The sequence below is a fragment of the Eumetopias jubatus genome, unplaced genomic scaffold, assembly GCF_037043125.1.
Source record: "Eumetopias jubatus isolate StellerSeaLion01/CBP00866 unplaced genomic scaffold, mEumJub1_p1.0 scaffold_1, whole genome shotgun sequence".
In the NCBI taxonomy this organism is placed as follows: Eukaryota; Metazoa; Chordata; class Mammalia; order Carnivora; family Otariidae; genus Eumetopias; species Eumetopias jubatus.
Window position 1 is genome coordinate 103,164,633 of NW_028274807.1, and position 72,089 is coordinate 103,236,721.

Genomic DNA, 72,089 nt, shown 5'->3' on the forward strand with positions numbered 1-72,089 from the left:
GTTGAACTATATGGTTCTATTTCATTGCTCTTAGTGCAGTGTCTGGAACCCAAAAGGTATTCAATAAATGTTGCTGACAAATGAGTCTCAGGCACAAGCAGCATTAAGTATTGCATCTTTAATGCCATAAAGTTGAAATTTCCATGTAAGGTCATTATGATAGACAATTTTGAAATTAAATCTTTCTATAATCTCTGGATTTTTAATCATTCCTTGATGGATGGATTGATTTAGGTAGTCATGTCTCATCATAAGTAACAGTATAACTAATAATCTTATTGTGCTTTAGTCTGCTCCTTTGTGATGTATGGAGTTACTTAGGAAGAGAAAGCTTTTCCTAGAGCCAATCTACTTTTTAGGGGCCACAGATTCCTACAAGGCCCAGAGACATGCTTGTTTTATTTTACTCTAATTTGCTCAGTGTTTTAGAAGTGTCTTTTGTCAAATCACTCTCTTGGCCATCACTCTGTTCATCTCCTCTACCCTTTCTGCTTCTTTATGTTTGCTTTGTTCCTCAGCTCCTCTAACATCACAGAGCTGGAGCAAGACTACAAATGGAGCCCCACTTATACCATATGTCTAAATACTTAAATTTATAAATTAAGTCAACAATCTGTTAAATAAAATATGTTCATTTCTCCCCTATTGACAAACATATTGAGAATACCAAAATTCAAATGATTCATGCAGCACTATGTTCTGTTAATGGGCCAGTGCTAGTTAGAAAAGTAATAAAATAAAAGTCTCCTTGATAAATTATTATTTATTTAAAACATAAATAAGTTGTTTTTCTTAAAGATACACTATGTTATTATAATTAAGATGTCCACATAATTCTTCTATTGACAGTAATGATCAAAAGCTGGAGCCAGCAAACTTTTTCTGTAAAAGACAAATAGTAAATATTTTTAGCATTGTTGCCCTTAGGAGTTTGTCTCCACTACTCAACTCTGCTGTTGTAATGTGAAAGCAGACATAAGCAACATGTAAACAAATGAATGTGTTTGTGTTCCAATAAAACTTTATTTATGAACATTAAAATCAGAATTTCATACAGTTTTTATATGCCACAAATATTACTGTTCTTTTGATTTTTCCAACTATTTAAAATGTAAAAAATGTTCTTAAAATGCAAACTATACAAAAACGGGCAGATTTGGTCTGCAGGGCATAACCTGCTGACCACTGATCTAAATGACTGAAGAACAAAATGCAATTGATTTCAAAGTATACGAAGTTTGAGTATATTATAAAAAATGTAAGTTAAAGTAAACATAAAAATACAAAAATAAATAATTTCTCATGTTCTCTAAAAAGTTATTTTTGTTCTAAAATATTCAAAATTACTTACTAAAATAAAAAGGCAAGATACACATTTCAATCAATACATATAAAAATTGAAAGTCAAACTTATTTAAATATTTCAGAAATTCTCAGTTTTTATTTCAGACCTCATAATTCTTATCTCTTTTTTAATGCCAGTGTAAAGCATGGTCCATTTTCACTTTTAATTTGAAATTGAAGGTCTTTATTTTAAGGCCCTTCTGTTCACTTCCCAGTTCTAATTAACAATTTGTACACTTGAGAAATATAGCATGGCTTATTTTAAGACTGATTTTTTTCAGAGTGTCCTACTTAATTTGTAGTTAGCCTGAAAAATTAGAGATAATAGCATTTAATTACTGAAAATCAGGTTTAAAAAATGCTTAGGCATGCTAAACATTTCATATATTCTTTGACATATATTCTTTGACCAATATGAATATCTCAATATGGATGATCTATTCCAGTAAAATTCAAAAGCGCATGATTGTCTTTTGCCATAATGTTGTACTTACGGAATATTTTGTGAGATGATGCCAATGGGAAAAAGAAAAATCAACACAGGTAAATAATGATAATTCATACACTCTTTTATTGCACTAGTTTGCAAAGCACTTCCATATATACTGTTTCCCTTCATTTTTTAAACTATGATATAGGGAATGCCCTTAAACTTGACCTCTTTCTCCCCTTAGTACTCTGTCTTCATCCAACTGATGGAATGCTACACATCTCATCTTAAAGATTTCCTCCTCTAGGAACCTCCCTCAGTCTCTACAAGAGTTTGACACTTGAACCTCCATGGGACCAATACTTCTTGTATCTTATTAAACTTACCCAGCTTTTTGGCAAGAGTTGACTCACAACTGCATAATGTGACTTCCCTAAGGATTAGGATTGCAATTTTATTCACTTTTGGATTTCAGCAGCCAGCATGAAGTATGGCAGTTACATGTGCTCAGGCAATACATGATCAATTCATTTATTCATTCAACAAATATTTGTGAAATGCTTTTTAGTTCCAACTACCATTCTAGGTGCTGGGGATGCAACAGTGCACAAAACAGACAAAAATCTCTGCTCTTGTGAAGCTTTCATTTTATGAGGTCAGACAATAAACAAGATAAGCCAGGAAAACTTATGATATGTTTGATGATTATTAAGTGTCATGGAAAAAGATGAATCAGGGAAGAGTACATGGAGTGTTGACACAGGACTGCCTCATTAAGAATGTGACATTTAAGTGAAGATTTAAAAAAGTAAGGAAGCAAACCACTTGGATAACTGAGGAAAATCAGGAGGGAGCATGATTTGCCTGTTGGAGGTAGGTGTGGGTGGGATGGAGTGAGCAAGTGAGAATCAGTAAGGGAGCCAGATCTACAGCCAGAGGAGACACAGGGAGCCAGATCTACAGCTTCAAAGACTATTGCAAAAACTGTGGTCTTTACTTCAACTAAAATCCAAACTTTTAGTTATAAAATAAGTAAGTCATGAGGATGAAAAGTACAGCATAGGGCATACAGTTAATAATACTGTAATAACTTGTATGATGACAGATGGTAACTACATTGATTATGGTAAGCATTGTATAATATATAATTGTTACACCACACACAAAAATAGACTCAAAATTGTTGAAAGACCTAAATGTGAGACAGGAGTCCATCAAAATCCTAAAGGAGAACACAGGCAGGAACCTCTTTGACCTCAGCCGCAGCAACTTCTTCCTAGAAACATCGCCAAAGGCACGGGAAGCAAGGGCAAAAATGAACTATTGGGACTTCATCAAGATAAAAAGCTTTTGCACAGCAAAAGAAAGTCAACAAAACCAAAAGACAACCGACAGAATGGGAGAAGATATTTGCAAATGACATATCAGATGAAGGGCTAGTATCCAAAATCTATAAAGAACTTATCAAACTCAACACCCAAAGAACAAATGATCCAATCAAGAAATGGACAGAAGACATGAACAGACATTTTTCCAAAGAAGACATCCAGAGAGGCGGAGCAAGATGGCGGAGGAGTAGGAGACCTAGATTTCATCTGGTCTCAGGAATTCAGGTGAATAGGGATCAAACCATTCTGAACACCTACGAACTCAACAGGAGATCGAAGAGGAGAGTAGCAACAACTCTCTGAACAGAGAAGCGACCACTTACTGGAAGGTAGGACGTGTGGAGAAGTGAATCCAAGGCGATATTCGGGAGGATAGATGGCGGTGGAGGGGCCTCCGCCGGCCGCTTCTGGCAAGTGATAGAGCCGCGGAGCACAAAATCGGACCTTTTAGAAGTTGGCTCGGCTGAGGGACGTCGCTGCAGTGGCTAAGCAGGGGGTGGAATCCTCCCGGGACAGTGTGGTCTCAAGACCCTTGGGGTCACAGAAAGACCAGGGGTGCCTGAGTGCGCCAGAGTTCCCAGGTATCAGAGCGGGGAAGCCGGCTGCAGAGACGGAGCCGAGACGCGGGCTTTCAGCTCGGGGTTGCCATAAACTGTGATCCGCGGCCCAGTCGGGGCACGGCTCCCCCAGCAGGGACCCAACAAGCGGCAGAGCTGGGGAGACTCCCCTTCCTCCCCCGGGAGGAGCGGCGCGGGAATGCACCGCAGGGATCTGCTGGGTTTGGAGGCTACACACGGGGTCGGGTGCCAGAGATAGCAACGCTCGGTCACAGGCCGGGTGAGCACGGAGTGCGGCCGGAGACCAGGGAGACGGGAGTGACTGCTTTTCTCTGGGGGCACACTGAGGAACAGGGCCCCGAGTTCTCAGCTCCTCCGGGTGGAGATTGGGAGGCGACCATTTTTGCCCTGGTCCTCCAAGGCTGTACGGAGAGCTTGCAGGGAACAAAAGCTCCTGAGATCAAACCCGAGCAGCTTGCTTAGCCCGGACTGACAAGGGAGGGGCAATTCAGCCTCCGGCAAAGACATTTGGAAACCACAGCAACAGGCCCCTCCCCCAGAAGATCAGCACGAACAGCCAGCAAGCCAAGACCAAGTTTACCGATCAAGGAGAACGGGAGAACTCCAGCGCTAGGGGAATACTGCACATAGAATTCATGGCTTTTTTTTTACCATGATTCATTAGTTCATCAAAGTTAATTTTTGTTAACTGCTTTTTTTTATTTTTCTTTTTCCCTTTTTCAACCACCATCTTATCAATCCCTTTTTTAAAAAAAAATTTTTTTTATTTTTCATTTTTAGAGTCATATTTTATCCCTTCATAGTAGTTACCCTTATTTTTGGCATATATATATAAGTTGTTCTCTCTTTAAAATTTTGAGATACAGTTTCTTCTAACAGGTGTATGGCTCTGTTCTAGTCTCCTGCCTGATCACATTCTCTCTCTTTTTCCTTTTTTTTTTCTTAAATCTTCTTTCTTTTTTCAAACAACTTCTTATCAAGTCCTTTTATAAAATCTTTTATAATTTTCATATTTACAGTCATCTTCCATCCCTTCATTGTATCAACCCTTATTTTGTACATATATGTCTTTCTTCCTTTAAAATTTTAGGAGGCACTTTTTTCTAACAGACCAAAATACGCCCAAAATCTAGTGTGTGGCACTGATCTATGCACTAGCCTGATCATATTTGATCATATTCTGCTTTTTTTGTATTGTTCTGTTTTTGTTTTTATCTTTTTTTCTTTTTTATTTTCTCTTTCTTTTTTCTTTCTTTCCCTTTCTTTTCCCCTGGTTTCAAGTCTTTTCTGATTTGTATACAGTATATTTGCTGGGGACGTTGTAAACCTGTTAGCATTTTGTTCTCTCATTCATCTATTCTCCTCCGGACAAAATGACAAGACGAAAAAAATCACCTCAGCAAAAAGAACAAGAGGTAGTACCGTCAGCCAGGGACCTACTCAATACAGACATTAGTACGATGTCGGACCTAGAGTTCAGAATCATGACTTTGAAGATACTAGCTGGGCTTGAAAAAAGCGTGGAAGTTATTAGAGAAACCCTTTCTGGAGAAACAAAAGAACTAAACTCTAACCAAGTCGAAATCAAAAAGGCTATTGATGAGGTGCAATCAAAAATGGGGGCACTAACTGCTAGGATAAATGAGGCAGAAGAGAGAATCAGTGATATAGAAGACCAAATGATGGAAAATAAAGAGGCTGAGAAAAAGAGAAACAACTACAGGATCACGAGGGCAGAATTCGAGAGATAAGTGATACGATAAGACGAAACAACATTAGAATAATTGGGATCCCAGAAGAAGAAGAGAGAGAGAGAGGGGCAGAAGGTATATTGGAGCAAATAATAGCAGAGAACTTCCCTAATGTGAGGAAGGAAACAGGCATCAAAATCCAGGAGGCACAGAGAACCCCTCTCAAAATCAATAATAATAGGTCAACACCCCGACATCTAATAGTAAAACTTACGAGTCTCAGAGACAAAGAGAAAATCCTGAAAGCAGCTCGGGAGAAGAGATATGTAACCTACAATGGTAGAAACATTAGATTGGCAACAGACCTATCCACAGAGACCTGGCAGGCCAGAAAGGACTGGCAAGATATCTTCAGAGCACTAAACGAGAAAAATATGCAGCCAAGAATACTATATCCAGCTAGGCTGTCATTGAAAATAGAAGGAGAGATAAAAAGCTTCCAGAACAAACAAAAACTAAAGGAATTTGCAAACACGAAACCAGCCCTCCAAGAAATATTGAAAGGAGTCCTCTAAGCAAAGAGAGAGCCTAAAAGTAGCAAAGATCAGAAAGGAACACAGACAACATACAGTTAACAGTCACCTTACAGGCAATACAATGGCACTAAATTCATACCTTTCAATAGTTACCCTGAATGTAAATGGGCTCAATGCCCCAATCAAAAGACACAGGCTATCAGATTGGATTAAAAAACAAGACCCATCCATATGCTGTCTGCAAGAGACTCATTTTAGACCCAAAGACACCCCCAGATTGAAAGTGAGGGGGTGGAAAACCATTTACCATGCTAATGGGCACCAAAAGAAAGCTGGGGTGGCAATCCTTATATCAGACAAACTAGATTTTAAAACAAAGACTGTAATAAGAGATGAGGAAGGACACTATATCCTACTTAAAGGGTCTATCCAACAAGAAGATCTAACAATTGTAAATATCTATGCCCCGAACATGGGAGCAGACAATTATATAAGGCAATTAATAACAAAAGCAAAGAAACACATTGACAACAATACAATAATAGTGGGGGACTTTAATACCCCCCTGACTGAAATGGACAGATCATCTAAGCAAAAGATCAACAAGGAAATAAAGACTTTAAATGACACACTGCACCAAATGGAATTCACAGACATATTCAGAATATTCCATCCCAAAGCAACGGAATACACATTCTTCTCTAGTGCCCATGGAACATTCTCCAGAATTGATCACATCCTAGGTCACAAATCAGGTCTCAACTGGTACCAAAAGATTGGGATCATTCCTTGCATATTTTCAGACCACAATGCTTTGAAACTAGAACTCAATCACAAGAGGAAAGTCGGAAAGAACTCAAATACATGGAAGCTAAAGAGCATCCTACTAAAGAATGAATGGGTCAACCAGGAAATTAAAGAAGAATTAAAAAAAATCATGGAAACCAATGAAAATGAAAACACAACTGTTCAAAATCTTTGGGATACAGCAAAGGCAGTCCTGAGAGGAAAGTATATAGCAATACAAGCCTTTCTCAAGAAACAAGAAAGGTCTCAAATACACAATCTAACCCTACACCTAAAGGAGCTGGAGAAAGAACAGCAAATAAAGCCTAAACCCAGCAGGAGAAGAGAAATAATAAAGATCAGAGCAGAAATCAATGAACTAGAAACCAAAAGAACAGTAGAACAGATCAACGAAACTAGGAGCTGGTTCTTTGAAAGAATTAACAAGATTGATAAACCCCTGGCCAGACTGATCCAAAAGAAAAGAGAAATGACCCAAATCAACAAAATCATGAATGAAAGAGGAGAGATCACAACCAACACCAAAGAAATACAAACAATTATAAGAACATATTATGAGCAACTCTATGCCAGCAAATTAGATAACCTGGAAGAAATAGGTGCATTCCTAGAGATGTATCAACTACCAAAACTGAACCAGGAAGAAATAGAAAACCTGAACAGACCTATAACCACTAAGGAAATTGAAGCAGTCATCAAAAATCTCCCAAGAAACAAAAGCCCAGGGCCAGATGGCTTCCCAGGAGAATTCTATCAGACATTTAAAGAAGAATTAATACCTATTCTCCTGAAACTGTTCCAAAAAATAGAAATGGAAGGAAAACTTCCGAACTCATTTCATGAGGCCAGCATTACCTTGATCCCCAAACCAGACAAAGACCCCATCAAAAAGGAGAATTACAGACCAATATCCTTGATGAACATGGATGCAAAAATTCTCACCAAAATACTAGCCAATAGGATCCAACAGTACATTAAAAGGATTATTCACCACGACCAAGTGGGATTTATCCCTGGGCTGCAAGGCTGGTTCAACATCCGCAAATCAATCAACGTGATACAATACATTAACAAAAGAAAGAACAAGAATCATATGATCCTCTCAATAGATGCAGAAAAAGCATTTGACAAAGTACAGCATCCTTTCTTGATCAAAACTCTTCAGAGTATAGGGTTAGAGGGTACATACCTCAATATCATAAAAGCCATCTATGAAAAACCTACAGCGAATATCATTCTCAATGGGGAAAGGCTGAGAGCTTTTCCCCTAGGGTCAGGAACGCGGCAGGGATGTCCACTCTCACCACTGCTATTCAACATAGTATTAGAAGTCCTAGCCACAGCAATCAGACAACAAAAAGAAATCAAAGGCATCCAAATCGGCAAAGAGGAAGTCAAACTCTCACTCTTTGCAGATGATATGATACTGTATGTGGAAAACCCAAAAGACTCCACCCCAAAACTGCTAGAACTCATACAGGAATTCAGTCAAGTAGCAGGATATAAAATCAATGCACAGAAATCAGTAGCATTCCTATACACCAACAACAAGACAGAAAAGAGAAAAATCAAGGAGTCAATCCCATTTACAATTGCACCCAAAACCATAAGATACCTAGGAATAAATTTAACCAAAGAGGCAAAGGATCTGTACTCAGAAAACTATAAAATACTCATGAAAGAAATTGAAGAAGACACAAAGAAACGGAAAAACGTTCCATGCTCATGGATTGGGAGAACCAACATTGTGAAGATGTCAATGCTACCTAGAGCAATCTACACATTCAATGCAATGCCCATCAAAATACCATCCACTTTTTTCAAAGAAATGGAACAAATAATCCTAAAATTTGTATGGAACCAGAAGAGACCCCGAATAGCCAGAGGAATATTGAAAAAGAAAAGCAAAGCTGGTGGCATCACAATTCCGGACTTCCAGCTCTATTACAAAGCTGTCATCATCAAGACAGTATGGTACTGGCACAAAAACAGACACATAGATCAATGGAACAGAATCGAGAGCCCAGAAATGGACCCTCAACTCTATGGTCAACTCATCTTTGACAAAGCAGGAAAGAATGTCTAATGGAAAAAAGACAGTCTCTTCAACATATGGTGTTGGGAAAATTGGACAGCCACATGCAGAAGAATGAAACTGGACCATTTCCTTACACCACACACAAAAATAGACTCCAAATGGTTGAAAGACCTAAACATGAGACAGGAGTCCATCAAAATCCTAAAGGAGAACACAGGTAGCAACCTCTTCGACCTCAACCGCAGCAACTTCTTCCTAGGAACATCGCCAAAGGCACGGGAAGCCAGGGCAAAAATGAACTAGTGGGATTTCATCAAGATAAAAAGCTTTTGCACAGCAAAAGAAACAGTCCACAAAACCAAAAGACAACCGACAGAATGGGAGAAAATATTTGCAAATGACATATCAGATAAAGGGCTAGTATCCAAAATCTATAAAGAACTTATCAAACTCAACACCCAAAGAACAAAGGATCCAATCAAGAAATGGGCAGAAGACATCAACATACATTTTTCCAAAGAAGACATCCAAATGGCCAACAGACACATGAAAAAGTGCTCAACATCGCTCGGCATCAGGGAAATCCAAATCAAAACCTCAATGAGATACCACCTCACACCCGTCAGAATGGCTAAAATTAACAAGTCAGGAAACGACAGATGGAGGGGATGCGAAGAAAGGGCAACCCTCCTACACTGTTGGTGGGAATGCAAGCTGGTGCAGCCACTCTGGAAAACAGTATGGAGGTTCCTCAAACAGTTGCAAATAGAGCTACCATACGATCCAGCAATTGCACTACTGGGTATTTACCCCAAAGATACAAATGTAGGGACCCGAAGGGGTACGTGCACCCCAATGTTTATAGCAGCAATGTCCACAATAGCCAAACTGTGGAAAGAGCCAAGATGTCCATCGACAGATGAATGGATAAAGAAGAAGTGGTATATATACACAATGGAATATTAGGCAGTCATCAAAAGGAATGAGATCTTGCCATTTGCAACGACGTGGTTGGAACTGGAGGGTGTTATGCTGAGTGAAATAAATCAATCAGAGAAAGACATGTATCATATGACCTCACTGATATGAGGAATTCTTAATCTCAGGATACAAAGTGAGGGTTGCTGGAGTGGGGGGGTGGGAGGGATTGGGTGGCTGGGTGATAGACATTGGGGAGGGTATGTGCTATGGTGAGCGCTGTGAATTGTGCAAGACTGTTGAATCACAGATCTGTACTTCTGAAACAAATAATGCAAGATATGTTAAGAAAGAAAAAGAAGAAGATAGCAGGAGGGGAAGAATGAAGGGGGGGAAATCGGAGGGGGAGATGAACCATGAGAGACGATGGACTCTGAAAAACAAACTGAGGGTTCTAGAGGGGAGAGGGGTGGGAGGATGGGTTAGCCTGGTGATGGGTATTAAAGAGGGCATGTTCCACATGGAGCACTGGGTGTTATGCACAAACAATGAATCATGGAACACTACATCAAAAACTAATGATGTAATGTATGGTGATTAACATAACAATAAAAATTAAAAAAAAAGAAAGGCAAAAAAATATATAATTGTTCAATCGTTATGTTGCACACCTGAAACTAATCATAATATTCTATGTCAACTATAGTTCAATTAAATTTTTTTAAAAATTTAAAAATCCACTGGAGCATTTAGAGCAGGGTAATGACATATTCAATTTTGGTTTTATCAAGATCACATTCATTAAAAGAATGTACATGTGGAGCAACTGAAGCGTAGAGAAAGCATTTGCCTAAAGTCATACAGTTAGCATTTGGAAAATATAGGACCAGAACTCAGGCTTCCTAACCCAAGCGATTCTTTTTCCAGCACTGTTCACTGAGAAAAAGTTCTCAGGATTGTGAAAATTGTTGAATGATTTTGTTTCCCTTTAAATTGCTCATTGATTATGTCTAGGGGCAGCTGATAACTTGCAAGAAAAATAAAAAGAAATCAATCAATCCTGATATTTTAACTGGATAACTTCAACTTTCCAAATACATTAAATGTTTAAAATGTGCATATGTTTGTCATTGTCCAGACAATACAATTGGATGTGAGAATGAATTGTTCATTTTTGATTTGGCTGGCATTGGGTTATTTATGCACCAAATTGGTCTCTTCAGTTTTATTTATATTCATGACAAATAACACTTGGGGCCAATTATTTATGAATTTGGAAGTTATATAGCCATATAGCATAATTTTCTTTAAAAAAATCCTACATATATTTGCACATAAATTATATCAAACAAATTTATTTTATTCTCCCCACTCCCCAATATTTTTATCCTTAGCTACTGATGATTAACCTGATGTTTAGGTTATATAGACATAATATTGATCACTTATCTCCCTGAAATACTATCTCTATTCTTGAAACGAGAAAGAATATCCACTTGAAAGCTGATAAGTGATACACAATATGAGGTATTATTAGTATTACAATATTGTTAAGTTGTCATTATTGAAATAAAATTTCTGAACAGCATATTTATATTATTTATCATTTCACTGGCAAAAAAATTATCATGGATAATGGTTAAATAAATTATTGAGGTAAATGAAAGTGATGCCAGATTAGGAATTTTAACAGAGGAAGAGCTGCAAATATTTAATAGGTTTTCATTAAAGACAATGGACTAAAAAATAAAAATTAATTGCCATTCATATCATTAGGTTTTTAAAAATTTCACCTTTATTAAGGTATAATTGACATATAAAATTATAAGGTATTTAAAATGTACATCATGGTCATTTGATATGTGTATGCATGATGAAAGGATTTCTCCCACCTAGTTAATTAACACATCCATCACTTCACAGAGTTATCTTTTTTGTGCATGTGTAAGAACATTTAAGTTCTTCTCTCTTAGCAAACTTCAATTATACAATAGTGTTATCAGCTATAATCACCATGTTTTATATTAGATACTCAGACCTTCAACTTGCAGCTAAAAGTTTGTACCCATTAACAACCTCTTCCTAATTTCCCCTAACTCCAGCCCCTAGCAATCACTTTTCTACTCTCTGTTGCTGAATTTTACTTTGACTTTGTTTTGGGTTTTTTTTTCTTGTTGTTGTTGTTTCTTTGTTTGTTAGATTCCACATATAAATGATACCATGCAGTATTTGTCTTTGTCTGGCTAATTTCATTTAACATAATGTCCTCAAACTCAATCCATGTTGTCACAAATGGCAGGATTTCCTTCTCATGATTAAATATTACTTCATTGTATATGTATATATATACCACACCTTTTTTCAAAATCTATTCAACTGTTGAAGGACACTTAGGTTGTTTCTATATCCTAGCTATTGTGAATAATGCTGCAATGAACATGGGAGTACACATGTCTCTAAAACCCTATTTTCATTTCCTTTGGATATATACCCAGAAGTGGGTTTTGCTGGATCATTTGGTAGTTCTTTTTTAATTTTTTGAAAAACCTTCATACTGTTTTCCATAATGGCTGCCCCAATTTATATTCCCACCAACAGTCCACAAGAGTTCTCTTTTCTCCTAACACTTGTTATTTCTTGTCTTTCTGACAATAGCCATTCTAATAGGTGTGAGGTGATAACTTCATTGTGGTTTTGATTTGCATTTCCCTGATGATTAGTGATGTTTAGTGGGGGTTTTTTGGTTTGTTTTTTGTTATTGAGTTATAAGTTCTTTATATATTTTAGATACTAACCCCTTATCAGATACATGATTCACAAATACTTTCTCCCAATTAGTAGTTTGCTTTCCATTTTATTGATGGCTTCCTATGTTGTATAGAAGCTTTTCAATTTGATATAGCCCTACTTGTTCATTTTTGCTTTTGTGTCATTGCCTTTGGTGTCAAATCCAAAAAATCATTGCCAAGAGCAACGTGAAGGAGATTATCCCCTATGCTTTCTGCTAGGAGTTTTATAGTTTTAAGGCTTCTGTTTCAAATTTTGAATCTATTTTGAGTTGATTTTTATTTATGGTGTAAGATAGGGGTCCAGTTTTCTTAGCACCATTTATTGAACAGACTCTCCCTTCCTCATTGTCTCTTCTTGGCTCCTTTATTGTACATCAATTGACCATATATGCATGAATTCGTTTCTGGGCTCTCTATGTTCCATTAGTCACTGTGTCTATTTTTATGCCATCATACTGTTTTGATTATTTTAGCTTTGTAACAGTTTAAAATTAGTGCGATGCCTCCACAGATTTTAGGATTCTTTGCTGTAGTCCTATGAAAAATGCCAATGGAATTTTCATAGAGATTGCACTGAAGCTGTAAATTGCTTTGAGTAACATTAACATTTTAACAATATAAATTCTCCCAATCCATAAGCATGGAGTATCTTTCCATTTATTCATGTCTTCTTCAATTTCATTCATCAATATTGTATAGCTTTCAGTGTAGAGTTCTTTCACCTCTTTGGTTAAATTTATTCCTAGGTATTTTATTCTTTTGATGCAATTGTAAGCAGGACTATTTTCTTAATTTCTCTTTCTGATAGTTCATTATTAGTTTGTAGAAACGCAATAGATTTTGTACATTAATTTAGTGTTTTCACAAAATTTACTGAATTCATTTATTAGTTCTACCTGTTTTTTGGTGAAGTCTTTAGAGGTTTCTACATATAATATCATGTCATTTGCAAATAGAGACAGTTTTACTCTTCTTTTCCAATTTGGATGATTTGTGTCTCTTTTTTCTTGCCTAATTGTTCTTGCTAAGACTTCTAATACTATGTGGAATAAAAGTGGTGAGAGTGGGTATCTTTGTCTTGTTCCTGATCTTTTTACCATTGAGCTTTTCACCACTGAATATGATGTTAGCTGTGGACCTGTAATATGTGACCTTTATTATGTTGAGGTACATATCCTCTACATACATTTCTTTGAGTTTTTATCATAAGTGGGTGTTGAGTTTTGTCACATGTTTTTCCTGTATCTATTATTGAGATAATCATATAATTTTTATCCTTAATTTTAATGTGATATGTCACACTTATTGTTTTTCAGATGTTAAACCATCCTTAGCATCCCTGAAGTAAATCCCACTTGATCATGGTATATGACCCTCTTAATGTATTGCTGAATTTGGTTCGCTAATATTTTGTTAACGATTGCTGCACTGATGTTCATCAGGGACACTGACTTGTAACTTTCTTTTCTTGTAGTGTCCTTGTCCAATTTTGGCATCATAATATTGGCCTTATAAAATGAGTTTGGAAGTATTCCCTTCTCTTATTTTTTGGAAGAGTTTGAGAGGGATTGGCATAAATTCTTCCTTAAATGTTTGGTAGAATCCACCAATGAAGACATCAGTCCTGGACTTATATTCATTGGGAGGTTTTGATTACTGATTAAATCTCCTAATTAGTAATTGGTCTGTTCAGATTTTCTATTTCTTCATGACTCAGTCTTGGTAGGTTGTATGCTTCTAGGAATTTATCCATTGCTTCTACATTGTCCATTTGTTGGTATATAAATGTTCATAGTAGATATCATTAAATTTTTGAAGCCAGGAAAAAGGGCCCCTACTTTTTCAGATACTAATATAAAATCCCAGAGAGGAGAAGCCCTCCAATGGGTCAGCATCAGGCCATGACCCAGACCCAGATTCCGTAGTCATCTTCCATTGCTTGTCCAAAAGCATCAGGCACTCAATCAAAAGAGTAGGATGTAATCAGCTACAGGATGGTATTATTATTGGCTTATTTATATCAAGCTCAGAGGTTACAAAGTACAGTCACATACATTATCTCATTTATTGATGTATCAATTCGGTTACACTAATAACTTACCTATTATTATAATTAGTAATTTGTATCTAGACATGTCTCTCTAGGCTTAACTACTTGCTGATTCTCCAGACCCATCTTTCACAGGCCCTTCTGGATTTAATGTTAAACATCATTTGATAAAAGCTAAGCTACAGTGTCTTCCTGCCCACATCTACCAGCATGCCCACAAACCAGGAATTGTCAGAGGTGTGGCTTGCACGGGTCAACAACATTTCAAAATATATGTTTTGCTGTTATTGTTAGGGACAAAGCCTACTTCATAGGGTTGCCAAATTGTTATTTCATCAGGTAACAAAATTTTTTATTTTATTTTTTTAATTTTATTTTGTTATGTTAGTCACCATACAATACATCACCACTTTTCAATGCAGTGATCCACGATTCATTGTTTTTGTACAACCCCCAGTGTTCCATGCGGTACATGCCCTCCTTAATACCCATCACTGGGCTAAACTATCCCCTCCCCCCCCCAAAACCTCAGTTTGTTTCTCAGAGTCCATAGTCTCTCATGGTTCATCTCTCCTTCCGATTTCCGCCTCCCTTCATTTTGTAAAGTACATATTTTTAGAATCACCGTTTTATTCTGTGGTTATCACTGAACCAATGACTTGTTCAAAGTTAGCCAGTATGGGGCTCTTTAGGACTTAAGCTTTGGTCTTCTGACTCAAGCCAGTGCTAAGAATTAAAGTTTAATTCTTGGGGCGCCTGGGTGGCTCAGTCGTTAAGCATCTGCCTTCAGCTCAGGTCATGATCCCAGGGTCCTGGGATCGAGTCCCACATCAGGCTCCCTGCTCTGCAGGAAGCCTGCTTCTTCCTTTCTCAATCCCCCTGCTTGTGTTCCCTCTCTCACTGTGTCTCTCTCTGTCAAAAAAATAAATAAAATCTCAAAGAAAATAAAGTTTAATTCTTAAAACAAACAAAAAACAAACAAGACATTTAAGGCTGGTAACCGAAAATCACCATGTTTAGACATCAGAATGAGAGAATAAATGTGGTAGGAGGAGAAGCAAGGAAGTGGGTTTTGACTGGTGGATGAGAAATGTTTAGACAAGGAATAAGAGAGACAATGTCCTTATGGTAGCCCAAAACCAGCTGGGAAAGGACCCTAGGTAAGTCAATAATTGGGAGTCTGTGAAAAATTAGAGAGAATATAACCATCATAAGGTGGTGTTTGATGAAAATCATTGTATCCAGTGTACATAAGAAGTGGAGAGGCTTGATCAAAGGAGTTAGAAAGATTCAAGATAGTGAAAAAGAAAAGATGCTGGAGACGGTGGTTAGAAAGACTCCTGCTTAGATCAGGAGTTAAAAAAGAATCAGAAAATTGGAATGAAAATAGAGATATCTGAAAAATGTAGTGAAGGCAGTAACATGCTGTTTTATGAACAACTTAGCATGGACATTCAAAGCACCAATGAGTGTTCACTAATTTAGGGCTACTAAAGCATAGATTTTTCAGTGCCATTAATTTGGCAATTAATCATATACTGTCTTGTGATTTTCCTTATATTGTTATTTGAACAGTTATTACCTCTTGTATTATTTAACTTTTTATCTCATTATTCTTTATCTCTTCAGGATGTTCTGGGGTGAGGGCATTATGGGTGAAGCTAGCTGGTGGGAGCAAAGACAAATTCTGTGTGAAAGAAAAAAAATCTAGTTTGTGAACAAATTTTATCTGGAATATCCGAGATAGCCTATATATCCCAACTCTCTGTGGATTATACAAACAAAGTGTCTAGGACATAGGTATGTATGTATTATCTGATCAACAATGAGGAGATACTAAAGTGAACTAAGAAAATTTATAAGCTACTACGTATGGGTCGTAAGGTTTCACATGAGATTAAAATTTCTGACAGAGAGCAGGAATAACCATTATAGAGTGTTCAAAGGAGGCTATAGAAACTTCCCTGGAAGATTCTAAAGAGATAAGGTTGAGATCACTTAGGCATGGTAGAGAAGTGTTTTCAATGACAAACTGGACCAGTGCTTGTCTCTACTAAATTTTCACAGGTATCTAGGGAAATCAGAAAAATAAAACGAAGTCAGTGTAATGGATGAAGATACGGGCTCCTAAATGACATAGTACAGATACAGTTGCTAGATATTCTTTTCAGAGAAGATCTGTTTGTTCTGCATTCCAAGATTTTATCCTTTCTAATTTTGCGGGGGGGAGTTAAAATATATTTTAGTTAAATCATGCTGATAGTAGAAATTGGTATTTTTAACATGTCATTACATGTTAAAGAAAAATTAGCATTCTTATGATATAAACTACTTTTTCCCTTTCAAAAAAAATGTCTTTTTAAATGTTGCTGTACCATGCACTCTACAGGCAGGCAACCCCTAGATTTGAGGGCATGGTGGAAGATGTGGGGTGAGGGGGAGGACTATGCAGCTCAGCTTTTACCAGATGATTCTTAACTTTAAAGCCAGTGGAGCCTGTGAGAGATAAGTCTGGGGAGGCAGGAAATGGTTAAGTCTAAGGACGTATGTCTAGAATTATTAGTAATATTAATAGGTAATTGTTATTGAATGTTTATGACACTATTGAGATAGATATTATCATTGACTCATTTTTTATAGGTAGGGAACTGAATGGTAGGGAGATTAAGTTACTTGCCAAAGGGCACAAACTGGCAAGTGTCGACACCAGCATTTGAACCCCGGTTTGCCTGAACTCCAAGTTCTTACTCATCATGCTACTCTGATTTCCATTAATGTTTAAGTAGTTGTTAAAAACCCTGAATACAGAAAAGACTGCCAAGAGGACCAATGTGAAAGGATAAATTAAAAACAAGAGATGGGTCCTTAGCCAAGTGTAAGGGTGAAAGCAAGACACAATGATAATTCACTGTTTGATGTGATAAGTAGCTAAGCACAGGAGCTATTGCTTTTGGCCAACCTGAGGTCACTAGAGACAAGGAAAATGAGCTATTTATGAAGTTGTTTGGCTGGAAGACATACTGGAAAGAAGAGAAGGCTACTGATTCAACCAAACTGCATCACTGAATTCCAGTGGTTGACTCTAGATCAGAGTAACCAGATAAATCATTTGAAGCAGTGCATAGAAAAGACATTAAAGCAAAGAGACCCATGCTCAGACTTAGGACTATCACACAGTATATCATTTATTAATTCAACAAATGTTTTAAGTGTTTATCATATGCCAGACACTGTTCTAGATACCAAAGAACAATGGTGATCAGGCAGACATACTCCCTGCCCTTGTGAACCTTACACTCTGGTATGAGGGAGGAACAACAAACAATAAATATATAATATGAGAAAGTGATCAAGACAAAGGGATAGGGAGAAATAGAGTGGGTGCTATTTTAGACACTTAGTGGTGAAATGCATCATACACACCGGCCCTCAACTCTCACTCTCAAGAAATTTAGTACATTTCAACATACCATGCCATAACAGAGCAACATCATGTAATAACCTGTGACATACAGTTTCTGTTACAGAATATTCTAAAAGTGGAATATCTGTCTACAGAGCAATATCAGTAGAGACAGACCAATATGATTATACCTCATATCAGAAGACAGTCCTGTCAAGCCTGCCATTTCTTGGGCACCCACCCCAATCCTTTACCCTTCAGGGTGTGGAGATAGTAATGAATTCAGCACGATATAGGCATTGCTCCACAGCATCACTGTCAGGCTCAATTCTTGCTATGAGACTAAATACAAAATTTAAGAGCTAGTGTAGAGGATGCCTTGACTCTAAGCCTCTTAGGTGCTTTGTTTTGCACTGAGCTGGTTTTGAAACATTATCAACAAACCAAGGACATCCAAGGAAATGCACGGACTCCCTCCGCCAATCCTATGCACACATACGCATTAACTGTAAAAGTATCTGATGACTATGAATTTGATAAACACTCAATCTCAATTCTACTTAACCCTAAAGGGAAAGGGCCATATAAATCCCTGTATGATGCGGTGATTAATTAGTCAAGTAGAGGATTTATGATGAACTTTGAGCTCCTGAGTCACTTCCACATTGCTCTGCCTAAGTCTCTGTACTAGTTATATCCTTCATTTCTGCTGCACAAATTGCAGAGGTGACATTCAGTTTCTTTCCATGCCAAACCGCAAAGTACTTTTAAATCTCTGGTAGTAGAGTTGAAGAAATACTGCCTCTCAGAAAGCCACACAGAGAATATTATAAACATTCACTGCTATAGATTCATTGAAGAAATGTTCATGGAGCACTTACTATGTACTAGACACAAAGTCTTAAAGACACAAACTTTTCCTTTGCAGTGCAAGGAACAGAAACAAAGATTCTCTTTGAGTCTTGATTTTATTGTCATTAATCACTTATATGCCGTTCTAATTCCTATCCTGTTGGTTCTAGGAAATCCATTTCTTTAAGGCCACAGATTCCTTCATAACAAATCAGAAAGTATTTTTATTTGGTATCTAGTATGTACATAACTTCTGAAAGTAACATTCTCTTAGATTATATTTTATTGGCCTTTTAGAAGGCTGCATCAAACTCTAAATCCCTGTTTCCCAGCTTTGCTAATATGCAGTTCTTATCTTGAGATCAATGGAAAGTAGAGTGATGATAGCAAGATACACTGTCAACAGAAAACAGTACAAAGTGTTCTTCCCTTGGAAAGTTCCTAAATTTTGTATTAAACTGTTATTAGAGCCAGAAACATGCAAAATAGGTATGCAGCATTGTGAGAAAAATGAAGAGTACATTTGGCTATTTTAGAATTAGCTTGTCCAAAGAAATTCATAGTTTTCATTACACAAAGGTTGAAGGGTTTCTATCTTCCTCCTCTTCTTTGAATGGAGGAAGTTGGTGCTGATGGATAAGAAAGCACAGTGGAGTTTTTATCAAGAAAGGATGCTGTATTTTATAAAAAGCTTTTTTTTTGTATTTATTGAGAAGATTGTATGGTTCTTGTCCTTTTTTTTTTTTTTTATTAAGACACCATCAGTAGTTTTCACAGAGCTGGAACAAACAATCCTAAAATTTGTATGGAACCAGAAAAGACCCCAAATAGCAAGAGGCATGTTGAAAAAGAAAACCAAAGCTGGTGGCATCACAATTCCAGACTTCTAGCTGCATTACAAAGCTATATTCATCAAGACAGTGTGGTACTGGCACAAAAACGGACACAGAGATCAATGGAACAGAATAGAAAACCCAGAAATGGACCCTCAATTCTATGGTCAAATAATCTTCAACAAAGCAGGGAAGAATATCCAATGGAAAAAGGACAGTTTCTTCCATAAATGGTGCTGGGAAAATTGGACAACCACATGCAGAAGAATGAAACTGGACCATTTTCTTACACCATACACAAAGATAAACTCAAAATGGATGAAAGACCAAAATGTGAGACCAGAATCCATCAAAATCCTAGAGGAGAATACAGGCAGCAACCTCTTTGACTTTAGTCACAGCAACTTCTTGCTGGACACATCTTCAAAGGCAAGGGAAACAAAAGCAAAAATGAACTTTTGGGACTTCATCAAGATAAAAAGCTTTTGCACAGCAAAGGAAAACTAAAGGACAACCTACAGAATGGGAGAAGATATTTGCAAACATCTTACAAGATAAAGGGCTAGTATCCAAAATCTATAAAGAACTCATCAAACTTAACACCCCAAAACCAAAAAATCCAGTCAAGAAATGGGCAGAAGACATGAACAGACATTTCTCCAAAGAAGACATAAAAATGGCCAACAGACACATGAAAAAATGTTCCCACATCACTTGGCGTCAGGGAAACACAAATCAAAACCACAATGAGACACCACCATACAACAGTCAGAATGGCTAAAATTAACAACTCAGGAAACAACGGCTGTTGGCAAGGATGTGGATAAAAAGGAACCCTCTTACACTGTTGGTGGGAATGCAAATTGGTACAGCTACTCTGGAAAACAATATGGAGGTTCCTCAAAAAGTTGAAAATAGAGCTACCCTAAGACACTACTAGGTATTTATCCAAAGAATACAAACATAATGATTGGAAGGGGCACCTGCACCCCAATGTTTATAGCAGCAACATCCACAGTAGCCAGAATATGGAAAAAGGCCAGATGTCCATTGACAGATGAATGGATAAAGAAAAGGTGGTATATATATTATATGGAATATTACTCAACCATCAAAAAGAATGAAATCTTGCCATTTTCAATGATGTGGATGGAACTAGAGGATATTATGCTAAGCGAAATAAGTCAGAGGAAGACAAATATCAGATTATTTCACTCATATGTGGAATTTAAGAAACAAAACAGATGAACATAACAGAAGGGAAGGAAACATAAAATAAGACTAAATCAGAGGAGACAAACCATAAAAGACTTTTAACTATAGGAAACAAACTGAGGGTTGCTGGAGAGGAGGTGGGTGGAGGGATAGGGTTACCTAGGTGATGGACATTAGGAGGGCACTTGAAGTAATGAGCACTGGGTGTTATATGCAATTGATGAATCACTAAACACTACCTCTGAAACTAATAATATACTATATGTTAATTAATTGATTTTAAATTAAAAAATAAAAAAGAAAGTACAACAAGGAAAAAAAAAGAAAGCACAGTGGAAGGAAAGAAGAAAGGAAGGAGGGAGGGAGAGCCACTACTGTGAAAAAAGTAGGGCAAACTGCAGGAAATGTTTAATATCTAAGAGAATGAGACTTTCCCATTTTGTTTCAGGTTTCTAGTTCAGTTTAGCTATAGAAGCCAAAATAGGAAGATGATCTGGTATCTTTCCTATGTGTTCTAGTCATGGCTTTAAATACCATCTCTATGCCAACAACTCTCATATTTCTATCTCTAGTTCATACTTCTCTTCCAAATTTCAGATATAACCCAAATCTTCATGGATATCTAATATCTATCTTACATTCAACATATGCTGAATTTCTCTCTCCAAATCTGTTATAGTCATGCCCTCCCATAACTCATTTAATGAGAATTTCAAACTATCTATTCCTCAGGCAAAAATAAATGGAGTCACTTTTGAATATGCTTTTTTTTCTTTCAATCATAATCCACATTCAAATTCTTAGAGAATCATGTTGGATCTACCTTAACAATATATATAGAATCCAACTTTTCTGACCACTGCTGTTAATACCATGGTCTTTATCACCATTATCCGTCTCTTGGATTACTACAATCGATTCCCTATATCTCCATTGCCCCCTACAATCTATTCTCAAAATACTTGCCAGAAAGTTCCCTCTAACATGAAAGTCAGGTCAAGCAATGCCTGTTTTCAAAACCCTGCAATGGTTCCCATTTCCCTCAGAATGAAAATCTTCCTGAAATGCTCTTTCTTTAGATAACATGACTCATCTTCTCATCTCTATCAAGCAAATGTCACCTTTCTAGAAATAAATCATTTAAATAGTGACTCTACTGTCCTCTAGCACTTCCTTATTTCACTTTACCTTTCCTTTTATCCATAACATTCTTCACTTTCTAACATGCAACTTACTTATTTATTACATTTATAGTTTATTATTTGTCTCCACCAGCTGGACCGTATCAGAACACGAATTTTTCTTTTGTTCACTGTTTTAATTCCCAGTGTTAAGAGTGGTGACTGACACATAGCACATGATCAAATGTTAAATAAATAAAGGTGAAAATAAGTCAGGTGCTGTTTAAGGAGAATTGAGAATTCCATAGTAGACATCTGGCACCAGGGAACAGCTGACAGAGAACTTCTTGCTTCTCCATAGCAGAGACAAGGCCCTTTACTTCCCAAATCACCAGCATTGTGCACAACATTATGATTTAAAAATAAGTGTTGAATCACTATATCGTATATCTGAAACTAATATTACACTATATGCTAACTAACAGGAATTTAAATAAAAACTTGAAAAAACAGGGGCGCCTGGGTGGCTCAGTTGGTTAAGCGACTGCCTTTAGCTCAGGTCATGATCCCAGAGTCCTGGGATAGAGCCCCGCAGTCTCCCTGCTCCACGGGAAGCCTGCTTCTCCCTCTTGCACTCCCCCTGCTTGTGTTACCTCTCTCACTGTCTCTCTCTCTCTGTGTAAATTAAATAAATAAAATCATTAAAAAAACTAAGAGAAAAAAATAAGTTGTTATTAAATGGTTATGGAATAAAGTTAAGGTCCATAGGTGATAGAAAACTATTGACGTCCTTGAAAAGAAAGGCCTAATGCAAAAAAAGCATTTATGAAAACATAATCCTGTCAATCTCTTGTAGCAAGAGTGAAGAAAAAACACAAGGTTCATTAAAACTAATTCTGTCTCCAATTGTATCTGAGCTTAGCTTTCTTTTGATGGCCTGGTCAACATGGACTTTTATAATAACTTGTCGTAGATCAAAACCAAAACCAGCAACAAACAAACAAACAAATAAAAAGCATACTGATTAATTCCATTTATAGGAAATTCTGGAAAAGGCAACACTATATATAGGAACAGAGGCCAGATCGGTGATTGCCAGGGGTTAGGGATAGGAGAAAAGTCTGACTACAAAGGGTTTTAGCATTGGTTTGTTTTCTATTTGCAGTGGTGGCTACATCTTTGTATTTTTTTAAATCTCATAGAACTATATACCAGAAGAAGTGAATACCACTGTATGTAAATTTTTTAAATGACATTCCCCATTTACAAGATACTGCTGATGCTCTGCTGAAATCTAAGCTGTAAGGCTACACACTCATAAATTTGAAAGAAAGTGGAAGCTTAATGGTCCCTGGGCTCCTTATGATGTTTGCATTGAGCATCTTTAGACAACTAGGGAGGGCTCCTCTGGGTCTAGATATTTACATTTGTCCAGTCATGCACTATTTGGCAGTGAAAAGTTCTGGGTATGTGTTTGCTCTAAGGTGTCATTTATTAAAGCCTCCCCAGCCTGTCACTTCCACATTTGTGCATCAGCTAACAAACAAGAGACCTACACAAAAGTCACACCTATGGGTCTTTGTTTTCACAACAGGCCTGCTGATCTAATAACTGCGTGAGACTAGATCTGCTTTCCCTTTACAAGACTTACCTACTCATGAATTAGATGACTCATTCTTTTACAGGAGAACATTATCTTGGAGTAGCATTCAGTCCTTGGATTACTGGTTTAAAGAATGAGCTTCTTTTTACTTTTTACTATCCCTACCCCACCATCACCCTGCATTTTTGTTTTACTCTAATCCCCAGTTCATAGGATGTATTATTCATGTTCAAGTAAACTCCATCTTGGAATTTTTAAAGTTATCATATTAATTATTATGATAATACCTTATCTTTAACATGTATCTTACAGTTTACCATATACTTTTATCTGTGTAGCATCTTTTAATTTTTATTGTAATCAATTAAGTTCACAGGCAGTATCATTTCCAGTTTAAAAATAAGAACAGAGACTCAAAGTGGTTAAATAACTTTCTTGAGGTCACACGGCCCATCAGAGGCAGGGCAGGGACTAGATTCCTGTTATGTGTAAGGGATCAGTAATTCTCATTTCTCTTACAAAAAATTGAATTCTCACACCATTTGATGCCACTCTGACACCTATCAGCATATAATCATGTTCTTTCTCACATTGTCCTTTAAAAGATTGATGAATACTAAATTATATAGACATTTGACTCAAATATCCTATGAAATTCCATGTGCAATTCAACTTACAACACTGCGCTTGCATTATTTCCACTACCAAGGGACCCTCTCGTAAGTGCACCTTAATAACTCCTAGTCACCTATATATCACCTATTTTCTAAGTTGCCCTGTAGAATTTTTACAGATTGCATAATTTTAAATCAACATGACATGCCAACTACGGTTCCCTCCAGTTTTAGGTGCCTGTTTTTGGCACATGTCTTTGACACCCTGTGAAGTATTAGCTTGGGAAGCTTAAAAGCCAATGAAGTTCTCATTGAAACAGTTTCATCAATAAGAGAGTGACTCTTTTTGGAAAGTGCAGACTGTATTAGGGCCTTGGGTCTCCCACTGGCCCCTTGGAGCTCCTGCCATGCAGAGAAGGCAATCGTGTCATAGGCAGCTCTTCTAATGGGTAGGGCTATGGTACTGCACCTCAGGCCCATGCTCCAAATTCAAGCCACAACTACTTGCCATTTCCCAATTATACTGCATTTTAGCCTTTGCATAGGCTGTTCCCTCTGCCTGGATTACTTTTCTCTCACTTGTCCTAGGACTTGCCAGACACCTCCATCTACTTTTTTAAAAATTATTATGTTATGTTAGTCACCATACAGTACTTCATTAGTTTTTTGTTTTGTTTTGTTTTGTTTTTTTCAGTCTGCACCACTTTTATTTTAGTCTTTCTACCTTGGATTCATCTACCTCCTTGGGGCAGTGGCAACTTGATACTGCTTTGGATGTAAGTCACCTCTTCTCTATCCCATATATATATTTTTAAATTTTATTATGTTATGTTAATCACCATACATTACATCATTAGTTTCTGATGTAGTGTTCCATGATTCATTGTTTGCGTTTAACACCCAGTGCTCCATTCAGTATATGCCCTCTTTAATACCCATCACCAGGCTCACCCCCCCACCCCCCTCCTCTCTGAAACCCTCAGTCTCTTTCTCAGAGTCCATAGCCTCTCATGGTTTATCTCCCCCTCCGATTCCCCCCGTTTATTTTTCCCTTCCTTCTCCTAATGTCCTCCATGATATTCCTTATGTTCCACAAATAAGTGAAACCATACAATAATTGACTTTCTCTGCTTGACTTATTTCACTTAGCATAATCCCTTCCAGTTCCACCCATGTCGATGCAAATGATGGGTATTCATCCTTTCTGATGGCTGAGTAATATTCCATTGTATATATGGACCACATCTCCTTTATCCATTCATCTGTTGAAGGGCATCTCGGCTCCTTCTACAGTTTGGCTATTGTGGACATTGCTGCTGTGAATATTGGGGTGCATGTGGCCCTTCTTTTCACTACATCTGTATCTTTGGGGTAAATACCCAGTAGTGCGATTGTTGGGTCATAGGGTAGCTCTATTTTTAACTTTTTGAGGAGCCTCCATACTGTTTTACAAAGTGGCTGTACCAACTTGCATTCCCACCAACAGTGTATAAGAGGGTTCCCTTTCCTCCACATCCTCTCCAACATTTGTTGTTTCCTGCCTTGTGAATTTTGGCCATTCTGACTGGTGTGAGGTGGTATCTCAATGTGGTTTGATTTGAATTTCCCCGATGGCTAATGATGTTGAACATTTTTTCATGTGTCTGCTACCATTCATGTCTTCTTTAGAGAAGTGTCTGTTCATGTCTTCTGCTAGTCAACAAAACAAGGAGGCAACCCACAGAATGGGAGAAGATATTTGCTAATGACATTACAGACAAAGGGCTGGTATCCAAGATCTATAAAGAACACCTCCATTTACTTTTATGGGGGTCTGCAGAGGTGGGAAGTACTATACCAAATCCTATGTATAATGATAGTCAGTGGAGCACCCAGGCATGTCCAACAAAAATTTCTAATCTGACTGCCCTTACCCCTCTTATCTCCCTCTCTCTGGGCTCTGTGTTTGCTCCCATGACAGCCATTTTTGGATCCTGCTTTTGTACTAAATCAAGCCCCTTCTAACTCTGTTCTTTGGCTATTATTCAAACATGAACATTTCCCAGATACCAACTTTAGTCCTTCGAAGTTGTTCAAATACCACCACTCCCACCCTCCCACCCCAGCAGAAGCCCCCTTCTGTCTATCCCCTGAGAGGGAGCAAAATCAGTCGTTCTTACTCTGTCTCCTGTGACCATCTGCACATGAGCCTTCCTAGCACTCTTACCTCAGTCCTTAGTTCATTGTAGCTTGTAACCCTGCTGGAAGGTGAGATTCTCAGGGTAGGAGCTGTGTTGTATTTACCTGTGTTTTCTCTACATACCCAGGACAGTACCTGGTGCTTAGTAAATTCTCAATAAATGTGTTTTGCTTCAGTAAATAAATAAATACTATTTTACTACTTCTTAAGAAGGTTTTATGCATATTGACGTAATAGAGAGGACAAACTAAAAACTAAACAAAAAACTCCAGTGAAGTAAAAATGCTGACTCCAAAAACGGGATGAATGGAACACTTTGGTTCCAGAAAATTCCCTATAGAATTCATTCATAACCTTTGGTTAGATATTTGAGCCACCCTAGTCTACACAGTAATTTTTCCCCTGAAACAATCTGTTCCAAAGGGCAATAGTTCCTGTCCTCTCATTGATAAAACTCACCTGAGTCTATCTTGACTGGTTATCCAGTTAGTCTGTGTTTATGTATATGTCACATGTGTGTGTGTGTGTGTGTGTGTGTGTATTGTGCCAAACCCATTATTTGAAAAATACATATTTCCCTAGAATTTCAATTATTATCAGCAATCTTGATACATGTAAGAAAAGAGAACTTTATCCTCAGTCTATTCTGTGTTTTTACATGTGGACATCTGATAATCTCTTAGGTTCTGTGGGGTCTCTCTCGTGACATATATTTTCTTAGCTTTATTTTAATAACATAAACCACCATTGTTAGACAGTGAAACATTATGAAAGCAAGTGATATTCAATTATAGGAAAGCTGTCTCTCCATCCTAAAACAAGTCTCTCTCTCCCTCTTTTTAAAAAGCTCATTCAACAAATATGTGTTAAGGTATTTTATCTTAAATTTGATCTAACTCAATTCAAATAATGGGAATGTAGTGAAATTATGGGAAAGGAACACACAAAACTAGGTTGGTTGTCTGGATTTATTTTCCTGTAGATATTCAATTTGCTTTAAAAGAATTGAATTCATTTGCCATGTTCTCTTTGGGAAGCATTGTGAAAAGTATAATTTAGAACTGCTCTCTCTTTTGCATGGTCTCTGCAAGACATAAAGGGGCTCACAATGCATGTTTCTACTATAATGAGGGCTCTGTTCTGTTTGCCTCTATGTGAATTGCTCCTTCAGGTAGAAACTTAAAAACTATGAGTCAAAATGCTCTCAGGGCCTAAACTACTCCTAGGGAGTAAATTGGGCATCTATGGATGCTTAACTCTTTCAGGCCCTAAGACACAATTTCTTTTAAAGTTGCTAATCACTCAAGAAACTTGATTCTATTGTCAAAGTTGTCTAATTAGCTAATGAGGGGTAGGTAAGTTCACGATCTCTTCGGTCTAATTTTTTTTCCATATTAAAATGCCTAATTCAAACTCTAGGGACAAAATCAAAAATTTTGTCAGGTTTCTCTACTACTCTCAAGATAGAAGTAGCAACAGGGACTTGCTAAATAGCAACCAGTACCCTCCAAGACAAAACAAAGAATCCCCACCAAAGCCTGAACATTGACCTACCAGTCCAAAGGAATTAACTAAGGTTTCATTATAAAAGAGAAGGCAGACTGGCATGGCCAAGAAGGACACATTTCAGTATGTTGAGATTCTTTCATTGCCTACAAAAACTATTCCAGGGGTAGCATAGGACTAAACAATAAAGTACTCAACTCTAAGAGGAGTTTTTTTTGAAGAACAGACTGGCCTTCACTAAAGAATTCTGAATTAAACTACTCTCAGTTTCTAAAATAAGCAGTGAAAAAAATGACTTCGTGAAGCAGTAGTAAAAAGAGTAGTACTGTCACAAGATTTGTAATCTCCCTAAAGAAATTCTAATTTAAATTGTCCAGGTCAAATTTATCCTCATCAGCAAAAATATAGTAAGGTGGGAAATGGCAGAGATTTGGAAACATGGGAGGGTGGGGGGAAGGGTATTGGCGGGTAGGTTGGAGGGTTGCACAGAAGAGGGGCCAGGAATTATTAAGAGTAGGGGATGGAGAAACATGGATGGGACTGGAGGAGATTATGCTAAGTGAAATAAGTCAAGCAGAGAAAGTCAGTTATCATATGGTTTCACTGATTTGTGGAACATAAGGAATGGCATGGAGGACATTAGGAGAAGGAAGGGAAAAATGAGGGGGTGGGGAATTAGAGGGAGAAGCGAACCATGAGAGACTGTGGACTCTGAGAAACAAACTGAGGGTTCTAGAGGGGAGGGGGTGGGGGATGGGTTAGCCTGGTGATGGGTATTGAGGAGGGCACGCACTGCATGGAGCACTGGGGGTTATATGCAAACAATGAAACATGGATCACTACATCAAAAACTAATGATGTAATGTATGGTGACTAACATAACATAATAAAATAAAATTAAATTAAAAAAAAGAGTAGGAGATGGAGAAATTCTTTCTCCAAGATTTTGAACGCAGGATAAATACTGAGTACAAGAACCACAATAGATGTTTATCAAGTTTCTATTTCATGAATCCGAGGAAATTGATTTTCAGATTTCTGAGCACACAGCTATCTGATCTTATACAGCATCACCTTCTTGTGCACTAATGACTAAGATAGATGTCCCCAGCCCTGGCTGTTTTGATCTAGTCATTTCCTTGTTTTTGATTGGAGACAGTAATGGTTTTGAGGGGTTCAATGCAAGAAAGACATTACATTGGAATGAGTGTCATTGATTTATGCCCTCTGACAGACTTCCAGGGAGTAAATTATGAGGTCCCTTTTCATCCTTTTCAAGGACTTGTTCAGTTTCTTTAAACAGTTCCCCAGTAAATTCAGGAAGTGTATGTGTGGGCTTGTATGCCTGTGTGTATGTATAAAAGCATCTAATCCATACTGTCCAGCCTGGATTGTTGCAATGTCTACAGGGCAGGACAACTCCAGAGAGCTGATGATGTGACCCAAAGCCTCCCTTAACCTGTAAGCTGGGTACAATTGTAGCAGATCTAGCAGATTTGGCAAAGGTTTTATCAATAAACACAGACAAAAACACAATCGACCCTTAGGAAACAATGGATTCAGTCTTGCCAATCTGTTTACAGTTAGCCTGTTACCAGGACAGAAAAGGCAAGAAGTTCTTCCAATAGAATCCATTTCTTCCTGTGGTTCCTTTCTTTAAATATTGCCCTGAAGAATCAAAACAGTCTTATTTTCCTGCCTAACATAGTTCTAGTACTAGATGTGAAATAAATGCCGCAAGTTAACTTCTTATAAATAGCTATTGTGTTTAGCATGCATCAAGTTTTAAAATGCTAGCCCTTGTAGTTCTTTTAGTATAGTTTTCCCGTTTTCCCCCACCAGATTTGAAAGCGAGGGTACCCTGGCCTCAATATTATTTCTTCAATTTAATTTTAAATCACTATTAAGTCATTTTCACATGTGCTCTTTCCTCAGGAGAAAAACACTTTACATTCTTCAAACTTTTAATAAGAAGAATGTTATAGAAGTCTAGTTTATAAAATTTAAAGCATGACCATGAGAGACTATGGACTCTGAGAAACAAACTGAGGGTTCTAGAGGGGAGGGGATGGGGGGATGGGTTAGCCTGGTGATGGGTATTAAAGAGGGCACGTTCTGCGTGGAGCACTGGGTGTTATATGCAAACAATGAATCATGGCACACTACATCAAAAACTAACGATGTAATGTATGGTGATTAACATAACATAATAAAAAAATCATACATCTGAATTAAAATTCCACCAAACCTTAAAAAAAAACCAAAAACTAATGATGTAATGTATGGTGGCTAACATAACATAATAAAGTAAAATTTTAAAAAAATTTAAAGCATGAAATGAAGCTTTCTTCTTTCCTGAAATAGCCATTGAGAAATTCCAGAAGCATCTTTCTGAAAGACAATATGCACTGTCTCTCTTCATAATATTCAGGGGAAAACTCTTATGAATTAATGCAGTGATAAATACTGAAGATATAGCTTCTAGATATATAGTAGCATGATGTTTCTAATTAGGATGCAACAAGATTCTCAAACATAAAATTATTTTATATTAAGAGCCAAAATTAGAATAACTTGTATTAAAGGTTATACTAACTATAACATCAACCCATTGCCATTGTGTATTTTCAGTAAAAGCTGACTAAATTTATTTTTTTAGAAAGTAATGAAATTATGGAGTGAATCTAGTTGAAATAACAGATTTGTTTTTAGTGTTGTAAGTCAGTGAGTAGCAGAGTTTTTCATTCAATTTTGCTGTTGTTTAGAAGTTCATGGGAAATGAAAACAAATAAAAATTTAAAATAAATTTAGTGCTAACAGTTGGTTCTCATAAAATGCAATTCACTGGGAAATGAAACAATTTGTAACTTTTAGATTCATTGTTAAACTAGTAAAAGTTATCCTAAATTAAATCAATGAAGAATCCAACAAATATTTATTGAATACCTACTTTGTGTACAGCAGAGTAGAAGGTGGTATTTAATGGAATTGATGTTGCATTTCTTCTGAATCAAAATTTACTTCAGATTCCTCATTTGGTTTTAGTTTACTAGGCAGAAGATAAATAAAATACATTTTGGGTGGAGAATCTATTCTCATTTACTACAAAGACTGCCTTGGTGAAGTAAATGCTAAAATGTCTGTACTTAAGATCTCTCTATTTTTTTAACTTTGTATCAGTAAATTAAAATCTGTATATGCTCAGCTCTGTAGAGCTGTAAGTGCAGGAAAGTCTCAGGAACTGCTCACCGTGGATACATCAATTCTTCCAGTGGTTTTCTGAGAGTCCTTGGGTCTCTAAAGAGCTGATATGATGTTTTACTCACCTAGATCTAATTTTGAAATATTGTACAGATATGTTTTAAAATTTTTTATATCTTCATATAAGGTACTTTCTCTTAATCAATGTATGGATTTTTTAAAAAATAAAATAAAAATAACCTTGAGAATTTTCATCAATTTTTTTCCAACAAATTCCAGATAAAAACATCAGGTAGTCTTATTTTGAAAATAAACATTTAAAATATTAAGTTCATTGTAAGGAAAATACTAATTTTCTCCAGTTATTTTTTTCAACATCATCATTTTTAATTAAAAGTGAGGGGGAAAAATCAAAACAGACTGTCAAGTTTAGTAGACCTAATTTTACATTTTGGATAAATAATTATAACACTATCAAACCTTTTTACTCCACAATCTCTGATTTTACACATGAAATATTTCCACCATTAGCTTCATAAATTTATTTAAAGAAAAACAAAGGTAGCTTAAACTATATGAGATATTGTGTCATGGCAGAACAAGTGTAAGCTTTGAGATGGAAAGGAGCTGGGTTTTAACCTCAGCTTCCCCACTTTCTTGTTTCTCTGAGTTTCAATTTCCTAACTTTGTAGAGTTATTATGAGATTAAAATGAGATGATATTAAATGCAGTGATATATGTAAAGCATCTAAGAGCCAAGCACAAAGCGCTTAATGAATGGCAGCTATTAAGTTAGCATGGGGTGCAATTGAAAGTCTGGATTTTGGAATTCTGAGGAGCTTTATTTGGATGCCATACTTTCTAGGTGAATACTTTTAGACAAATCAGTTTAGCTTTCAAAACTTCCACTTGCTTTGTTTGAATAGAATAGTAGTACTTGCAGAGTTTTGAAGATTATTAAGTAATAATAGCATATAAGGCACATATCCTATGAATTTTATGTCTAGTGTGACCTTAGTATGATTTATCTACTCTACTGTAGATGGCATTTGGGTAGTCACAAAAAGTGCTGCTACAAACATTCTCATATATGTCTTTTGCTGCACATACACATGAATTTCTATTAAGTAAATCCTAGGAGTGGGGTTACTGGGTAATGGGATGGGTGTAGCACGGTGATAGCCATGTAGTGGGTGATCATTAAATAATAGCTAGTAATATAGTTTGATAGTGGTATTCAGATTTCCAGGGTTGACAAAATGGTAAAAATGTCAAAAAAAAAAACCCTGCTAATACTTAAAAGAGGAAGGGGATGACAATACCTTACGTATGTGCATGTAACATTACAATTCTGATGTTTACTCTATGATCAGGCAATGTAAAATAACAAACAAGCAAGAAAATAAGTAAATAAATATTATAGGGTTCCAGTCCACTAGACCCAACTCTCTTCATTCCAACACACAGAAATGTCCCTTTCGTAGGACATGTGAGCTTTAGACTATGGTGGACCCTTCATAAACAGTGACAAGTATTACATTCATGTATGTCCTGGCCAAGGAAATTGAAGTCATTCAGCTTTTTCAATACATAAACTTGGATGTCTAAAACATTCTTCAGGAAAATAGTCCTCTCTTGGTGTCTATGTGATGCTAAAATCACACATACAAAAACAAAAATATTCAGGCAAACTGTCTGTTCAACATTCTATCCACAGATTCTATTGTTTTGCTGATTTACATTAAAAAATAAAAAGTTTAGTAAAACCAGTGTGGCATGGACAGAGAGCCTTACCCAGCATTCTTTTTTTTTTTTTTTTTTTTGGACAATGTGAAAACCTTCTCAATTTGCAGGCTAAGTGCTATTCCATGGAATCATTTATACACTGTCAAAATTAATATCAGGGCTCAGAGAGTCAGAGGAAAGGTGGCTGGGATGCATTGGTAAAGTTTAACAGGTCAATCTTCCAATTCCACTGCTTAATTCTGTAAGAATTAGTCTTCTAGAAAGAATCGAACCCTTCCTTGCCTATCATCTTCAAGCCTAACCCTCTGCTTAAGTATTAGGAAGATGAGGTTTAGAGATGTAAATTATTGACCTAAACACCCCAGTAGGTAGTGGCCCCGAGACTGGAGCCCAGGTGCCTTGACTCCGACGCTTTTGCTTTTTCTATTAAATCACACATAATTGGAGGCACCTGGGTGGCTCAGTTGGTTAAGTGTCTGCCTTCCATTCAGGTCATGATCCCAGGGTCCTGGGATAGAGCCCCGCGTCGGGCTCCCTGCTCAGTGGGGAGCCTGCTTCTCCCTCTCCCTCTGCTGCTCCACCTGCTCGTTTGTGCGCACTCTCTCTCTCTCAAATAAATAAATAAGTAATCTTTAAAAAATTAAATAAATAAATAAATAAATCACACATAATTGTCTATGATAGTAAAGTTAGGGCATAGAGGTAATAACTCAATGTTGATAAAAGCAAGAACAGTTTTAATAGTAATACCTCACATTTTCTCAGGCTTTATCCATGCCAGGCACTGGAGTGGGCACTTGACATACATTATCTCCCTTCTTTCATAGAACAGCCCCACTGATTGGCATTACAGTTACTACTTTTTTCAAGATGAGCAAAAGGATTTTAAAGAACTTACCCAAGGTCACAGAATCAATAAAAAGCAGAGCCAAATTATTACCCAGTTCTGTCTGACTCCACTGAGGGACTCTTGGCCACCTCCTAATGTAGAATAATACTTGCAGAGTTAGATTATTAAAGTAAGTATAAAACACCTTCCCTAGCTCTATCTTCACTTACACTTGAAAATGTGAACATACCCTCCACAATATGGGTGAAAACATAGGTGCTATCTGTTACCACTGGTGAATAATAAATGGGCTTCTGGAAATTTGGTTAACACACCAGTCATCACCAAACTTGAAAAATACAGCTCCAAGGATGAATGTTATCTTTGCAGTAAAAAAGATGGCATTCATTTAAATAAAATAGAAGATTCTTGCTCTATAATATCCCAATTCCACAACAGTCACCTGTCATTAACTCAGCACGTAACTCTTTCGTTCAGGCTAAATAATGTTCTGGGAAAGACAGCCAGACTACTTAAACATTCATACCTATATTGGGTATGAATTCAGTTTTTCAACCACTGAGCACTCATTCCTTATGGACAAAAAGAGTAAGATATGAATGAAATATGTATTGAGGAAGGAAATATTTCCCCAGGACAGTTCAAAATAGGGGGAAAGCACCATAGTAATTTCCTTGCAATTGCATAGTTCCTTTGCTTATTAAATTTTGAAGAGGTTATCAATTTGGAATATAACCTAAAGAGTTTATGTTTCATAATTTTACTTTATTGCTGAAATATTTATGCAAATATTCAGTGTAGGACGATGCTGCCAGATGGAAATGCAATAGTTGTGGAATTCTTCCTGGCATTTCCGACAGAATATATAATACTGAATCGCTTTATGCTAATGTTTTGCAATGGAATACATATTTTATGGCTACTTTGAAATGCAAATTTAAAAGATCTGAACACTTTAGAAATCATGCCAATGCAAAGTAAACTAATATAAAAAGTAGGAGTTAGATAGATAAATTACAGCACTGTCATATCAACTGCATTTTGGTAAAAGTAATGAGCCATGTCTTTATAGCCTTTGTGTAAATACACTTTAATATTTAGAAATAAAACTGTGTTTTGGCAAGATTAATATTAACTAACCTTAAGATATATGTGACATCTGTCAAATGTCTAACTTCTAATCTAAAAGGTACACTTAAAGATACTTAACTTTCCTACTCCCCCTCCTCACACTATTTTCATCATTGATAAATTCTGTGATGTGGGGTATGTGGTATCTTTGCTGCATCCAAAATTCAATAGAAAACTTAAGGCATGTGTCACAAATGAATTTGAGTTATAAGGGGATTAAATTTTTATTATTACTGAAAATATTTAAGTCTGAAATTTGTTAAGTTTCTATTACTTGTCAATCAATTTTATCTCACTATGTTATAAAACCTTGTAAGAATCAATGCAGTATCTTAACCCTGTCATTTCTTAAATGTGGTCAGAAGCTCAGTGTTTAAATACCAAAACATTCTTTAAAAGACACTAGAAAGAACAATCTTTTCATTGACCCTATTAAACAATTTTCTCTTTTCAAATTGGGATATATTTCATCACAGGATTTTAAATAAAACAACATCTTGTTTTGAAAGTTATGGTTGTTCCTCAATGAGATACCACCTCTCACCTGTCAGAAGGCTAAAATTAACAAGTCAGGAAATGACAGATGTTGGCGGGGATGTGGAGAAAGGGGAACCCTCCTACACTGTTGGTGGGAATGCAAGCTGGTGCAACCACTCTGGAAAACAGTATGGAGGTTCCTCAAACAGTTGCAAATAGAGCTACCATATGATCCAGCAATTGCACTGCTGGGTATTTACCCCAAAGATACAAATGTAGGGATCTGAAGAGGTACGTGCACCCCAATGTTTATAGCAGCAATGTCCACAATAGCCAAACTGTGGAAAGAGCCAAGATTCCAACAACAGAAGAATGGATAAAGAAGAAGTGGTATATATACACAATGGAATATTAGGCAGCCATCAAAAAGAATGAGATCTTGCCATTTGCAATGACGTGGATGGAACTGGAGGGTGTTATGCTGAGTGAAATAAGTCAGTCAGAGAAAGACATGTATCATATGACCTCACTGATATGAGGAATTCTTAATCTCAGGAAACAAACTGAGTGTTGTTGGAGTGGTGGGGGGTGGGAGGGATTGGGTGGCTGGGTGATAGACATTGGGGAGGGTATGTGCTATGGTGAGCACTGTGAATTGTGTAAGACTGTTGAATCACAGATCTGTACTTCTGAAACAAATAATGCAATATATGTTAAGAAAAAAAAAGAAGAAGAAGATAGCAGGAGGGGAAGAATGAAGGGGAGTAAGTCGGAGGGGGAGACGAACCATGAGAGATGATGGACTCTGAAAAACAAACTGAGAGTTCTAGAGGGGAGGGGGTGGGGCAATGGGTTAGCCTGGTGATGAGTATTAAAGAGGGCATTATAGCAAATTATTTGTATGTTTAATGAAAATCAAACACACCTCGTGGCAAAAAAAAAAAAGAAAGTTATGGTTGTTTTTGACAATGCCTTCAATTTATATTCTCATTTTTAGAGCTATTTTGAACATGACTCAGGAACAGAATCTGGGCAAGAAAAAGGAAACTGAGTGTCTCATGAATGATTAAAATTATAAATGGTTAAAATAACTATTTAGGTTCATTTAAGATCCCAAAATACCTGCACCATTTTCTCTTTTGCTTCATTCCTCCTTAGTCTCACAGAGGATATTGAAAAAGAAACAACATCAGTGCCATAGGTTTCTTTTTGCACAGTAGAATATTCAAATCCAAGAAAAGCAATTTTTGTTGAATTCACTGTTAATAAAATATGCTATTTGACCATTACAAATTGTCTTAATTGTCATTATTCCATTCATTCCTTACAATTATTATAGGAGGTGGTATTATTATGTGTTTTCAGTTAGGGAAATAGACTCCTAGAGGTTAATTGGCTCACCCAAGTCACACATCCAGGGAATGCTACTGCTGGTTTCTTCTGATACTTAAACTTTGATAATTTAGGCTTGGCTTAAGTACATGCTGCAATTGTGAATTAGAATGCTCAGTGTTAATTTCATTCTGCCACTCTAACCAGGGAGAAATTCTTTGGAACAACTACTATCCTCTGATCTACATTGTTTCTCTCAGTATAGTCTATACAGATAGGACATACTTACTATAGTCTAGTATAATATACTAAACACAGTACTATCATATGGTAATATATATACTTACTACAAAATATATATATATACTTACTACAGTAAGTACATGTGGAAGACATGAAATATTTGTATTTGTGGAGGACAGAGCTTGTGAGGAATTCAGATTTTGTCATGAAGCCAGTGAGGTATAAGGCTTTGGAAAAAAGTAAGGGAGGAAGAGTATTATTCCTTTACCGGAAGCCTGTAAGTGAAATCCTGTCCAGCAGTATTTCTTGGCTCTGAGGCCTAGCACTCAAATGTGATCCTGCATTTGCAAAATTAAATCTGATATTGCTGGGGTTATATTTATTAACAAAAGCACTAGTACATGAATTAAAGTTTTACACAAAAATCTTTCTCATCCCATTAGAATTTCTGGGTGAATATCTGTATGACACATTCACTAATGCCAATGACTATGCCCCTATACACCTACTTACCTCACTTAGAAAGGAGTGCTGTGGGTGCTTATTTTTTATAATAAAATTGCTATTCTCTACAAAGCACAAACTCAAGCTAATCAAAAATGAATCATGTGGCTCCCAACACATTTGAGGTAAATTAGGAATCACCATCTGGCAGAGAGCTTCTCTTCTTAAAATTGCTCTCTCCTTTTTTAATTAAAATGTGTTTTAATTAAAAATAGACATGTCAAGAAGCACTGTATATCAATTACATGACTGACAATATGCTTTCATTTTTTTTCTAAAACATATGAACCAGAAATGGTATGTCATGGTTTCTCTCAAGAGAAACTGTAAAATATAGGAGGAGAGAGAGTTAGAGAGAGAGGGAGAGAGAGTTGATACTAGAAGCCATTTCAGCTTTATCAAAATCCAACCAAATCTTTTCTTGAATATTTTATTTCTTAAAGAAAACATTGAAAGGGTGTTTATCCCTCATTTTTTGACAAAACTAATAGTATTTTTCATTCACTCTGTATCATCAGTGGTTTCAGAAAATTTCTCAAATGTTCTTAGCCAGCTTCCTCTTAAGTGATCTGGGATATTCCAAGACCTATGATGATGTTAATCTTGACCACCTGGTTGAAGTAGTGTTTGTCAGGTTTCTCCACTATAAAGTTACTCCTCCCTCTGACCGCCCCCCCCATCTTTTTTCCCCTTTATTGGAAACCAAGATGAAACTCAATTTTTATTTATGTACATATATGTTTTTATGTAACTCACCTTGCTTTAAAATAATTTTAAAGCATTGAAGCATCTGTGTGGATTAGTCAGTTAAGCGTCTGCCTTCGTCTCTGGTCATGATCCCAAGGTCTTGGGATCAAGCCCCACATTGGGCTCCCTGATCAGGAGAGCCTGTTTCTCCCTCTCTCTCTCCCTCTCCCCCCCACTTCTGCTCTCTCTCTTGCCCTGCTCTTTCTCTCAAATAAATAAATAAAATATTAAAAAAATAATGTTAAAGCCTTATTAGAGTTATTTTCCAAATAGCAGATCTTTTATTTAAAAATTAAAGAATTGATAAAAAAACATCTAATTTTATCCATAAAACAGAAACTCCACTTAATAATTTATTATATACTTCAATTTTCATTCTACATAAGACCTGTGATATATACACACCTTCACTGCATAGATTGATAATAATGCAATGCAACGTTGATAATAACAAAGGAAAGCATTCTACCCATAGTATTGCACAAGCAATATGTGATAGATTGAAATTGTTTTAGAAATATCCTCTTGAAATGGATTGTGGTCGCCGGGGTGGGGAAGGAGTTGTGGTCAGAGACAAGGGCAAGAAACAGACTAACACACAGGGAAGAACATGGATAAAACAAATCCCCATTGCAGTTAGCTGGGAAAGCAAGAGGGGCGAATTTCATGAGTTCTTGCAACCAATGGGGCTTAAGTTCTGGAGTGTTAAAGGTCAGAGGCTTGGCTCAGAGACAGCCCAGAGACATTGGGGCTGCTCTTGGAGAGAAGGCAGGCAAACAGCCCATGAACATACAGTGTAGAAACAGTGACCTAAAGAGCACGTGGGGCTCACGATGGGGAGGCTATTTGCTCATCTCAGAGCATGTCCCTGAAAGGCAGAATTCACAGAGAAACCCCTCATGGAACAAAGGGAATGGCAGATGCCATTTCCCTCCCCCAACCCCTCAGGATAAACACAGAGCCACCTGCAGGAACTAGCACAGTGCTGACACTCACTACCTAATTTGCTTACACCAAGCCCTGCCCCCCACCCTCCTGTGGAGCCACCCTTCCCAGTCACGCTTGCCTCAGTCCCAGCACAGAGGGCCCCTCTCCCAGAAGACTGGCCAAAATCCCTGCCCACAACATGTTCCCCAACCTGAGAGTTTTTCAGGGCCTGAATTCTGACAGTTGTGGCAGCAGTTCTCATTCCACAGCAGACCAGAGCACACCTAGTTAAAACATGCCACATTCAGGCCAGGAACCAAATATTGCCCATGACAGGCAATAAGAGTCTCTGCAGATAACTAGTCTGAAGGATAAAGCAGCCAGGTCACAACAGCAGAGCATACACAGCACACTTTGGAGACACTCCTTGAAATGCCAGGCCCTGGAGAACAGGGGAACACAACACTGCAGGGCATTATAAGGCCATTAACCTCAAGAACAGAAGTAGCTGACTTTCCTAACACCCAGAAACATGCACAAAGACTTAGAAAAAATGAGAAGACAGAGGAATTTGTCCCAAATGAAAGAACAGGACAAGGTCATGGCCGGAGATCTAAGTGAAACAGATATAAGTAACATGCTTGATGGAGAATTTAAAGCAATGATCATAAGGATACTCAGTGGACTTGAGAAAAGAGTGGTGGACATCATTGAGACCCTTAAGAGAGAGATAAGGAATAACATAGCAGAGATAAAGGTCTCAATAAATGAAATGAGAAACATGCTTGATAGGATGAACAGCAGGCTGGAAGAAGCAGAGGAATGGATTAATGACCTAGAAGACAAAGTAATGGAAATTAATCAAGTGGAACAAGAGAGAAAAAAGAATTATGCAAAACAAGAATAGATTTCGGGAACTCAGTGACTCTAGCAAATGTAGTAACATTTTCATTATAGGAGTCCCAGAAGAAGAAAAGCGGCAAAAGGGGGCAGAAAATTTATTTGAAGAGATAATAGCTGAAAACGTCCCTAATCTGGGGAAGAAAAGATATCTAAATCCAAGAGGCACAGAGAACCCCCAACAAAATCAACAAAAGCAGATCTGCACCAAGACATATAATTAAAATGGCAAAATATAGTGATAAAGAGGGGTACTTGGGTGGCTCAGTTGGTTAAGCGTCTGCCCTCAGTTCAGGTCATGATCCCAGGGTCCTGGGATTGAGCCCCATGTCTGGCTCCCTGCTCAGTGGGAAGCTTATCTCTCCCTCTCTCTCTGTTGCTCCCCCTGCTTGTGCTCACGCTCTCTCTCTTTCCCTCACATAAATAAATAAAATTTAAAAAAATATAGTGATAAAGAAAAAAATTTTTAAACAGCTAGACAAAAGAAGACAGTTACATACAGAAGAAACCCCATAAGGCTACCAGGGGATTTCTCAGCAGAAACTTTTCAAGCCAGAAGACAGTGGCATGATATATTCAAAGTGCTAGATGAGAAAAATATGCAGCCAAGAATACTCAGTCCAGCAAGGCTATAATTCAGAATAGAAGGAAAGACAAAGAGTTTCCCATACAAACAAAAACTAAAGGAATTCATGACCACTAAACCAGCCCTGCAAGAAACATTAAATGGGACTTTGAGTAGAAAGGAAAGACCAAAGGTGACAGTATGAAGGTAGGAAACACAAAAGCAGTAAAAATAAATATTTTCGTAAAATACCAGGCAAGTAACTCACAAAATTAAAGGATGTAAAATATGACACCATATACCTAAAATGTGGGAAAGAGAGGGGTAAAGGATGGGTTCAAATTTACATAACCAACAACTTAATATAGACTGCCACATGCAGAAGGTGTTATATACAAACCTAATGGTAACCACAGATCAAAAACCACTAAAATATGCAAAGACTAAAGAGATAGACATCCAAATATGTAATTAAAGAAAACTAGCAAGCCATGAAACAGAAAAAGACAAGAAAGGATCAGAGAAAATCTTCAGGAACAATGACAAAACAGGTAATAAAATGGCATAAATACACATCCATCAATTGTTACTTTGAATGTAAATGGACTAAATGCTTCAGTGAAAAGACATAGGGTGACAGAATGGATGCAAAAAAAAAAAAAGACCCATCTATATGTTGCTTACAGGAGACTCGTTTTAGAACTAAAGAAACTTGAAAATTGGAAATGAGGGGATGGAGAAACATTCATCATGCAAATGGATGTTAAAAGAAAGCCCAAACAGAAATACTTCTATCAAACAAAATAGACATTAAAACAAAGACTATAACAAGAGACAAAGAAGGACACTACATAATAATAAAGGGGACAATCCAACAAGAAGACAAACAATTGTAAATATTTATGCACCCAAATGGGAGCACTCAAATACATGAAACAATTAATAACAAATATAAGGGAACTAATCAATAATACAATAATAGGGGACTTTAACACCCCACTTATGTCAATGGACAGATCATCTAAACAAAAAATCAGTAAGGAAACAATGATTTGAATGACACCATATACCTAAAATGTGGGAAAGAGAGGGGTAAAGGATGGGTTCAAATTTACATAACCAACAACTTAATATAGACTGCCACAGATGGATCTAACAGATATATTCAGGGATGCCTGGGTGGCTCAGCTGGTTAAGCGTCTACCTTTAGCTCAGGTCATGATCCCAGGGTCCTGGGATCAAGTCCCACATCGGGCTCCCTGCTCAGCCAGAAGCGAGTCTGCTTCTCCCTCTGCCTGCCATTCTGCCTGCTTGTGCTCTCTCTTTCATGCTCTTGCTCTCAAATAAAAAAAAAAAATTTAAAAAAACCCAGATATATTCAGAACATTCCATCCTAAAACAGCAGAATACACATTCTTTTCAAGTGCACATGGAAAATTCTCCAGAATCGATCACATATTACCCCACAAAACAAGCCTCAACAAATTCAAAATGCGCCAAGTCATACCATGCATCTTTTCTGACCACAACACCATGAAAGTAGAAGTCAACCACAAGAAAAAAATAGAAAGACCACAAATACATAAAAGTTAAATTATCTGTCACTAAACAATGAATGGGTCAACCAAGAAATCAAAGAAGAATTTAAAAATCTCATGGAAACAAATGAAAATACAATGGTTCAAAACCTTTGGAACACAGCAAAAGAGGTTTTAAAAAGGAAGTTTATATCAATACAGACCTACCTCAAGAAGCAAGAAAAATCTCAAATGAACAATCTAAACTTACACCTAAAGGAGCTAGAAAAAGAACAGCAAACAAAACCTAAAACCAGGAGAAGGAAGGAACTAATAAATGATATAGAAACTAAAAAAACAATAGAAGAGATTGATGAAACCAGGGACTGGTTCTTTGAAAAAAATCAATAAAATTGATAAACCTCTAGCCATACTTACTAGGAAAAAAAGAGGAAAGACTCAAATAAATAAAATTGCAAATAGGAGAGGAGAAATGCAACACCACAGAAATACAATATGAGAATATTATGAAAAACTATATGCCAACAATTGGACAACATGGAAGAAATGGATAAATTCCTAGAAACATATAACCTACCAAAACTGAAACAGGAAGAAATAGAAAATTTGAACAGACCAATTACCAGCAAAGAAATTGAATCAACAATCAAAAAACTCCCAAAAACAAAAGTCCAGGACCAGATGGCTTCACAGGAAAATTCTACCAAACACTTAAAGAAGAGTTAGTATCTATTCTTCTCAAACTATTCCAAAAAATAGGAAAGGAAGGAAAACTTCCAAATTCATTCTATGAGGTCAGCATTACCCCGATACCAAAACCAGATAAATACACCACAAAAAAAAAAAAAAAAGAGGACTACAGGCCAATATGTCTGATGAACACACATGCAAAAAAACTCAACAAAATATTAACAAACAGAATCCAACAATACATTAAAAAAATCATTCACCATGTTCAAGTAGGATTTATTCCTGGGATGCAAGAGTGGTTTAATATTTGTAAATCAATCACTGTGATACATCATATCAATAAGATAAATGATAAGAACCATAGGATCATTTCAACAGATGCAGAAAAAGTATCTGAAAAGGTACAACATCCATTCATGATAAAAATCTTCAACAAAGTAGGTTTAGAGGGAACATACCTCAACATCATAAAGGCCATATATGAAAAACCCACAGCTAGTATCATCCTTAATGGGGAAAAACTGAGAATGTTTTCCCTAAGATCAGCAACAAGACAAGGATGTCTACTCTCATCACTTCTTTCGTATAGTACTGGAAGTCCTAGCCACAGCAATCAGAGAAGAAAAAGAAATGAAAGAAATCCAAACCAATAAAAAAGAAGTAAAACTTTCACTATTTGCAGATGACATGATACTACATATAGAAAACCAAAAAGATCCCACCAAAAAACTGCTAGAACTGATAAACAAATTCAGTAAAGTTGCAGGATACAAAATCAATGTACTGAAATCTGTTGCATTTCTATAAATCAATAATGAAGCAGTAGAAAGAAAAATCAAGTAACTGATCCCATTTACAAATTTTTAAACCATTTTTTATTATGTTAATCACCATACATTACATCATTAGTTTTTGATGTAGTGTTCCATGATTCATTATTTGCATATAACACCCAGTGCTCCATTCAGTACATGCCCTCTTTAATACCCGTTTACAAATTTTTTACCAAAAATAATATAATACCTAGGAATAAACCTAACCAAAGAGATGAAAGACCTATACTCTGAGCATTATAAAATTCTGATGAAAGAAACTGAAAATGACACAAAGAAACAAAAGGACATTCCATAGTCATGGATTGGAAGAATAAATATTGTTAAGATGTATATACTGCCCAACACAATCTACACATTTAATGCAATCCCTATCAAAATAGCAACACCATTTTTCACAGAACTAGAACAAATGTAAAATTTCTATGGAACCACAAAAGACCCTGAATAACCAAAGCTTGAATCTTGAAAAAAATAAAGAGCAAAGCTGGAGGCATCACAATTCCAGACTTCAAGTTAAATCAGAAAGCTGTAGTAATCCAAACAGTATGGCACTGGCATAAAAATAGATCCATAGATCAATAGAACAGAATAGAAAATCCAGAAATGAATGCACAACTATATGGTCAATTAATCTTCCACAAAGCAGGAAAGAATATCCAATGGAAAAAAGATAGTATCTCCAATTAATGGTGTTGGGAAAACTGGACAGTAACATATAAAAGAATGAGACTGGACCACTTTCTTACACCATGAGACTACACCACTTTCTCACACAAAAATAAATTCAAAATGGATTAAAGACCCCAAACCATAAAAGTCCTAGAAGAGAGTAGAGGCAGTAACTTCTTGACATTGCCAATAGCAACTTTTTTCTAGATAGGTCCTCTGAAGCAAAGGAAACAAAAGTAAAAATAAACTACTGGGACTATATCAAATAAAAAGCTTCTGGACAGCAAAGGAAACAATCAAGAAAACTAAAAGGTAATCTAGAGAATGGGAGAAGATATTTGCAAATGACATATCCAATAAAGGGTTAGTATCCAAAATATATAAAGAACTTATACAATTCAACACCCAAAAACCAAATAATCCAATTAAAAATGAGCACAAGACAAGAAAAGACATTTCTCCAAAGAAGACATACAGATGGCAAACAGACACATGAAAAGATGCTCAACATCATTCATCACCAAGGAAATGCAAATAAAAACCAAAATGAGATATCACCTCACACCTGTCAGAATGGTTAAAATCAAAAACATAAGAAACAACAAATGTTGGCAAAGATGTGGAGAAAAGGGGACCCTCATTCACTGTTGGTGGGAATGTAAATTGATGTAACTACTTACAGTATAACTGGAGAACTAATTCAAAAAGATATATGCATCCCTATGTTTATTGAAGCATTATTTACAATAGCCAAAATATGGAAGCAACCCAAGTGTCCATCCATAGACAAAGAAGATGTGATCTCACACACACACACACACACACACACACACACACACACACACACACACACTGGAATGTTGCTCAGAAATCCTGCCATTTGCAATGAGGTGGATGGAGCTAGGGAGTATTATGCTAAGCAAAATAAGTCAGTCCGAGAAAGACAAATACCATTCTGATTTCACTCATAAGTGGCATCTAAGAAACAAAACCAATGAATAAAAAAAAAGAGACAAATCAAAAAACAGACTCTTAACTATAGAGAAAAACCTGGTAGTTTCCAGAAAGGAGGTGGGCAGTAGAATGGGTGAAATAGGTGAAGGGGGGGCGGGCCCCTGGGTGGCTCAGTTGTTAAGCGTCTGCCTTTGGCTCAGGTCATGATCCCAGGGTCCTGGGATCGAGTCCCGCATCGGGCTCCCTGCTCAGCAGGAAGCCTGCTTCTCCCTCTCCCACTCCCCCTGCTTGTATTCCCTCTCTCGCTGTCTCTCTCTGTCAAATAAATAAATAAATAAATCTTAAAAAAATAGGTGAAGGGAATTAAGAATACTGAGCAATATATAGAATTGTTGAATCATTGTATTGTACTTGGAACTAATGTAACACTCTATGTTAATTATACTTGAATTTAAATAATTAATTAATTAAAAAAAGATAGGGCAGGATTTGTCAGCATTGGTCATGGGGCAAGGCTGAAGGCCTAGCAGGTGCCATATAAAACCCAATATACAATTGTCTCTTTTAGATCAATGATCTTTATAGATCATTGATTTATAAATGATCTTTATAGATCATTCACTTGCCTCTCCCCTGGACCATTGCAAAACTGGTGAGACAGTCTCACCCACAACTTCTTTATACACTTCAGATGATCTGAAAGGCCAATTTAGAATAGACAGATATTATCAAGCAATATTTCCACATGATGAAGTTGATTCTTGAATGATATAATCTCTTATGGCTTTACAAGTTTATGAGGTATGTAATATTGGGTTTTTTCCTCCATAGAACATGATGTTCAGCAGTGTATTTGAGTAAGCTATTGAGTGCATGTTTCAAAACTGGTAGGTACGTTCTTAATACTTGTTTTCTTTTATATTTATTATATTTTTTTGGCTCACCAGAAGGATGTCATTCATTCTGGGAATTCAGAATTAAGCATTTGGGCTATAAGTCCTGCCTATCACAACTAAAGACCTGTTAATTACTTCTTAAATTTCAATGTTTACTTGAGTAATCCCATGAAATATTAGTACTTTCTGTACTTGCCAATTTAATATGATATATTTTTTATAGACAGAGTGGAAGGAAAAGGGATCCTATCACAATGTTGATGATATCAGACAAATATAAAAATTCAACTTAAAGGTTGAATTCAGATCAATACCTTTAAAGCAGGTATTATAAGGTCTAAATGTAGAAGAACAGTTTTTAGTATCTTCTATGAATCATTCAAGTCTGCTGTGTTCTTTCAGGATTGAATTGTGAGTAATTGATAAATCATGAATTTAATTTGAGTCTCATAGAAAGAGTCAATGGTGTGTGTGTGTGTGTGTGTGTGTGTGTGTGTGTGTGTAAGAGAGGGTGATTGCTAATAGCTAGGCATTGACTAATAGCAGCATTACAGAAGAACAAGTTTTCATTCAGTAATTGTCTTTTCTTATAATAATATTAATGATAATTATAGCAAACATGTATTGATTGTTTACTATATTCCATGTACTATATTAAGTGTCTTACATTCATTTTCTCATTTAGTTTCTCTCATAAATTCTCATACAATATTTGAATCTTCCATGTGTTATATTTTGCACCAGGGAGCCAAATGATGAAGAGTTTAAATGGATGTAAAAAATCATACTTCTGCAACTTTGGATTTATAGATAATTTAATGCCTTTTGTAAATAAGTAAGTTTGTATTTTACATTCCACATTATAAAGGCAAAAACAAAAAGAAAAAAACCCTCATGTGAAGCTGACCTAAATTTACCTTGGAAAATTATTTCCTTATAATTTCCAAGGTACATGCTTCACTTCAAAAGTAACATTCTTTCAGTATCATCTCCTCTTTTGTTGCTTATTTATTTCTAAATCCAATGAGCACTCTGTATTTCCAGCATACTGAAACTGATGCTGACTGTCAAGCATGGGCTGTGGTGCATAAGTAGCTCTTGCAAGAGACTAGGATCCATAAACAGTGCAGTAAAAACCCAGAAACATATCCATTTAACTGCTTTGTAATTGATGGATAATCATTTCACTTCCATAATCAGTGATGTATGAAAATTTACTGCTTATATTTCCAAATCTCCTCACCCTGCCCACTCCCCAGGCCCTCACATATATCCTCTTGACTGTCAAACTGGCTGATGCTTATTTAAATTCCACAAGCTCAGAGGCATCACAATTTAACCATGGATATTCATTTCCATGATCCTACCCCCATACATAAAATAAAAGTTCCACTACAAAGTCACAGGCTACTCTCAGTGAGCTCTATACCAAACCTTGCAGGATTTGTATTCCTGGTAGTTGAATATTTCATTTCTAGAAGAAGCTAACTGTGAATACATTCATTTCCAGAAATTTTTTTTTAAATTCAGGGTTTTTTTTTTAATTCACAAAGTGTGAAACAAAGACAATGTTTAGTGCTTTGCAATGGTAAAAATTAGGCTGATTTAATGGAAAGAAATGGGCTTTACAGGCGGATTTGAATTCAAATCCTGATTTGATCATTTTTTAGCTCTGTGATCTTGAGCAAGGTGTTTAATCTACCTGAGCTCAAAATCTTTATCTGTAAAGCAAAGATAATAATACAATCTCATAGGACCCCTTTGAGGAGTAAAGAAGATAATTTTGGTGAAATAATTAATTCAACAACTATTTATTGAGCACCTATAATGAGCAGGTACTGTGCTAGGTACTAGAGATTGAGACTAATAGAGACACTCTGCTTTGGGGGCACTTGGAGCTGAGTTGAGGAGATGGACAAATAAGTAGTCAATAACACTAGTGTTGAGGGATGTGAGTAACTGCAGCCACCACTAGGTGAGGAGTCAGGATAAGGCACCCTCAGGAGGGGATCCCTCACAGATGAACCAGCACAGGGCAGAATCTATGCAAAGATCCTAAAGCTGCGGCTGCTCAGTGTGGCCTGGGTGCATGGTGAGGTGGAAAAGTGACATGGGATGAAAATGGTGATACAATGAACAGCCTCACAAGAAGTACGAGGGAATTTGAACTTCACCCTGGATATCATTAACAATTTTAAGCAGAGAAAAGACATGGTCAGATGTATGTTTGGAACTCATTCTGGCTTACTTGTTTTGGAACTCTCACATCCAGAAGGAAGAAGGCTGGTAGATGGGTATGACCAGTAGAGAGACTGGTTAGAAGACTAAAATAGGAAAGTGTGAGGAAAATAATCAGGGTCTAAAATAATGTAGCCAACATTGAGGGGGGAAAAAAGGACAGTTAGAATCTACTGAGGTAATGTAAGATTCAGTCCCTGAGAAGGAGATGGTGGGATCAGTCCCTGTCTGGATCAAGGAGTAAACTGTAGCACATTCCTCAGGGTGTGGAGGAAAACAAGTTTGGGGAACCAAGTTTGGATGCCCAGAGCTTGATGGATCTGTATGACATTATCATGGAAAGTGGCAGCCCCAGACACTGTGGTACACTGACCATAACCTCTTGTGCGTGAACCTGTGACTTTTTACTTAAGAGTTTCCTCTCTCCCATGTGCATGGATATCCAAACCAACATGATGGAGAGTTAGCCTCTGAAGCTGCCTACTGGCCATGACAGAGGCAGTTGAGGGATACATACCCCACCCCGTTCCTTCTTCCCTCTGGGGGAGGATAAATCTAAGATGCTTCCTATACTATCTCCCAGAGTGCCCCATCAGGACTGAGGTTCAATTGCACACAAGCAGTATTCTGCTTCATGATAAACCCTTGATTTCTGTATCCTTCCTTCACTCCCCTGCTGGAGCTTTCTGGGATATCCTCCCAAATTAACTACTCGCATTCAAACTCCTGTCTCAGGGTCTGTTTATAACGAGAGATCCCATCCAAGCCATGCCTAGTGGGTACTGGAGCATATGGATCTGTATAATGAAAGAGATGTCTGGGTAGGAGATATACATTTAGAAATGATCAGCATAAATAAAACTGTTGAAGCCAGAGGAAGAAATGAACTCATCTCGAGGAAGGGAGTAGAGGTGAGATATTGGGACATAAAAGAAAAAAATAAAAAAACTCAAACACAGTGTGTGAAACCAGATAGAATTAATAAGTACCAGTTCATTTTCTTTTTTTTTAAGATTTGATTTATTTATTTGAGAGAGAGAGAATGAGAGATAGAGAGCATGAGAGGGAAGAGGGTCAGAGGGAGAAGCAGAGTCCCTGCTGAGCAGGGAGCCCGATGTGGGACTCGATCCCGGGACTCCAGGATCATGACCTGAGCCAAAGGCAGCTGCTTAACCAACTGAGCCACCCAGGTGCCCCCCAGTTCATTTTCAAATAGTTATCTGTGGCAGAGAAGTTCTCAAAGTTGCTGGAAATACTGGACTAATTATTTTATAGTTATGTAATCAATTTAATTTATAGTTCTTCTGCTGTACCTGGAAAATTGAGTATTTACTGGTTCTTTATGAGCTGCAACATTTTATGACCTGTCAGGGCATTGATTGATATGGTACACTGAAAAATAATCATTTAAGATTACCCTAAAATACGTATCAGTATCTGTCATTTTGACAGTGGAATTGCAATACTATAAATCTACAAAGATTAAAATTTTTAAGTGGAATGTTCTAAGTTGAATATTTATTAAAATACCTCAACTACACTGAAAGAAGAAACAGAAACAAATTACTAATTTGACTTGAAGAAAATTTAGCTCTGGAATGTTAGGACTACAAGGGTCTCATATGTTTATGGACCTTAGAGTTATCTGTTATCTATTCTTACTACATTTTTCATGACAAACAATTTCTAGACTAGGGTGCAATCTTATGTGATACCATCTCTCCAATTATATATCTAAATAATGGCTAGAAATAGAAAAAGGCATTCTTGATATATGCATACTTTAATAATAGTCTACTCCCAAAATCAGGAGAAAAATATATAAAATTATGATCATCTTTCAGCAATCTTAAATGATATGATGAGCTGGTTTTATCTTTCTGTGCCCCACAGTAGTCCTGCTATGGGCCAGTGACTGCTGGTCTGTTCACCTCCTACAATTATTTCAACTCCCCAGGTATTTTGAAAGATTTTATGCATTAAACGGCACATTCTGCAAATTAATTTTCCAATGTTTTGTTAATCAGAGGTAAGCAAATCTATTCAATCAATCAGTTGAGAACTTTCACTCAATGGGACACAACCACAGCCATCACCCCTGACTTGATAGAACTCTAGCCAAAGGGTTTTTAAAAAAATTATTAAGGGTCCTTGTGCCCTCAATTTTTCTTCCACTGGTATGTGGGAGTTGAGGGTCTTCAAATGGGAAACACTGCTATAGATTTATAACCAGGACCAAAGTCTAATGTATTGTCTAAATGTAATTTTCAACTCTTAAGAGAAAACAGGAAGTGTTGGAAAGAAAATGGAAGCGAGATGATGGCCATAGAAAGAAGCAGGATTTGTTGTAAAATTGGATACAGTTTTTATATAAATAAATATGAAATCCAACTGACTCCATAGTGTGCCACATCCCAGACTTGCACTCCTCACACAGAACCCATCATGCCCTTCCTTCACACAAACTTCCAGTGAGGAGCCCCCAGGACAGTCTCTAGGGGAGGAACCATCTTCATTTTCTTTCTTTAGGTCAACATGATCTTCTTGGCTCAATCAAATTTCTGCTTTTAAGCAGACCCAATCCCTCACTGAAAACTAATCCCCAATAAACACCCCCTCCCACACACAGGTTATCTGATGCTAGAGTTTAGACTATCACCTTGGGTAGGAGAGATTGTTTCGGGGGATGGGTGTTACCATAGTTATTTGTGTCCTTGTCTTACTCATCTGTACATTCCCACTCCCACGCAACACGAAGGGACATTAGTTAATTAAGACATCAGTGTATCTCTGAGGGCCCAGAGGGACACCAGTCATTTTGCTTCCTTTGCAACAATAGGCCAAGAAAGGGATTTAAGATTTGTTGGACACTCATTATGTACCAGAGTCTATACTGACTATTTTACCTACCTTATATTATTTCATCCTCTTATCATTCCTATGAGGTGGAGATAAGCTTCATTTTATACATGAGGAAACTGAGACTCAGAAAAATTAAATGACTTGGCCAAAAACACAGTGAGATGTGCAGCATTTAAAACACCGATGCTTTGACAACAAGCTATAAGCTTTTTCCTTTCCAGTTCATATAAATCTGACCCTATAATTCACTCTCCTGTTCAAAACCCTTCATTGTCTCTTCATTGCCCAAAAGACAAAGTCCTGACCCCTTGGTGTAGTGCCCAAACCCTCCCAGTCTCGCCCCATCCACCTCCCTGAGCTCCATTCCGGCTGCACACTTCAGCCATACTAAACTATGGGCATTTTTCTGAACAGTCCACACTGCTTCACACTTCCTTGATTTGCTTACCTACTCCTGCTTATAATGCTCTCCTCTCCCCTCGACTACCTGGGAATACCCACTCACCTTTATGACTCAGGTCATTTCCTCATCCACTCTGAAGCCTTTTCTGAAGAGCTGCTTTTCCTTCATCCCTTATTTGGCCACCATCCTTTTTAAGCCTCCTTACCCTAGCCTCAACCCCTACAACAGTATGTTGACATTCTTCTATCACAGCCCCATCACTTGAAATGTGGTTTGTGCAAATGAGGAACTGAATTTTTCATTAGTTAAATATTTAATTTTAAGTAATTTATTTTTGTCAAGATTTTATTTATTTGAGAGAGAGAGCACAAGCAGGGGGAGTGGCAGGCAGAAGGAGAGGGAGAAGCAGTCTCCCCGCTGAGCAAGAAGTCTGATGCAGGACTCGATCCCAGGATCCTGGAATCATGACCTGAGCCGAAGGCAGCTGCTTAACTGACTGAGCCATCCAGGCGTCCCTAATTTTAAGTAATTTAAATTCAAATAGGCACATGTGACTAATGGCGATCATACTGGATAGTGCAGCTTTAGAGCTTATGAAGGGTCTGGGAAATAGTAGGTTATCAGTAACTATTTGCTGAATTCTACAGCCATTCATTTTAGGTCACCCAAGGTTTCCACCTAACCAAACCCAAGAGCCTTTGTTATATTTTCTAATTCCGCTCAGCCACTTTATTGATGGAGATTTTCTGGACTATCCTTCAGATTCTCCATACACTTTCTAGGCCTGGCTGGAAGAGCATCCCTCTCTTTCTTGGAACTCTTTCTGACCACTAATTTCTTCCTTTGCTGTTTTTTTCTGCCTCTCATTTCTACAGAGGCTATAAAATAGGATTGTATTTCCACCAGAGTCTCGTTCCACAATGTGTAACCATAAAACACAGAAGCAGAGTTATTAAAACCTCAAGGGAAAATGTATGAACAAACTATCAGCCTGATTCATTATGAACAGTTATTATAAACAGTGGGCTTGCTAACAAATGACAGGAAAACTAATATGCATTTGCAACAAAATTACACCACACACATCTACCATGCTCCCATCCCCTCTCCTCTCCCCCACCCCAGTATTACCAGGCCTCTTTAAAGAAGTCCTGCCAATTTAGAAAGCTTTATGGTCTGTGGCTTATATTCATGAGGGCTTGACTTGAAATTTTTGCCAATAATCTCAGTTTTGCCTAGGTTTCCAGGTGGCTAGAAAGTCCACTAGATTCCCAAGAAGAGTACCCGAGCTTACAAGGTGCTTATAATACTGGTTGCTGGGTGCTTACAACATTCCAGGCACTATGTTAAAAATTATGCCCCCCCCAAGAACTTCTGAATAGGTATTAACATTTCCATTGAACCAGTGAGGAAGAGGAGGATGAGAAAGGTTACTACTTCCCCTTTGGCCATGAATGGCTGAGTTGGAAATACAGCTTCAGTTGCCCAACACCAAAGCCCATGCACTTGGAAACAACCTAAGTGTCTGTTGATGGATGAATGGATAAAAAAACATATGGGGTATACTGAACATATATATATATATATTCATATATTATCTTCTATATACATAATGGAATATTTTTTCAGCCATAAAAAGGAAGGAAATCCTGACATTTGCAACAACATGGATGAAACTTAAAGTCATTATGCTAAGTGAGATAAGTCAGACAGAAAAAAAAATACTGTATTATCTCACTTATATGTGGAATCTAAAAAAGTGAAACTCATAAAAACAGAGTAGATTGGTGGTTGCCTATGGCGAGGGATGGGAAAAATAAGGAGATGTTGGTCAAAGGGTAAAAACTGAATTATAAGATGAGTAAGTTCTGGAGTCTAATGTATATCATGGTGATGATAGTTAATGAAACTATATTATGTAGTTAAATTTGCTAAGAGAGTATATCTCTTGTCCTGTCCTGATTCTAGGTTGAATTTTCAAGGTGATAATTTCAAGTTCCAGAGACTTACTCTCTTACCAATACCATCCTTGGCCTGGGAGCCCTTAAAAATATGTTAATACCATGGACATGAATAGACAACTTACAGAAAAAGAAAAACATGATTTAACACATGAAAAAAATCCTCAACCTCATACAAATTAAGCTACACTAAGATACTTTTTTTTTTACCTATCAGACTGGAAAAGATGAAGAGTTTGGTAATACACCCTGTTATATCCCCATAAGGCTATAAGGACTATAAATTCATGAAAACTTGACCATATATATATATATATACATATATATATATATATAAATTAAAAGGCATATATCTTTGACTCAGAAATTCCACTTTCAGGAATTTATCATATAGATGTATTTGCATATGTGTTGAGAGACTGAATATGCAAATGAACAATGGTTGCACCATATATACAATTAGAACTTTGACACACAGCCTGAAGCAACTGCCCAGGAAACCAACTCCTTATCTGCAATAAATAGCCCAGGAAGCTAGCCTGCTATATGTCAGACTTGCAAGAAGCCAGACTGGCTATCTCTAGTAACAATCTAGGAAGCTAACCAATAGCTTCTGTAATAATCAGTTCAAAATGTCTAGGATTTTACTAATAATTGATAGGTTCCCTAATATTTGTCTCCACTTCCAACTTAAGAACAATCAGAGAAAGAAAAATACGCTCCCCTAACCAATTACCTAGGATGCCCTGCTTAACTCACCTCCAGCTTCCCCATGCTAACCATCTCCAATCAAGGCACACCTGCAGCTTTCCCTTTTTTCCACTATGAAGCTTTCCCACTCTTCTGTCTGTCTTTGAGTCTCTGCCAAAATGCAAGTGAAAATGGCTGCTCCTTAGCTATAGCAAGACTGAATAAATAGTCTTTGCTTTTCTCATTTGGTTGGTCTTTATTTCAACAGTGTGCAAACATGTATGTAAAAGGATATTTATTCTAGCATTGCTTTATGTAGCAAAACCCTGAAGATAACTCAAATGTTCATCTATAGGAGAATGGCAAAACAAATTATGGTTCATCAATAGATAGAATACTGTACAAATATTAATGAGAGAGTTCAAGGTAGATATATATGTGTGTGCAAGGACCAATCACTTAAAAAAATCATCATTAAGGAAAAAGCTGGCATTGGAACCACATCTGTGACACTCCATGGTGTACAATCATTCCATGATGCCCTCTGCACATTTTTTTTTAAATTATAGAAATTAAAAAGTATCCTTTAAACAAAAAATGCACTTCACAAATAGGAATGACCAAGATTATACTATTTCTAAAGAAAAACGAGGCCTTACCACCATATGTCCAAAGTAAATGGCCTTTGAGTACAAAATGCCAAGAGGCTCTGAGCCCGCATAAGATTGATGGTCAGAGGTGAAGTACTGGAACCGGGTTGCCAAGCGAACCCATGTCTCATTATCTGTGCCACAGGGGGATGCTATTACAGCATCAACAGAACAAACCTGTGACATGCTAAAACACTTAATTGGCCAACATTAAGTATTGCCTGACAGATTCAAATGAAGAGTAAACCATGATTATAAAAAGAAGAGTTAATGTATTTATCATTAATTACACTTGAAAACTAGAAACCAACACAAGGATGGATGCTTTCAAAAAAAAAGCAATAGATTTCAAAGCAAATTGAAAATGAGGCATTAATGTCAGAGAAGATAACTGCTTAAACAAGCAGATTTTACATATTAACATCACTGCCCAAGAAGAAGTTGTCCCTACTGACACCTTAATAGAACCTTCACATAGTCACCGGAAAAATTATCTGGCCCAGTTCTCAACCACAATCCATGGGCACACAAACCCACCTTAAATAGATACAGAGACCTGCATAGATATTCCTAACAGGCATTTAGGTTACCAACAGGCAGATAAGCTCTTGTCAGGGGTTTTGTCCATCTTGTGGTTAGCTTTCTCCACTCAAAACCAACAACTAAGGCTTTTCATGCTCCAACTTTTGGAGCACTGACAAACTTTACTACTGCATACAAGTCCAAGTTTCAGCATGTAGAGGAAAATGAAACTTTTTCTCCAGAGAAGTGTCCATATCACCACTGCCCATATTCAAATGTGAATCAAAGAGATCCTGTTCTCCAGGGGGTATGGGCAATGACTTGAGCCTCAGGGAGCCCTCCTGACCCCACAACTGGTCTTTGGGTTTTGTGTGGATGACAACCAGTATTTGGATTAAAAAAAGAATATAAATAAAATTCTTGAGGAGAAAATAAATAACCACAGAATGTCATAGATGGAGGGAAAAATAATGGAAGCCATCTAACTCTTTAGAGTTAACTAGAGTCACTAACACTTTATAGTGAGTCCAAAAAGAGTAATTGATTTGATGAAAGCCCTTCTTTGCATCATGCCTTTTTATGTCTCTCCTATTTGTATGTTTCATTTCTCACATGTTATAAGCTGAAGCCTTCTATTTTATCTTGCTATTCTACTTTACAAAACAGCTCTACCCTCAGAAGTGGACTAGAGCTTATTCAATGGACAATGTACATGTAAGCTTAACATCACTTCTTTTTCACCACCTTACTTCCAAGTACAGTATAAAGACCTTTAGTTTACATGAATATTAATTGTTTTTTGGTAGTTTCTCAATAATATGCATCCAGGCTATGATTCATGATAATAAAGAATTTGATATATAATGGATATGAATATAAACATTAATACATATATAAATATAATTTGTCATAATGTGATACTACTATGCACACACATGAATCAAAATGCTTAAATAAAAAGTCTAATAATACCAAGTGTTGGCAAAGATGTGGAGCAACTGTAACTCTCACAAATTTTTTTTATCATTATGTTCAATTAGCCAACATATAGTAAATCATTAGTTTTTGATGTAGTGTTCAACGATTCATTAGTTGCATATAACACCCAGTGCTCATCACATGTGCCCACCTTAAGACCCATTTCCTGGTTACCCCATCCCCCCACCCCCTCCCTTCCATAACCCTCAGTTGTTTCCCAGGGTCCAGAGTCTCTCATGGTTTGTCTCCCTCTTTGATTTCTTCCCATTCAGTTTTCCCTCCCTTCCCCTGTGGTCCTCCATGCTACTCCTTATGTTCTACATATGAGTGAAACCATATGATAATTGTCTTTCTCTGCCTGACTTATTCCACATAGCATAATTCCCTCCATGTTGATGCAAATGGTGGGTACTCATCCTTTCTGATGGCTGAGTAATATTCCATTGTATAAATGTACCACATCTTCTTTATCCATTCATCTGTTGAAGGACATCTTGGCTCCTTCCACAGTTTGGCTACTATGGACATTGCTGCTATGAACATTGGGGTGCATGTGCCCCTTCTTTTCACTACATCTGTATCTTTGGGGTAAATACCTAGTAGTGCAATTGCTGGGTCATAGGGTATCTCTATTTTTAACATCTTGAGGAACCTCCATACTGTTTTCCGGAGTGGCTGTACCAGCTTGCATTCCCACCAACAGTGTAAGAGGGTTCCCTATCAAAATACCATCGACATTTTTCACAGAGCTGGAACAAACAATCCTAAAATTTTTATGGAACCAGAAAAGACCCAAAATCACCAGGGGAATGTTGAAAAAGAAAACCAAAGCTGGGGGCATCACAATGCCTGACTTCAAGCTATATTACAAAGCTGTGATCATCAAGACAGCATGGTATTGGCACAAAAACAGACACATAGATCAATGGGACAGAATAGAGACCCCAGAAATGGACCCTCAACTCTATGGTCAACCAGTCTTTGACAAATCAGGAAAGAATATCCAATGGAAAAAAGTCTCTTCAATAAATGGTGCTGGGAAAATTGGACAGCCACATGCAAAAGAATAAAACTGGACCATTCTCTTACACAATCTCACAAATTTTTTGGTGAGAGGCTAAATTGATACAGCCTTTTAAAACATATTTGGTTGTATCTATTTTTAAAGCTGAACATGGACATAGTTTATTACTGAGGAATTTCATTCTTAGGCATACATTGAAAATAAATGTGGACATATTCACCAAAAGACATGTATTAAAACATTTATAGCATCACTGTTCCTAAAACTAAGAACTGGGAACAACCTGAATGCCCATGAACAGTAGGATGGCTAGAGAGATTGTAGTACATTTGCATAAAAATCATACTTCACTTAAAGTGATGATAATAGTCATAAGACATTGGATCCAAGTAACTGAAAACCCAAGGATCAAACTGGGCTTAAACAATAAGGAAATTTACTATTGAACATAACTAGAACTCCATAGATAAGCTTGGTTCCATAGATGGTTAGAATAGCAGCTGAAAAATGCCAGTAAACAATCAGGTTCTTTCCAGGTTCTTTTTGTTCTGCTGTCCTCATGTTGGCTTCATTTTCTTACTAGAAACAAGATGGTGGTCAATCATGTGGTCAAGTCTCAGACAATACATCCAGAAACAGTTACATCCAGAGGTAAAAGAAGGTGAACTACCTTTTACTTACTTCTTGTATAAAAACAGAAGTTTTCCTTAGGAGGACCATAGCACAGTTTCCCTCAAATTTCATTGGGCAAAAGTGAGTCGCATCCTATTTCAAAACCAATCAGTGGCAGGGCAAATGGACTGATAGAATTTGAATAAGACTGATCTTCCGCAATGGACTGGCTATTGGAGTATTGACCAACATGACAACTAATTAAGAGCAACAGTTAATATTAAGAGTATTTATTTAGGGCTGCGTAGGTGGCTCAGTCAGTTAAGCGTCTGTCTTCGGCTCAGGTCATGATCCCAGGGTCCTGGGATTGAGCTCTGCGTCAGGCTCCCTGTTCCATGGAGTCTATTTCTCCCTCCTCCTCTGCCCCCTTTCCCCGCTCATTCTCTAAATAAACAAATAAATAAATATCTTTTTAAAATGAGTACTTATTAAACCTTAAATACTGGATTTTTGGTTTCTGCTGAGAAGTGGAAACAAAAACTTGCAACAAAAGTGCTGAATAAACAGCAAATTCACAAATTCTCTTACCCATCAGAGTGCTGAGCGTGCAGGGCAACTAACCACCCAGCATCTAGGGAAAAGCAGGTATCTGCAGTGAGACGTGAGACACAAACAGTGACCAAAGTATCTCCTCCAAAATATTTCTTAATGAGAAGAATAGTACCTTTATAGTAGAGAAACCTGACAGGTACCACTTACCCAAGTGATAAAAGAGAACATCACTAATGATAAGTCAGTTTGATACCATATGGCTCCCTAGATGATACAATAAAGCAGGCACTTTACTTCTATGGCATTCTTCCCTAAATTCCATAACCTTAATTTAACCCTGAGAAAAACTCATGCAAATCAAAAGTGTTGAATATTCTACAAAATACCTGAAACTATTCTTTGCAAAAGTTAAGGTGATTGGAGACATGGAAATAATGAGTAATCAACATAGATTGAAGGAGACTGAGACATGACAATAAAAGGCAACATGGGATCCTGGATCAGATACTCGTACAGAAAAGGACATTAATGGAAAAAATGATGAGATCAAATAAATTCTGTGGTTTGGTTAGCAGTATTATACCAAATTAATTTCTTACTTTTGAAAATTGTACCATGGTTATCTTAGATGTTAACATTAGGAGAAACTGGGTGGAGGGTATACAGGAATTCTCTATACTATGGTTGCAACTCTTCTTTAAGTCTAAAACTATTTTGAAATAAAACATTTTTTAAACTGTTTATTTGCTATTCTTTTATTTTTATTTCAGGATTCAAAACCTTCAATAAATATTATTAGACTTTCACTTATTTTCCCAGTTCTCTACAGTGGTATGTTTGTGCCAACAAAATTAAGTGATATCTTTATGGTTCCTAGGCACTAAACATAAAAACAAAAAAATAAAAAGTGCCCAAGTTTTGGGAGACATAGAAAGATATAAGCCAGTTAACAATAATTTGAATGTCAGGAAACTAATAACTTTGCTTTTATACTATTTCCTTCTCTCTTATATATCTTGGTTAAGAAGTAATTTTCTCAAATATTTTAGTGCTTATAAGTCTTCCATAATCTTATAATCACTGATAAAGAAGCTCTTTCTCTTATTAATTCCATTACATACTTTAAAGAATAAGGACTGTATAGGGCCTTAGTAGCTGCATAGTTTCTAATCTGAGCTACAAGAGAACAAACAGATTTAATGTATTCTTAATATGATACAAATACTTGGGTAATTTCTCAAGAGGAATAACAGTGAAAAGGAAAGAAGATGACATTTATATTGAAGTTAAAGAATAATGCAAGTTTCTATAAAAGCAAAGGTAAGAAAAATGCCTTTTAGTTGGTTATTATCTTTCCCTACAGAAAATGTCAACCATGATGTTTATCCCTATTCCACCACGGTTTGCTGAATGTATGGAGAAGGATGGTGGGGAGCTGATAATTTGCCTTTCTAGTTCATAGGTCAGCAGGTTATAAGGTGCCATATCAGAAGCCGATAAAGAGAATTGGGCACCTCCCAGAGATTCTAAAGTTTGAACTCCATGCAGAAACTATATGAGATTTCCTTATTCTGTGTATAAGAGGAAGAGTGAAATGAGTACTTGGTAACCAGAATGGAGGAGAGTGATAGAGATTGTAGTGTGTTCACCAAACCCCATTTTCACTACCTCCTAGTGGATAGCCAGACCACATTCCCCAGTCTCTCTTGAAGCTAGGTGAGGTCATACAATTGAGTTTTGGATATAGGAGAAAGTGAGGCATATCATTTTCAGAAATGGCACATGACAAATGTTCAATCCAATACACTCTCTTTTTTCTCCCATCTCTTGCCTGGGTGTTTATATCCAAGGCTATCTTGCTTGTCCCAAGTTCAAGAGAAGGGTGCCTCTGTCTGCCTTGGTTGCTGAACCATGCCCACCAATCACCATTGCCTCATCAATCTATGCTGAACAATAATGTGAGTGAAAAATAAACATTTACTGTCTTATGCCACTAAGATTTTGGATTTATTACAGCAGTTAGTCTACCCTGACTAATACAGTATTCCTTACAATTTAGTAAATAGTGACACGGGAGATTCCCAACTTTCATCCTGCTAAGTGATATATGTTCTGTCTAGATACATCCAAGTTAGGCAGACATTCCTGAATGGTTTTTTACTACCCCTTCCTTCTAATTCCTTCTTTTTCCTTTTGTCTTGTCTTTCCTTTTGTCTAGTCTATGGTTTTATTGTATTGAGCTTTGTGGTAACTGGGGTGACTATATGTTCCAGCATTCCTGGAATAGGGCTAGTTTATGTCTATGCCTCAGTATGATGATTAATATTAACCCTCTCATTCTTGAAAGTTTATATGATAAATTATATGGTCACTCTAATGATAAAGTCACCTTATCTTCTTCTTGGGAATGAAAGAGACAAAATAAAAAAGTAAATAAAATAGATTTATCATGAAGAGCATTATATTTTATGAGTATTTGCAGTTGCATTTCCCCCCTATTCTTTTTTAGATAGCCAAAAATATGATACTTTGTCTCCAGGGTATCATACAACATCATCTCTTTACAAGTTTATCAATCATAATAATTAGATAAAGATTAAGTGGGAAGCCTGTAGAATATAATGTTAAAATTCTTTCAGTGATTTAAACCAAACTATTTTGGTGTCTGTTACATGATATTATTATAATTTATTGAGTAATAAATCCATTCATTACATACTAATAATTATAAAACTGTGGCCATAATAATTTGGATAAAGAGAATCTACATATAAACGTAGGATTCTCAGTAGAACTATAACAAGAAAAGAGATCTGGATCACATGTCACACCTGGGTAGCTGGGAATTTAAGTCTGCATTAAAGGCTATGTTTAAAAATTAATTCCATGTGAATTTTTTCCATTAAAAAGAATTTCAAGCTGATAAAAACATTCTTCATTGGCAAACTGGGGATAATTCTTGATTTTCTGGATCATTAACTGAAAATAGACATTTCTTCACACTCCTTAGAGACAGTTTTAAGAAATCACTTTAGTTTAGACCATTTTCCACAACAGGTTTAAAAAAGAAACAACAAAATGGAAGCCCTAATGACTATGATTAAGTTAGGGTTAATTAGAAATTAACATTAAAAATAGTTTCTTTTTAAGCAAGTACAATGAAGTAACTTCGCTTTCAGGAAAGGAGAGTATGAAATGAGCTATAGTGAATATGGTATTACAAAATCATAAAAACTATCACGTGACATGGAAAAGATTATGAACAGGCAAGGAGAAGATTCACCTTTGCTATATCTTCCACAATAATCCAAACCCTGGCCATTTTGAAGATAGATTACATCTCTATTTTAATTCTGGCATGCAAATCTTAATCGATTTTATTCAGGTTGCCACCTGAACCTACGTTACTGAAATCTCCCTCACCTTAGCTCTAATTTATTGTAAAAAATGTCATTAACCTTTCCTGAGAATTAGTCACAAAAGATGTTGAATTTTTTGTATTATAGCCTGTACCTGCAAACCTATTTGAAACGTGCTCTACCACATTGAATTTCTGTCTGAAATAGCTGATTTAAGCCCTTGATATAGTAGAGCTGGTACCCCATTCATTGTGTTATCATTTTATACAGTCTGTCCATAAAAACCCCAAGAGAAGAATGTACTGTCTGTCCATGAAAAATAACCCACTGTCTGTGGCTTACGGAAACAACGATAGAATTTTAAATACCTTGGAAAAGCCAGGCATAGCCATTTACATGATTTTGCCAGCAATCTTCTGGTTGAATGGCAATATTCAAATATAATGAACAGAGGAACACAATTAAATATGCACCCTAATGAGGAATGGAGAAGTGAGACTTTTGTCATTTTTCAAAAACAAAAGCTCCCAAAATTTAAAATAATGAAGTAACATGGCTGCTGGAGAGAAGTAAGGGATGCATTATTAGACACAGCAGTAAATGTCAAATATAATATACTACAGCAATATTCTTCAGTTTGACTATGGCTCTTTTATTTCTTGTTCCCATGTATCTCCTGCTGTTAACTGTTCATCTCCCATCAATTTTATTCTCATCAGTAGTTGCCCTGGTCAGGCAGAGAAACTGTCTTGGTTTAATTAAATGCCCCCGCTAATAAGAATAAGCTAAGCAGACTTGGGCATACCTAAAGTGACGCTCTCACATTTGAGCAGGTGGTGACAAGCCTTGAGCTTAATACTGAACTCTGGATTTTATTTCTGTTTGATTTGAAGACACCGAAGACTAATCTCTTTAAAAAATTTCTCTGAATCTTTTGGCCCTAAAATATGAAAATAATTTATGCCAAGATAATTATTATTGATTCTTGTTACATGGAACTCTATCATAATGACTTCAGATATATTATGCACCCAGAAATTTTGTTTTGAGTATAACTGTAATCCAGATATTGTACTGTGGATCTGGCAAGGTGTTCAACTAAACAAGATTTATTACAACTAAAGTTTAGGTGTTGAAACATTCCCAGTTGTTTGCAGGTTGAGGGATAATGCAGGCATCTTTAATTCATCTTTACCAATTTCATCCTGATAAGAGGAAGATGAACAAGGAGGAAGAAGAGAAATAGTAGTGTGTGATCTGATAACCTGGAAGGTTACAAGGTACCTTCCACATGTGAGCAGGATTCCAAAGGACTAGGCCACAGGATTATCACTATCAGATGAGCATGACTCTATGTATATCTTTGTAGCATGAAAATGAGTCTAATTCTACATCTGTTTGGTGGAAATTGGGTGAACCAGTGAATGGTGGCAGAGTCTTAGCAACCCATGAGCAGCAAGGAATGTAGAAGCATAAGTCCTGTCAATGAGGCCCCTGAGAGGAGTCTTAGAGCATTGATTGAGTCAATTCACTTGTTTGTACTGAAGGTTGTCTAAACTGGAGATAGATGTAATTTGTAGGATATTGTAAAAGTGATTGTATTTTTCCATTGGTTGCTCTTTATTGCATTTATGTCATAAAATTTAAAAATTAAAAAAAATTGATCCATAATCCCCACACACATACCCCAAAGCATCAATTATTTTCCCTTGCCCATATCTCCTGCCAGTCCTTGCCATATGTGTGGGTAATAGATCAGTGTGCCAGGTGATGTCCTGGGCACTGTCTGTATTTGCTCATTTAATCCCCACAATGACTCAAGAGAATCATCCCCATTGCACAGGGGCGACTGAGACTTAGGAAAGTTAAGCAACTTGCCCTACGTTGTGCGGCAGGTTGAAAGATCCTAGAATTGAGTTCTGGTAAGTCCAAATCCAAAGCGTCTACTTTTAGTCACTTTGTAGCATGGCCTGCTGTATTATGTGATCAAGTCATGTGTGGGCTTTTGTATCCTGCTTTATTTTTCCACTTTATGTTAAATGAATTTATCTTTTTTATTGGTTGCACAAAATTCATTTGAAGAAATGTATCATACTTTAACTGTTTCACTATTCTTGGATATTTTTTTAAAGAATTTATTTATTTATTTGACACAGAGAGAGAGTGCGCACAAGCAGAGGGAGAGGGAAAAGCAGGCTCCCCACTGAGCAGAGAGTCAGATGTGGGTCTCAATCCCAGAACCCTGGGATCATGACCTGAGCTGAGGCAAACGCTTAACCAAGTGAGCCACCCAGACGGCCCTATTCTTGGATATTTATGTTTGTCTTATTTTTCTGCTTATATAACCAGCACTGCAATGAACATTTCCTTGCTTAATGCTTTTTTTTTTCTTCCTCCTTTTGAATTAGTTCCTAAGGATAAATTCCCAGGACTGGTATTATTTTGTCAACGGATATAAACAAAAAATATTTAATTATTTTAAATACATTTACATAGCTTATAGAGATTTTAGAGAACTAAAAGAAGTTCACACCCGAAAGCCTCTGTTTTCTCTGCGCTGTTAAAGAAAAGTTGTTGAAGAGCTAATAAGTGAGGGAGAGAAGAACCTGGAATGGACCTGAAAGAGAAGGAGTATCAAGCAGCCCTGAGGACTCAGCTTGGTGCAAGACCACATTTGTAAAGTGACCATCTTCTACCCAGCCCCAGCAGGGCTTTACAGAGGATTCAGCTTGGTGCAAGACCACATTTGTAAAGTGACTATCTTCTACCCAGCCCCAGCAGGGCTTTACACCAGATGTGGGAGTGGAGGAGGCACCCAGCTGGACTGATCTAAGAGTCAGAATCAGCAGGACAGGGGTAGTAGAAAGATGAGGCAGGAGAGGAGGGTGCTGCAAGAGAGGATGAAGTGATGGGTACCAGAGAGGAAGTCAAGAGCTGGCTTAAAGTCTTAAAGAAAGGGGATGTGTCAAGGAACCACAGACCTCAATGGAGCTCAAAGAGCAACAATCATAGAGGGATAGGAATAGGGAAGAGACATGGTGAAGTTGGGATAGGAGATGGGCTGTTAGCAGAAACTGTGAGGCAGAGGCAGGGATTTCTGAGCATAACTCTTCTGGGTTGTAACAAGGGTTTGGGTCCAGCCCAGTGTTATTCAGAGCCAAGTCCTCTTTTAAAGCTGGGCTTATATTATGTCTTATAAAGCTTATAATATATCATATCTTACAATATAAAACTATAAATGAGATATGAACCTACAGATAAGACACAAGACTAATTTTGGAGGGCAACTCAGGCTCTTTCTGAAGGAATTACAAAGAAGAAAACAAATTTAAAAGTTTAAAGTAATTAGAAATGCCAGTGAAATAAAGAAATACTTCTCAAAAATTTTTTTTTGCTTTTTAAAGAAAACAACATGCACTTGGATATGTTACCATATGTATGCTTGTGTGAAAAATAAATCTTGTTGCTTCTTAGCCTCATGGCAGCTAAAGAAAGACAACATAAAGAACCCATATGAGAACTAGTTAGACCATGGGAAAAAAATGTAAACATGAAGATGTCATTCTAGCTTCATTTATGAAAGGAAAACACTGGAAACTTGTTTTCGACAAGTATATCGACAAAGCATAGTGGTTAAGGGAATTGTGGAATATACCTCTGATAGAATATTGTCTGGTTGTTAAAATGATGGTTATAAAGAACTATAGAACAACATGGGAAATAGTTATGATAATAAATTAAGTAAAATCAGATGCAGGATTCAGATATGTAGGTACACCACGATTCTGAGTGTATAAGAAACAAACATAAGACAAAGACCTAAAATTATAGTGGGTTTTTTTAATTTCTTTTTTTCTATTTCCCAGAATTTTTATATGACTATGTTAAAATTAAAAATTATTGGGGCACCTGAGTGGCTCAGTTGGTTAAGCATCTGCTTTCAGCTCAGATCATGATCTCAGGGTCCTGGGATCAAGCCCTGTGTCTGGCTCCCTTTTCTGTGGGGAGTCTTCTCCCTCTCTCACTCTGCCTTTCCCCCTGCTCATGCTCACTCTCCCTCTCTTTCAAATAAATAAATAAAATCTTTAAAAAATTATTAATATTCTATTTCAACTCCTTCCTACTCTTCAGAAATCCTCTTGTTGGACACTTGCAGACTTCCTAAAACAGGTCAAGAAAGGAGCTTACAAATCTTCACTCCCTGCTTCCAGTTTCAATCCCACCTCCTCACCCAATAGGTGACCTTGCCTTTGACAAGAGAGGCTAAATCTCTGCAGCGAAAATCACTTTCTTTCTGTCTTCCTCTCTCTCTACCTTTGCATTTAATTATCTGCAATATCAGACAAAGGGCTCCATCCTCTTTCCCAGGCTAACTCCTTCATGTCTCTGGAGAGAGAATGCTTGGCCTGTTCTTCACTCCAGACCATGGCTTGTGTGATTTCCTTTTTTTTAAATGATGTTTTCCTCTCTTCCTAACTCTCTTAATACTGCTCACTTTTTAGAGTCAAGGTGTAGTCATCCACTCCTCTGGTGATGCTTTCCCCAGTGTTCCTGCCTCTGTCAATCCTTCCCCTTGGAGAACTTTTCCATACAGGACTTAATGACAGTATGTGCTCTAAAGCCAAACATCCTGGGTTTAAATTTTGGCTCCTCCATTAACTAGGTTATTTACCCTTGCTGTGTCTCAGTTTATTGATCTTTAAAATGGGGATAATGATAGAATTTACCTTATAAGCACTCAATAAATGTAAGCTTTTATTATTTGTGTTCCTTGACTATTTGGCTGTTCAGCTTGTTTTCCTAGCCACAAGAAAGTTTTTGGAGGCTATTTTAGTCTTGTTTTGTTTCCTCCTTGTACGGTGATCAAATTTCTGTGTTTGCCCAGGACTTGGGGGTTTCCCAAGACATGAGATTTTCAGTGCTAAAACTGGGAAAAAATCCCAGGTAAATTGGGATGGTTGGTCACTCTGCTTTGATGCCTAAGACGATGTTCTACATGTAGTAGGTGCTTAAGGATTTCTTATTGAATGAGTTTGTATGTAAAATACAAGCAAAATGATGATGAGCACATACAAATATTTCCTGTGTTAAACATAAATCTAAAAATCTGCATTCACAGTGGGACAATTTCTAAAATGGTGAGGTCTCTTTTCCTGTGTTTATATGACAACTGATATATTTAGACAAATCCTTTTTTGTACAGACACGTTCTGATATTAAAGGTAGCTTTTGCTTTTTTTATTTTACAATACTATTAGTATTCTGTAATGACTTGCATCATCCTTTGGGGAGAAGTAAACTTTCAAAACTCTTGTCCAAATTCTAAACTGTATAAACTGCCAGATTTCCTTTCACACTTAAAAAATGACTAGATTATAATTAATTCTTTCTGTGGTTTAAGTTATTTCTGCAAGTTAAAACCAAATACCTTTCCAGTTGCCTGGAATTGAGGATTCCTGATCTCAGAAAAATTCTAGCCAATAGAATGTTCGGTTGAAGCAACTTGTCACTTTGACATCACAAACTTAACTCTCCTCACTACCCCTAGCAACCAATACGCAAGCATAGCAACGGCAGCTGGTACACCAGAACAGCATTGTTTAAAATAAACACTTTCCCAGTTGGCATTTGCAAGTGATCTTTTTCTTTCCATTGTTTAAAATATAAGTGTGAACATATCATAAGATAAAGTAAAACAAATGAAAATGAAAACTACTTGGAAAGGTAGGTAGGAGAACAAAAATCAAAAGAAAATGCTAACTGCCAAAAGGGATTTATGCTTTGACCTTTACTACCACTGGAAATTCCATTATCAGATATATTGGAGGTTTATTCCTCGGGGTTCCCGAAATTTAGAATTCAAGGGCCTCCTGATAAATCATCCCCATGTAATTCAATAATTCAAGCATCTGGAGAGTGCCTACCATGTACTAGGTGACACAGGTATGCAGAGATGGAAGAAAAAAAGTCATAAGATATTTACACAAATAACTACGAAATATAAGGTAGATAGAGCAGATTATACACTAACGGTTCAGAACATGGTAACTTAAGCCAGACTGACTAGGTTTGAACTATGGCCTAGCCATTTAGTAGTGGGAGACTTCATAAGTCACTTATCCTCTCTGTGTTACATTTCCTTATCAGTGAAATAAGGGGTAATAGTAGCATATACTTCTGAAGGTAGATGTGGGACTTAAGTGAGTTAATTTACACAAAATGCTTAGAATAGGGCCTGACACATAGCAAGTGTTATAAATGTGTGTGATATTAATTTTAAGATTGAATGTAACAGGTGACGTAGACAGTTTCAGAAGACATGCAATGGACATTTAAGAAAGAGAGAGCTTACCTCAGGAGAGCAGGGCAAACTTTAAGGAGGAGGTGAATTGGATTTTTTTTTAATTTTTATTTTTTTATTGTTATGTTAATCATCATATATTACATCATTAGTTTTTGATGAAGTGTTCCATGATTTATTGTTTGTGCATAACACCCAGTGCTCCATGCAGAACGTGCCCCCTTGAATACCCATCACCAGGCTAAACCATCCCCCCACCTTGGAGGCGAATTGGATTTTAAGTAGCATGATAAGGACAATAAGAAAGGTATAAGCAAAGTACAAAAGTGACTGAGCAGACGCAGAGATGAAGCTTTACCACTTGAGGAGGAAGAGGGCAGAGAGCGTGCAAGGGGGCAGGAAGGGGACTGTGAGGGCATCTTCTGACAAGATATCTCCTCACTGGCTCGCTCAGAGTAAGTACAACTCTGTGAGGCCTGAAGGTGAGAACAAGCCATTGAAGCCAGTGCAAAAGCTCTGAATTTGCATGTAACTCCATGTGTTTGGAAAATGTTAAGAGTTCAGTTTTGGCCAAAGGACAACTGCATGGAGTTGAGGGTTGGGTGAATGGGTACAGGAGAAGAGCAGAAGGAGAAGTTGAAGAAGGGGGCCAAAGGGGCCGAGGAAAGGCCAGGAAATCCACCAACATCACTCTAAGGAACTGGGCTTTATTACGTAGGCTGGCATTTCTCAAAGTATGTGTCTCCTCAGAGTCCTCACCTTACAATCTACTATAGTGTTGAAATGCGTATTTCTTAGGAGAGGAGAAAGATATTAAGTGAAATGGCTGTGGAAAAATGAGGCAGGAAGTTGGCTCAGGGAAGAAGAAAATAGTCCCATAGTCATCTTCTGAAGTTTCTGCTTCTAACCCTCACCTTCCCAAGATCTTCCTTCACTGCAAGGTACTAGAGGATTTGTTAGCCAGATCAATTATACCTCTCCTATCCTCCCCCATGGGTTTGTAATTACCACCCGAACTCCTGAATGTATGTTTAAACTTTCTTTGAGGTTGGACATATGGGAGCTCACTCCCCTAAAAGGGTAACCAAGGCACATCAGAGAAAAAACTATACTCTCACTCATCAGAAACATATTGTGGTAGATCAGGAATGACCTGCAGACAATCAGGGATCACAGTGGGGAACACTCACCCTATGGTGGGACCCACTTAGAAGGCCAGAAAGGGGTGACACTACACAGATCACACCATGCTATATGAAAAATAATGCAATGGCAACAGCAACCCTAACAAAGATGTCAAGGATATCAGCTGCAGAGCCAGGAAAATGAAAAACACACATTTCTCTTAAGCTCTGGTAATCAATCTAAAGAACCTCCCTCCTTGGTGTAGTAAATGCCTATGGGAGGCTATCACTGTAGTTTGATGGGTGTCTCTTCAAACTTTACTCTTTTGCCTTCATTTTTTGTTGTTTTCAAAGAACTATCTGTATCTTTTTCTCAATTTGAGATAACAGAGGCTGGGTCTGTTGTGAATTCTATTACTCAAAGCAGCACCTGTACAAGCTCCCTATTCATGTTTCTGTGGGTAAAAAGAAAAACAGTCCTACTGAAGCTCAGACTATCAGAGATAAAGGAGATCTGAAGGACCAAAACATAAGGGGTATGTCTTCCTGTGGAAATAACTGGACAGTTTAGAGAGAGCAAAGTACACACACACACACACACACACACACACACACACACACACGTAAGCAGCCAAATAATTTTCTTTGTAAAATCAATAAAGAATTCACTAAACTGTGTGTTTTATAATTAATGACTTAATGCTGTCTCTGTTAGAAGGCTTGAAAATTTTCCAGTTCGTAAATATTTTAGAATTTGTATCATGGAAAGGTAGATCCAGAACTTTCAACAAAAATTTAAGTGGTAAGGACACTCATGCACTGAATGTCTGGGGGGGAAAAGGGAGAGAGAAGAGAGTAACTTTAGACTTCACAAGGCCTGCCATGTTCCATACACAGTCCTGAAGTCTTTTCATGTGCATCACTTCATTTAATTCTTAAAACAATCCCATAAAACCAATAAAAATTATTCCAAATACTGGTTTCTTTTCCAAAGACTCTACAAGCCAATAGTTCTGATATCTAGTTCCTGGAAATAGTATGAAGATAATGATAATCATAAAAACAATTATGTCTGGAAGCCATTTTATTTCATTTGATTTTTTCCTCACAGAAATGTTATGACAGTGAAGGACAAGAACGATGACCCCTGTTTTTCTAAATATAAGTAATAAATATAGCTCAGACAAGATAAGTGACTCAACCAATGAAGCCTAGTTGAATATAAATCCCAAATATTGAGATTTCCAGGCCCACATTCTTTTCCTCAAAGTCAATTCTCAGTAGAAACGGAAGTTGAAGAAATCAGCAGCCACCCAAGCTGGGTCTGGGGCCACCCCTCACCCTCTCCCTACCCTCCCTTCCAAAAGCCACCATCTTACAGACATATCTGCCTGCCCCTCCCACTTCTTAGAAGGCATTCCAAGGACATCAAAAGCCTTTGCCCCCATCTTAGCACACAAATATAAATACTCATGATATAAAACAATACAGTGGACTATTAAGCAGAAAGAATATATACACTCACTAAAATGGGTTTTTAAGATAAATTAAGTGGAAAAAAAGCAAGTTACAAGAAGATATGTGCGATCCTTTTAGGGTTTAAGGCTGCATACTTTTTAATAGAGACACATATATACACATGTGCATGTACATATACATACAGTAAATGGAGCACGTTACAGACAAAAGCTAATGGCAGTTACTTCCAGGCATTTGGGAAAGGCACCACGTGGTAATCAAAGGGGCTATGCCATGGTGTTTGAGCACTCAACCTCTAGAGCCACACCATGTGGTTTTGAATCCTAGCTCATATAACAGCCATGTGACCACAGGCAAATTATTCTGTACCTCAGTGTCTTTATCTGTAACATGAAGATGATAATAGGGCTGATATAAGGGCTAAATGATATAATAACATATAAAGCACTTAGTGTCTGGTACATAAAGAAAGCTTTCAATAAATGTGAGGTTTTTATAAGGAGAATATATTACTTGTATAACTTTTTAAAAATTTAAGAAGAATTTGAGATAATGAGAAGATAGGTGATTTAGTTTCCTAAGATGTCCACAGCAAAATACTGCAGAGTGAGTGGCTTAAACAATAGAAATTTATTGTCTCTCCATTCTGGAGGCTGGAAATCTGAGGTCAAAGTGTCAGTAGGGTGGGTTTTTTCTGAGGCTGTGAGGGAGGATATATTCCATGTCTCTCTCCCAGCTTCTCGTGGTTTGCTAGCAACCCATAGCATTCCTTTGGCTTGTAGATGCAACCTGATCTCTGACTTCATCTTCACATGGAGTTCTCCCTGTTGTGTTTTCTTCTGAGTCCAGATCTCTGCTTTTTATAAGGACATCAGTCATATTGGATTAGACTTGCCCTAATAAACTCATCTGAATTGGATCCTCTGCAAAGACCTTATTTCCAAATAACTTCACATTCACAGGTACTGGTGGTTAGAACTTCAACGTCTTTGGGGGCGGGGGGACACAATTCAACCTGTAACAATGGGAGAAGACCAAATTAGAGGTCATTGCAGTAGTCTAGGTTTTGCCTAGAGTACTGGCCAAGTAGATTTTTTAAATGAACGGTTAGATTCGGTGATTGGAAGTAATGTAGAGAAGCAGAGACACTGGAGTTTCTGGCTAAAGCATCTGGCAGATGCTGGTGGTGGCATTTGCTGAAATGCAATGAGGGCTAGAGTAGATGAACTGATG